General features: G+C 36.4%; 2 protein-coding genes and 1 pseudogene across 2 annotated transcripts; all 3 read right to left on the minus strand.

Annotated features, from left to right (window-relative positions):
* Nucleotides 1-11,739: 11,739 nt before the first annotated feature.
* Nucleotides 11,740-25,385, minus strand: LOC126704555 (trimethyltridecatetraene synthase-like; annotated as a pseudogene).
* Nucleotides 25,386-37,853: 12,468 nt separating this feature from the next.
* On the minus strand, nucleotides 37,854-40,246 carry LOC126704552 (trimethyltridecatetraene synthase-like). Its single transcript, XM_050403527.1, has 2 exons — nucleotides 39,155-40,246; nucleotides 37,854-38,641 (listed from the first exon to the last, which is right to left on the minus strand). The coding sequence occupies exons 1-2, from the start codon at nucleotides 40,127-40,129 to the stop codon at nucleotides 38,012-38,014; spliced, it is 1,605 nt and encodes a 534-aa protein (XP_050259484.1). The 5' UTR covers nucleotides 40,130-40,246; the 3' UTR covers nucleotides 37,854-38,011.
* Nucleotides 40,247-52,450: 12,204 nt separating this feature from the next.
* Nucleotides 52,451-55,424, minus strand: LOC126704554 (trimethyltridecatetraene synthase-like). The gene is made up of 2 exons (XM_050403529.1): nucleotides 54,497-55,424; nucleotides 52,451-53,243 (listed from the first exon to the last, which is right to left on the minus strand). Exons 1-2 carry the CDS (start codon nucleotides 55,403-55,405, stop codon nucleotides 52,620-52,622), a joined length of 1,533 nt encoding a protein of 510 aa, XP_050259486.1. The 5' UTR covers nucleotides 55,406-55,424; the 3' UTR covers nucleotides 52,451-52,619.
* Nucleotides 55,425-72,089: the final 16,665 nt, after the last annotated feature.

Consider the following 72,089-nt stretch of genomic DNA (forward strand, 5'->3'; position numbering starts at 1 on the left):
AGCTCCTCATCAGGACATAGATCATCATAGACCGGTGAATGTCGAAAAATGGGTCTGTTGATGTGAAGAATTTCTGCCAGGTATGTAGGAGAGACAGAAAAGCTCCTTTGCCGAACCCAGCACTAAAGTTCATCGCCTTCCACAATTGTGTTAGCATAAAATTCTTTAACCAACTCTTCATACACGATATCCGGATCAAAGAGAAGGTAATTCCAATCCTTGTGAGCAAACCATTTCGGAATGTCAGTGTTATGAAGTGAGGACAGATCCACAGCTCTTTCTAGTAATGGTGTGGCATGAAGAAAAAAAATTCTCATATGACTGATAGGCTGCATATGATCTGAACTTATTGGGATCGAATCGCTATGATGAAGAGCGAGTCACTTTCGGGAGAGGTGTGTCTTCATCAACATCAATTACGGGTTCCTTCCCTTTGGAAGAACCTCCTTTCACAGCAGCCTTTTTGAATGGAGACATGACCAGTCTGCATTATAAACAAGGGAAATGACAGAACACAATCCAACAAACTAAATTAGCAGTGGGTTAGTGGAATTTTAGGGACAATGAAGAAACCCTAAGAGCTGGATGAGAATGGTCAAAAAATAGCAATGAGGGACACCAAAGGCCCAAATTTGAACAACACAGTATAGGGTGACCAAATACAACCACACAATCAGCTGAAAAAGGACCAAAAACAACAACACATCAACAAGATACCACACAGGATCGTAGTGAAAAATGATATCAACAGCAGATCAGACAAAAATTAGCTAACCCTAGCTAAGCACATGATGAATAACACAGCCACCAACATAAACAAGCTCAAACACAGAAACACAAGCATCCAAGAGAAGCTAGAACACAAAATAATAGTTGAGCTAAAACCCATCACAAAATCACAATCAAATGAGAATGAACCAGAGGGAAAACCATAACAGTAAGTAAAATAAAGTGCAGGACAGAAAACCATACCTGTTAGTCGATGATTTTGAGCTGAAATGAGACAAGTATGGGAGATCGAAAATGGAGGCACGGAGACACAGTAAGAGCAGATGAGAAAGACAATGAAAAGTCACAAAAAGATCGAGGGAAAAATAAAAAGTTTAAAAACTGCCCCTGTTTATCCAAAACACGCGATTTTCGCGACTGGAACGAGTCGCCAAAAAGTCGCCAGATCAAGCCGCCAAAACACTGAAAGACAAAAAGTTGAAAAATTTTTCTAAGTGTTTTTCGCGACTGGAGGGTCTACCCGCGAGTGAGTCGCGAGCTGAGCCGCGAAAATCTCTGAGTGAACCTTGCGACTGGACCTTCCACTCGCGAACAAGTCGCCAAAAATGACCAGCGAAGATGCGACTGAGGCTCGCAACTTGACACACCCGCGACTGAGCCGCCAAAACAGGGCAAAAACTGGATTTTTGAAATTTTTAGATTTTTCAAACAAAATACTTTCCAAAAACACCTAAAACACTCAAAAATCTTTTTGTGCTGGAATTAACAAAGATTGAGCATGTGAAAAACACATTTCATCAAGTACAATCACACAAATGAATTTGACATTTATTGAACATAAACTTGTGTGTAGTGTGTGGATATCAACAATGAGATAGTCCTTCGTCTAATGTGAAGCTTCAATGATCAATTCAACCAAGGCATACACAATTAGCACTAGATCATGTGACCCATCTCAATTATAGAAATATGTATATATGACCTCCCACACAACTTGATAGCATAACTTGGAGCTTATCATTTTACTCCACTTTCAAACATAACATTTGATCTTTTTGCTCTTTTGAGGCAATCATCTCTCATTGAGAGAGGGATATATAACATTTCTCTTTGAAGAACAGGCCTTTGGCCCTTTTTGAATGAACATTCACTTTTAATATAAGGTCGCTTACCCTTTTTCCTAGTCAAATACTAGAATGTGCGACAGGCTTTTGCAGCTCAATATCTCTTTTCATTTGGAGATTTACATTTGGTGAGCTCTTTTTAGCAAAACAAAAATAAAAAGTGGGAAGATATATAGACACAAGTTTATGCATGTCTCAAGATCAACATAACCATTCACTAATCATTCATGACAAGTTTGAAGATCTATTTACAACAATCACATAGATTTCAAGATTTTTCCCACAGTGATATGAGTGCAAGAAAACAAGCAATGCTCGAAAATGCACAAAGCCATTAGCACAAAGGTACAAGGCAAAACAAGTTTTGAGACAAAACTCAACAAAGTCAATCAAGCTTTTTGATTTTCTAATTTTTTTTATGTGATTTTTGGATTTTTGACACAAGAAACAAAAATGATTGAACACACATAAAAAGAAACAGCAGTATTCACAAAAGGACAAACAAACAAGAAACATGTTGCACAAAAAGGCTAAAACAAAAAGGTGTGTGCCCCAACACAGACAGATTTATCATATTATAAAAAATTGAAGCACACAACACACAAGAGAGTCAAGGAATTGTACCAACACCAATGGTCTTACGGAGTGATTCAAACCGTGGACCATCGAGAGGCTTGGTGAAGATATCCGCCTTTTGATTGTCGGTGTGTATGAACTCAAGACACACAACTCTTTCCTCTACCAAATCCCGAATGAAATGGTAACGTATCTCTATGTGTTTGGATTTTGAATGCTGGACAGGATTCTTGGAAAGATTGATGGCACTGGTGTTGTCACAGAAGACACACATCGTTTCTTGAGGAATTCCATAGTCATGAAGTAATTTCTTCATCCAAAGAAGCTGAGTGCAGCAACTTCCAGCAGCGATGTATTCTGCTTCTGCAGTAGATAGAGACACTGAATTCTGCTTCTTGCTCATCCACGAAACAAGATTGTTACCAAGATAAAAACAGCCGCCTGAAGTGCTTTTCTGATCGTCTACACTGCCAGCCCAGTCAGCATCTAAATACCCAGCAAGACAAGCATTTGAGTCTTTTGAATACCACATACCATAGTTTGCAGTACCATTCACATATCGAATGATTCGCTTAGCAGCAGTCAGATGAGATTCCTTCGGATTAGCTTGGTACCTGGCACAAACGCCCACACTGAAAGCAATGTCCGGTCTACTGGCTGTAAGGTAGAGCAAACTTCCTATGATGCTCCTATACAATGTAGGACTTACTTCAACTCCCGACGAATCCACATTCAGATTAGTGGAAGAGCTCATGGGAGTGGAGACATGTTTTTTGGAGTCTAGGCCAAACTTCTTAACAATGTTTCTGGCATACTTCTCTTGAGATACAAATATACCCTCCTTCTGTTGTTTGACTTGAAGACCCAAGAAGAATGTGAGCTCCCCCACCATGCTCATCTCAAACTCCTTCTTCATCTCCTCAGAAAATTCAGTAGCACGACCTTCGATAGTTGCCCCAAACACTATGTCATCAACATAGACTTGTGCCACAAGGAGATAATCTTCATCATTTTTGACAAACAGAGTTCGATCGGCGTACCCTCTCTTGAAATCTCTATCTAGAAGATAATGTGTAAGACGATCGTACCAGGCTCTAGGCGCTTGTTTTAAACCATAAAGTGCTTTCTTCAATCTTAATACATGATCTGGAAAATGAGGATCCTCAAATCCTTTTGGTTGCTCAACAAAAACTTCTTCATTTAGATATCCATTGAGAAAAGCGCACTTAACATCCATTTGATAAAGCTTGAAATTCAAAGTACACGCAATGGACATGAGGATTCGAATGGATTCGAGTCTTGCCACCGGAGCAAATGATTCATCAAAATCCACTCCTTCTACTTATGTGTATCCTTGAGCCACTAACCGAGACTTGTTTCGAATTATCTCTCCATCTTCATCAGTTTTGTTTTTAAAAATCCACTTTGTGCCTATAACATGAACGTTCTCAGGCCGTGGAGCAAGTTCCCACACATCATTCCTCACAAACTGATTCAGCTCTTCATGCATTGACTCAACCCAATTCTCATCTTGAAGAGCCTCTTCAACCCTTTTTGGTTCAAACTGTGCAAGATAACAGTGATATGTTACATGATTGGCTAGCAGAATATTTCCTTTCCTGAGGCGAAGACCGTCATCAAGTGATCCTATGATATTACTTTCCGGATGATTCTTGACAACTCTTGAAGATGGCCTTTTTGAAGTGGAAACTTCATCACTACGAGAGATAGAAGGATGAACTTCTGGAGGAGTAAGAGGACTTGAAGTTCTAGACATCGATCCCGTTTCCATTCTTGGGTTGATGGGAGTCGATTCTACTTCTGGTATAGGTTCTTCACCTTCTATATTCAAAGCTTCTACCTCGACATCAGGCTCTTCGGTGCTCAGCCCTTCTACATCATCAATCATTTCCACCTTAGGTAAGGCATCATCAATCTTGACATTTATGGATTCCATCATAGCCTTTGTTCTCTTGTTAAACACTCTATACGCTCGACTTGTAGTAGAGTAGCCAAGAAAAATACCCTCATCACTTCTTGCATCAAACTTCCCAAGATTTTCTCGATCATTTAAGATATAGCATTTACTTCCAAAAACCCGGAAATACTTCACTTTAGGCTTCTTCCCATTCCATATCTCATATGCAATCTTCTTTGTACCAACTCTAAAGAAAATCCTATTTCCAATGTGACACGAGGTGTTGACAGCTTCTCCCCAAAATTTTTGAGGTATTTGCTTGTTAAGTAACATGACTCTCGCCATCTCCTGAATAACACGATTTTTTCTCTCTACCACTCCATTTTGTTGTGGAGTTTTGGGAGCTGAAAACTCTCTTTTAATTCCATTCTTCTCACAGAAGGACTCGAATCTTGCATTCTCAAATTCCCTTCCATGATCACTTCTAACTTTGGCTATCGGTATCCCCTTTTCGTTTTGTAGTTTCTTGCACAGAATCTCCAACCTCTCACAAGCTTCTGATTTTTCTTTAAGGAATTCAACCCAAGTGTATCTTGAGTAGTCATCCACAATGACCATAATGTATCTCTTCCCCCCTAGGCTTTCAGTTCTGGTGGGCCCCATCAAATCAACATGAAGTAACTCCAAGCACCGAGAGGTGGCTATCACATTTACCTTGAGATGACTTGCCTTAGTTTGCTTCCCCATTTGACATGCACCACAAACGGTCTTCTTCACTCTTCCAAACTTAGGAAGTCCCTCGACTGCTTCAAGTTTGGAGACTTCTGCTACTTGTTTGAAGTTGGCATGCCCAAATCTGTGATGCCACAGCTCCAACATATCCACCCGAGCACTTCTACACGATATTGGTGCCGTGGGAACTATTCCATAACAATTATCTGTAGTCCGATTTCCTTCCAAAACCTGAATTCCCTCTTCATTGATGATCAAACATCCTTTCTTAGAGAATTGTACCAGGAAATCGTCATCACAAATTTGAGTGATGCTCAGCAAATTCGCCTTCAGCCCTTTTATGAACAGCACATCTTTCAACAGAGGCAAACCGGGTATCTCAATGGTTCCTTTGCCTAGGACTTGAGCATGGCTTCCATCCCCAAAGGTCACATAGTCACCAACCTTTTCTTTGAGTGACTTAAACAGTGACTTATCCCCTGTCATATGGCGAGAACACCCACTGTCAAGATACCACAAACATGCATTAAACACCTTTAATGAGGTATGCACAAATAGGTTCACATGTGACAGACATTCTTGACCTTCAAACACTAACTCATCATCAGGTTTCATGCTTCTTTTAGATTGATTTTTCATTTTCAGATTCTCAATCATCTCACACAACATTCTATTCTTTCTTTTATATTTCTTAATCAATGATTTAGATTCAGATATGCTACTGTGTAAGACAAGATTCTGATTTTCAAGATATTCCAGCATGTGAACAAAAACTCTAGCATGTTTCTTAGTTTTTAATAACTCTACAAGATCATCAGTAAGACACCTTTCAGACATATGCATAGAGTCATTTTCACAAACACTTAAGCTACAATTCAGCATGGTATAAACGAAAACAACAACCACAACTCAGGGGTCTAGGATCACAATTAGGTAATAAAACCACAACAAGTGTACCCGCTCTGATACCAAATGAAAGTTCAAAAACGTGTACAAAAACACTTTTGAACGTTTAGACCCCCAAAAATTAACTTAACCAACACAAGCAATATGTTAAACAACAAGTGTGCGGAAACTTAACATATGCTATAATGTGAAATAGATTAAATACTATCTAAGCCATAACATAATAAAATCACAGCAGATAATATAAAGACAAAGATAGAGAGGAAGGAAGATGCAAACACAAAGACAACACGTGATGTGTTATCGAAGAGGAAACCGAAGTCCTCGGCGAAAAACCTCTCCGCCGCCCTCCAAGCGGTAATCAATCCACTAGAAAATACAGTTGGGATACAAGGACAGCAATAGACCCTCCAAGCCTAATCTACCCAGTGCACCTAAGCCCTCCAAGCTTCTTGCTCCAACGAGGTTGCGCCGAACCTTTTTCTTTTCTAGCTTCCCGGATTCCGCTACTAAACCATAGCATCAACCAATGAAGATTGGCTCCTTCCTAACTGCTTCCCAGAACTCCAAACGACTATCTCACAGAGATGATGATGGTGAGAACCAGGTTTGGTATAATGCCTCTCAAGGATTTGACAATGGAGAGGAAGAGAGTAAGGGAATTTGAAGAGACTCTAAGATATAGATTGTGGGTGAAGCAATCTGGTTTTTCTTTAGGGTTTCTCTATCAAAATTCTCTCTGGAAGCTCTCTTTCAATCGTGGGTTAAAGAGGTATTTATACTGGAGTGGGAGAGGAATGTGAAACGTCAGGTTTTGGCAAAACAGGGGTGGCTCGCGGCTTGACCTCGCGGCTTGACTAAGTCGCGAGATCCAGTCGCGAGTTAACCGTATGGCCAGTTGTCCTGTTTTGTCCTGTAGTGCTCCAGCTAGCATGACTGTTCATCTTCCAACATGCTTGGCACGTGTGCAGCTTCTGGCGGCTTGCAGCCGCGAGTCCACCCGCGAGTCCCAGCCGCGACTCTCTGTTTTCTTGCACACTCTTGAGCAATCTTCACTCTATCTCACTTACTACCCTTACAACAAACCCACCTAGATACAGGGTTACTAAATGCTGAATTACAAGCAAATTTGGCACGAAATAAAGCCAATTAGATGGTTGAATAAATTCAACCTTACACACTCTAAACCATAATTAATAACCAACACAACAGTAATTAAAAGGTAAAGAGAAAGGGAAGAAAGATGCAAACACAAAGATAACACGACGATGTGTTATCGAAAAGGAAACTGAAGTACTCGGCGAAAAACCTCTCCGCCGCCTTCCAAGCGATCAATAATCCATTAGAGAATAAAGTTGGGATACATGAATAGCAGAAGACCCTCCAAGCCTAATCTACCCAGTACACTTAAGCCCTCTAAGCTTCTTGCTCCAACAGGGTTACGCCGAACCTTGTCTTCTCTAACTTACCGGATCCCACAATAGCCCATTGCATCAACTAAAATGAATTAGTCCCTTCTGAACTGCTTCCCAAGCACCAAAATACCTCATCACTGATATGGGTATGGTGAGATAAGGATTTGGCTAAATGCACCTCTCAAGGATATGTCAATGAAGTGGGTGAGAGTAGAGGAATTTGGAGAATCAAAAGATGAAGACTGTTGTTTTTCTCTAGGGTTTCTCTCTCAAAATTCTCTCTGGAAGCTCTCTATATTTTGTGGGTATAAGGGTATTTATAGTAGGGTGTATGAGGAATGCGAAAAGTCAGTTTCAACCAAACAGGGCATTCTGGCGACTCTACCTTGCGACTAGAACGAGTCGCGAGCTAACTACCTGGCCAAATTGAAAGTTTTGTCCTGTACTGCTCCAGCTATCGTGACCCTTCAGCTCCCCTGCATGCTTCACACGTGTGCCACCTTTAGTGACTCGCCCATCACGAGATCCAGTCATGAGGCTCTTCTTGAGTGCACACTTCTTGAGCTTTCTTCACACTCTCTCACACACTACCCTTACATAATTCCCACCTAAATACAGGGTATCTAATTGCTAAATTACAAGCAAATCTGGCATGGAATAAAGCCAACACATGATTGAATAAATTCAACCTTACAATAAACAAATCATAGTAATTGACCAACACACAAAAAATTAAGACAAAATCATTTCCTTCTTAAAGAGACATAAAATTGTTTATGGAAAGGGCGGGTTGGATGCAATTTTAGGCTTTAAGGCAATAATGAGATTTATTCAGAGGAGAGAAAGGACTGAGGAGAAAGAAAAATAAATATTTAAATGAAGTAAAAAATAATGTATTGAGTTGGTTGTGTATGTGTAAAAAAACATAGAAAGCTAAAGTATTAAAAATAGAGGTTTTTGGGTTAATTTAGTTAAAAATTTGAGGAGAATGACGTGAATACTCCAATATATATAAAGTGACTTTTTTGGTGATGGGTTCAGAGTTTTTGTAATATGTGTTAAAAAATGGATGGAAAATATGTGATGTTTACTATTTAGACAACCACAAAACTGGTTTATTCCTAATGCAAACCAATTCAATTTAGTATTGTTTTAGTTAAGATTCAATTTTATATGAAGTTTGCCAATGATAAAAAATCAGAGCTAGTTTTAGTTAACATTTCAAATTTTAAATTAGATCTTTATAAGAATATCTATCTGGAATCATAAAGGAATTTTAAAATTTTGATTTTGATGGGAAAGTTTATTTGAAACCTAAAGTTAAAACTAAATTTTTAAGAAAATATATTTGATCCTATTGTGAACCTCTCTTCTTTTTTTTTTTTTTTTTTAATATCATGAAACTAAAACTAAGGATAAAATAGGGTGGGACTAGGTCAAATCAAGGTGCCCTATCACCAATAGGACAGAGCTATATATATATATATATATATATATATATAGAGAGAGAGAGAGAGAGAGAGAGAGAGAGAGAGAGAGAGAGAGAGAGAGTTGCACTTGGTGTAACTTCATAAGAGTTACGTCTTTTTTGGACCATTGATTATTATTAGATCTAAGGGTGAAAAAACACTCATAGTAATGTCATTATTATTCTCTAAAAATTAGGGATTTAGGCCAAAAAAAAAAACACAGCATTAACTCCCACTCTTTTCCACATAATCATCTTCTTCCTCTGATCCTCTCTCACACCTTTTTTTAGTTGCACTATGTACTTTTAGGTCACCACCATCGATTTCTTAACAATATTGTCTTGAGGTACTAGAAAATTTTAAAAATAGTCACAATTTTTTTAGAAAAAAATTGTTGAGGATGAGTATTTCTAAGGATAAAAAGAACTCATGGCCAAAGTCAATTTAAAATTTTGGTGCACTAACAATGTAACACTATCTATTAGCCACATCATCATCTCCCACCGTGGTCCTTGAAAGATCTTTAAAAAGATGGGCTTTCTTATATCAATATATGCAAAGCATCATAGTTTATGGCTAAATGGATTAGTACTTTCGTGGCCTTATTTGTCTTTGTATAACCAACAAACACTCCAAGGACCACCACCTTGGAGTTGAACCTTAATGTCCTCCATGATATGGCCCCACAGTCTGTAGTGCTTGCCATACTCCAAAATAACATCTACAATGAAAGTCACGGCAAACCTAAATAGCTAAATATATGGTCAACGTTTGTCTTGCTTCCTTACAATTTGTTTGCAAGAGAGTTAGAAGATTATGTGGGAGAGGAAAAAGATGATGGTGTGGAGAGTGAGGGTTAACGTTGTTGTTGTTGTTGTTGTTGTTGTTGTTGTTTTTTTTTTTTTTTTTTTTTTTTTTTTTTTTTAAATAAGAAGAGTTAATGCATAAATCACTAATTTCTAGAAAATAATAATGACATTACCATGAGTATGTTTTCACCCTTAGATTTAATAGTAATCAATGGTCCTAAAAAGTGTATCTCTTTTGGAGTTACACCTAGTGTAATTTGAACCCATCTTATATATATATATATATATATATATATTGTAAGGTTGAATTTTATCAATCATCTTGTTGGCTTTATTTCGTGCCAAATTTGCTTGTATTTTAGCAATTAGTAACCATGAATTTAGGTGAGAATCATATAAGGGTAGTGTGTGAAATAGTGTGAAGAAATGCTCAAGATTGTGCAAAGAAGCAAGGACTCGCGACTGGATCTCACTGGTAGCTCGCGGCTTGCAAGTCGCCAGAAGTTGTACACGTGCCAAGCATGCAGAGAAGCTGAACCGTCATGCCAGCTGTAGTACTATAGGACAAAAAGTCCAGTTTGGCCATTCAGTTACCTCATGGCTGGAACTTGCGGCTCAGTCAAGTCGCGAGGCCAAGCCGCCAGCCAACTCTGTTTTGAAAAAAAATTGACTCTTCGCATTCCACTCTTACCCTAGTATATATACCCCTTATACCCACGAAATAAGGAGAGTTTCTAGAGAGAATTTTGAGAGAGAAACCCTAAAGAAAAACAAAATTGACTCATCCACAATCTTCACACAGAGACTCTTCAAATTTCTCTACTCTCTTCCTCTCCATTGTTTCATCCTTAAGAGGTTCTTAGCCAAATCATTTTCTCACCATACCCATATCTATGAGAAGGCTTTTTGGTGCTTTGGGAAGCAGTTAGGAAGGGACCAATTCACATTGGTTGATGCTATGGTTAGTAGCAGAATCCGGTAAGCTAAAGAAGAAATAGGTTCGGCGTAACCTCGTTGGAGTAGGAGCTTGGAGGGCTTAGGTACACTAGGTAGATTAGGCTTGGAAGGTCTTCTGCTGTTCATGTATCCCAACTACATTCTTTAGTGGATTATTTACCACTTGGAGGGCGACGGAGAGGTTTTACGCTGAGAGCTTCTGTTTCCTCTTCGATAACACATCGATGTGTTGTCCTTGTATTTGCATCTCTCTTCCCTTAATCTTTGCCATTTAATTTCTGCTATGGATGTGATTTTATTTGGTCTAGATTTTTTATCAATTTTGTTGTATGCTTATATTCATATTCCACACATCAATTGTTTGATAATAAACTTGAATTGGTAATTTGTTAATTGGGGGTCTTAACGTTCATAGTGTTTTATACACTATTTGAACATTCATATATATATATATATATATACATATATATATATATATATATATATAGAGAGAGAGAGAGAGAGAGAGAGAGAGAGAGAGAGTTACACATGGTGTAACTTTAACCAATATTACACCACTCAATATTTTTTAATTGAATGCGAATTTTGAAAAATCCATCATTAGATTACATTATCTTCGTATATTATTCATACTTGCAAAATTTCAAGGTGATCAAAGATTAATAGTCATTTCATCAATCAATTGTTTAAATTTAGGTTTTTATAGTTTAAAATAATGAATAAAAGATGAGTTTACGGATTAAATAGTAAATAACATCCAATTGACATGAAAAACGGCATAAATGTTAAGAACATATAGAACATGAATTATATAATAAGTTATTGGGTGGTGTAACATTACTTAGAGTTATACCAGATGTACCTTGAACCCAACCATATATATCCATATATATATATATATATATATATATATATATATCGATTTTATGATTGTGGTTTCTAATTCGAGAAAACCAAGTCTCCAAGAAACTGATAAAAGGATAAAATAGAGAAAGAGATATCTATAATAGAGCAAAATCGGGAGAAAGGATCCGAACTTCAATTTTATTGATTACTTTCAATTACAACACCATTCTTTATTTGCCTGTTTAATCCAACAGCAGCTAACTAATAAGATATATATAATTATAGTTTAAATTATATAATATATTATTTAAATTTAATTCCTTTTGCAAGGTTTGAAAAAGGTAATTGTAGGACAACTAATAAAGATGAAGTGAGAGTCTAGGCTCCATCACCACAACAAGTGGGAATTTACGGCATGTTGTGAGTCCATAAACTTCATCCATGCTCAACTCCTCATATTTCATATTGTCTGATAATTTCCAGTTAAACCCATGTAACATATTTGCCAAGATAGAGCTAACGACCTTTAGTCCAAGGCTGTAGCCAGGGCACATTCTCCTCCCAGAACCAAATGGCAATAGTTCAAAGTTTTGTCCCTTCACATCGATATCTTTACCCAAAAACCTCTCTGGTCGAAACTCTTCTGGTGCATCCCATAGAGATGGGTCTCTCCCTATACTCCATGTGCTTATGAAGACTCTAGTTCCTTTTTTGATTTTGTAACCGGCTACATCACAATCTTGAATTGCTAAATGTGGTGCAAGTAATCCGGCTATAGGGTGCTTCCTCATTGTCTCTTTCATAATTGCATCAATATAAGGAAGTTGTGGAATGTCTTTCTCTTCCACCCATCTCTCTCTCCCAATTACTCTATCCAGCTCCTCGGTGGCCTTTTTGATAAGGTGTGGTTGCTTTACTAGCTCAGACATTGCCCATTCCATAACTGTTGCAGAGGTATCCGTTCCTCCAGCTATTAGGTCCTAATTTTGATACACATGACCATAGAAAATTTCAATAAATGATATTGGGCAATCTGAAATGCTAGTAATGGTCAGCAAACAATATGGACAAACTTCGTTTTATTATTGGCCTATGATCAGCCTATTTGTAACTGTTGTGTAAATTGTAACTATTTGCTACAAATTATAGGTAGATTATGAGTAATAGAGGCCATGTTTGGTTTAGTGTGTTTTCAGCACCTATTACTCATTTTTCATAACTCGTTTCTGGCTTTTTGTGGGCCACACCAAATGAAGTTGTTTAATTTAGTTTTCATTCTCGATTTCTATAACTCATAACTCAAAAAACTGAGGTAAGATGACATTTTTGTAAATAACTCTACTCAAGTGGGGCCCAACACCAATGGACATCTGTTTATGACCACAAAAAAGTTATATATCTTCTCTCTCTTCATTATCACAAACTCCCTCCTTTTTTCTTTGCACTTCATAGACGATCATGGACTCTTGTATTGGGGTCCAACACCAAGAGTTTGGATTAATCCAAGCATAAAGTGGAACACACAAAATAACACCTCATGGTATTTCTAACAAATATATTTAAGGGTCAAATTTCCGATTTCCTAACCATTGAATTATATATATATAATGACAGATGCTTTTTATTTTTTATTTTTTTTGATAAGCTTAATTATTAAACCACTCCAATTCTCTAGGATTATAAATTTTTTGTAACTCTTTTTGTGTTTCACTTTATACTCTATTAGTCATAGCTTCCCATGTATTCTATTTTACTTTCTTTATAAAATATCAGAGTTTAAAAAAAAAAAAGAAAAAAAGAAAAAAAAAAGACATGGCATGGCACAGTTGATAGAAGATAAGATGGAACACAAAAGGTGGGACAAATAATTTTTATTTAAATCTCCTTTGTTTATTAAAAAAAAGGTACAATTTACTAGTTAAATCAAATTGGTAAACATCTCCACCCACCAAAAGAAGAAAGTCAAACACGAGGCAAAATAGAAACATTAACAACTCCCTTGGAAATATGTTTTTCACATAACTGGTTTGGAGGAAAATTCATGCAACCCACTACATGAAAATTGAAAAAATCATTCATAAATACTTTGTCACATGATATTTTTAAAACTTTATGTGACTTATTTAAATAATACTGTAAGGTTGAATTTATTCAACCATCTAATTGGCTTTATTCCGTGCCAAATTTGCTTGTAATTCAGCATTTAGTAACCCTGTATTTAGGTGGGTTTGTTGTAAGGGTAGTGAGTGAGATAGAGTGAAGATTGCTCAAGAGTGTGCAAGAAAACAGAGACTCGTGGCTGGGACTCGTGGGTGACTCGCAGCTGCAAGCCGCCAGAAGCAGCACACGTGCCAAGCATGCTGGAAGATGAACAGTCATGCTAGCTGGAGCACTACAGGACAAAACAGGACAACTGGCCATACGGTTAACTCGCGACTGGATCTCGCGACTTAGTCAAGCCGCGAGGTCAAGCCGCGAGCCACCCCTGTTTTGTAAAACCTGACGTTTCACATTCCTCTCCCACTCCAGTATAAATACCCCTTTTACCCACGATTGAAACAGAGCTTCCAGAGAGAATTTTGAGAGAGAAACCCTAAAGAAAAACAAGATTGTTTCACCCACAATCTATACCTTAGAGTCTCTTCAAATTCCTCTACTCTCTTCCTCTCCATTGTCAAATCCTTGAGAGGCATTATACCAAACCTGGTTCTCACCATCATCATCACTGTGAGACAGTTGTTTGGATTTCTGGGAAGCAGTTAGGAAGGAACCAATCTCAATTGGTTGATGCTACGGTCTAGTAGCGGAATCCAGGAAGCTAGAAAAGAAAAAGGTTCGGCGCAACCTCGTTGGAGCAAGAAGCTTGGAGGGCTTAGGTGCACTGGGTAGATTAGGCTTGGAGGGTCTATTGCTGTCCTTGTATCCCAACTGTATTTTCTAGTGGATTGTTTACCACTTGGAGGGTGGCGGAGAGGTTTTTCGCCGAGGACTTCGGTTTCCTCTTCGATAACACATCGCGTGTTGTCTTTGTGTTTGCATCTTCCTTCCTCTCTATCTTTGCCTTTTTATTATCTGCTGTGGTTTTATTTTGTTATGGCTTAGATAGTCTTTCACCAATTTCGTATTATAGCATGTGTTAAGTTTCCGCACACTAGTTGTTTGACATATTGCTTGTATTGGTTAAGTTGTAATTTGGGGGTCTAAACGTTCAAAGGTGTTTTGTACACGTTTTTGAACTTTCAATTGGTATCAGAGCAGGTACACTTGTTGTGGTTTTATTACCTAAGTGTGATCCTAGACTCCTGTGTTGTGGTTGTTGTTTTGGAATATACCATGCTGAATTGTAGCTTAAGTGTTTGTGAAAATGACTCTATGCATATGTCTGAAAGGTGTCTTACTGATGATCTTGTAGAGTTGTTAAAAACTAAGAAACATGCTAGAGTATTTGTTCACATGCTGGAATATCTTGAAAATCAGAATCTTGTCTTACACAGTAGCATATCTGAATCTAAATCATTGATTAAGAAATATAAAAGAAAGAATAGAATGTTGTGTGAGATGATTGAGAATCTGAAAATGAAAAATCAATCTGAAAGAAGCATGAAAACTGATGATGAGTTTGTGTTTGAAGGTCAAGAATGTCTGTCACATGTGAACCTATTTGTGCATACCTCATTGAAGGTGTTTAATGTGTGTTTGTGGTATCTTGACAGTGGGTGTTCTTGCCATATGACAGGGGATAAGTCACTATTTAAGACACTCAAAGAAAAGGTTGGTGACTATGTGACCTTTGGTGATGGAAGTCATGCTCAAGTCCTAGGCAAAGGAACCATTGAGATACCTGGTTTGCCTCTGTTGAAAGATGTGCTGTTCATAAAAGGGCTGAAGGCGAATTTGCTGAGCATCATTCAAATTTGTGATGATGATTTCCTGGTACAATTCTCTAAGAAAGGATGTTTGATCGTCAATGAAGAGGGGATTCAGGTTTTGAAAGGAAATCGGACTACAGATAACTGTTATGGAATAGTTCCCACGGCACCCATATCGTGTAGAAGTGCTCGTGTGGATATGTTGGAGCTGTGGCATAACAGATTTGGGCATGCCAACTTCAAACAAGTAGCAAAAGTCTCCAAACTTGAAGCAGTCGAGGGACTTCCTAAGTTTGGAAAAGTGAAGAAGACTGTTTGTGGTGCATGTCAAATGGGGAAGCAAACTAAGGCAAGTCATCACAAGGTGAATGTGATAGCCACCTCTCGGTGCTTGGAGTTACTTCATGTTGATCTAATGGGGCCTACCAGAACTGAAAGCCTAAGGGGGAAGAGATACATTATGGTCATTGTGGACGACTACTCAAGATACACTTGGATTGAATTCCTTAGAGAAAAATCAGAAGCTTGTGAGAGGTTGGAGATTCTGTGCAAGAAACTACAAAACGAAAAAGGGATTCCGATAGCCAAAGTTAGAAGTGATCATGGGAGGGAATTTGAGAATGCAAGATTCGAGTCCTTCTGTGAGAAGAATGGAATTAAAAGAGAGTTTTCAGCTCCCAAAACTCCACAACAAAATGGAGTGGTAGAGAGAAAAAATCGTGTGATTCAGGAGATGGCAAGAGTCATGTTGCTTAACAAGCAAATACCTCAAAAATTTTGGGGAGAAGCTGTCAACACCTCGTGTCACATTGGTAATAGGATTTTCTTTCAAGTTGGTACAAAGAAGACTGCCTATGAGATATGGAATGGGAAGAAGCCTAAAGTGAAGTATTTCCGGGTGTTTGGAAGTAAATGCTATATCCTAAATGATCGAGAGAATCTTGGGAAGTTTGATGCGAGAAGTGATGAGGGTATTTTTCTTGGCTACTCTACTACAAGTTGAGCGTATAGAGTGTTTCACAAGAGAACAAAAGCTGTGATGGAGTCCATAAATGTCAAGATTGATGATGCCTTACCTAAGGTGGAAATGATTGATGATGTAGAAGGGCCGAGCACCAAAGAGCCCGATGTTGAGGTAGAAGCTTTGGATATAGAAGGTGAAGAACCTATACCAGAAGTAGAATCGACTCCCATCAACCCAAGAATGGAAACGAGATCGATGTCTAGAACTTCAAGTCCTCTTACTCCTCCAGAAGTTCATCCTCCTATCTCTCGTAGTGATGAAGTTTCCACTTCAAAAAGGCCATCTTCAAGAGTTATCAAGAATCATCCGGAAAGTAATATCATAGGATCTCTTGATGACGGTCTTCGCCTCAGGAAAGGAAACATTCTGCTAGCCAATCATGTAACATATCACTGTTATCTTGCACAGTTTGAACCAAAAAGAGTTGAAGAGGCTCTTCAAGATGAGAATTAGGTTGAGTCAATGCATGAAGAGCTGAATCAGTTTGTGAGGAATGATGTGTGGGAACTTGCTCCACGGCCTGAGAACGTTCATGTTATAGGCACAAAGTGGATTTTTAAAAACAAAATTGATGAAGATGGAGAGATAATTCGAAACAAATCTCGGTTAGTAGCTCAAGGATACACTCAAGTAGAAGGAGTGGATTTTGATGAATCATTCGCTCCGGTGGCAAGACTCGAATCCATTCGAATCCTCATGTCCATTGCGTGCACTTTGAATTTCAAACTTTATCAAATGGATGTAAAGTGCGCATTTCTGAATGGATATCTAAATGAAGAAGTATTTGTTGAGCAACCAAAAGGATTTGACGATCCTCATTTTCCAGATCATGTATTAAGATTGAAGAAAGCCCTTTATGGCTTAAAACAAGCGCCTAGAGCCTGGTACGATCATTTTACACATTATCTTCTAGACAGAGGTTTCAAGAGAGGGTATGCCGATCGAACTCTGTTTGTCAAAAATGATGAAGATTATCCCCTTGTGGCACAAGTCTATGTTGATGACATAGTGTTTGGGGCAACCATCGAAGATCGTGCTACTGAATTTTCTGAGGAGATGAAGGAGTTTGAGATGAGTATGGTGGGGGAGCTCACATTTTTTTTGGGTCTTCAAGTCAAACAACAGAAGGAGGGTATATTTGTATCTCAAGAGAAGTATGCCAGAAACATTGTCAAGAAGTTTGGACTAGACTCCAAAAAACATGCCTCCACTCCCATGAGCTCTTCCACTAAACTGAATGTGGATTCGTCGGGAGTTGAAGTAAGTCCTACATTGTATAGGAGTATCATAGGAAGTTTGCTCTACCTTACAGCCAGTAGACCGGACATTGCTTTCAGTGTGGGCGTTTGTGCCAGGTACCAAGCTAATCCGAAGGAATCTCATCTGACTGCTGAATTGGTATCAGAGCTAAGCGAATCATTCGATATGTGAATGGTACTGCAAACTATGGTCTGTGGTATTCAAAAGACTCAAATGCTTGTCTTGCTGGGTATTCAGATGCTGACTGGGCTGGCAGTGTAGACGATCGGAAAAGCACTTCAGGCGGCTATTTTTATCTTGGTAACAATCTTGTCTCGTGGATGAGCAAGAAGCAGAATTCAGTGTCTCTATCTACTGCAGAAGCAGAATACATCGCTGTTGGAAGTTACTGCACTCAGCTTCTTTGGATGAAGAAATTACTTCATGACTATGGAATTCCTCAAGAAACGATGTGTGTCTTCTGTGACAACACCAGTGCCATCAATCTTTCCAAGAATCCTGTCCAGCATTCAAAATCCAAACACATAGAGATACGTTACCATTTCATTCGGGATTTGGTAGAGGAAAGAGTTGTGTGTCTTGAGTTCATACACACCGACAATCAAAAGGCGGATATCTTCACCAAGCCTCTCGATGGTCCACGGTTTGAATCACTCCGTAAGACCATTGGTGTTGGTACAATTCCTTGACTCTCTTGTGTGTTGTGTGCTTCACATATTTATAATATGATAAGTCTGTTTGTGTTGGGGCACACACCTCTTTGATTAGCTCTTTGTGCAACATGTTTATTGTTTGTTTGTCCATTTGTGAATACTGTTGTTTCTTTTTTATGTTTGTTCAATCATTTTCTTCTTTTGTGTCAAAAATCCAAAAATCACATAAAAATTAGAAAATCAGAAAGCTTGATTGACATTGTTGAGTTTTTGTTTCAAAACTTGTTTTGCCTTGTACCTTTGCGCTAATGGCTTTGTGCATTTTCGAGCATTGCTTGTTTCTTTGCACTCATATCTCTGTGGGAGAAATCTTGAAATTTTTGTGATTGTTGTAAATAGATCTTCAAACTTGTCATGAATGATTAGTGAATGGTTTTGTTGATCTTGAGACATGCATAGACTTGTGTCTATATATCTTCCCACTCTTTATTTTTGTTTTGCTATAAAGAGCTCACCAAATGTAAATCTCCAAATGAAAAGAGATATTGAGCTGCAAAAGCCTGTCGCACATTCTAGTATTTGACTAGGAAAAAGGGTAAGCGACCTTTTATTAAAGTGAATGTTTATTCAAAAAGGCCAAAGGCCTGTTCTTTAAAGTGAAATGTCATATATCACTCTCACAATGAGAGATGACTGCCTCAAAGGATCAAAAAGATCAAATGTAATGATTGAAAGTGGAGTCAAATGATAAGCTCCAAGTCATGTTATCAAGTTTTGTGGGAGGTCATATATACATATTTCTATAATTGAGATAGGTCACATGATCAAGTGCTAATTGTGTATGCCTTGGTTGAATCGATCATTGAAGCTTCACATTAGACGAAGGACTATCTCATTGTTGATATCCACACACAACACACAAGTTTATGTTCAATAAATGCCATATTCATTTGTGTGATTGTACTTGATGAAATGTGTTTTCACACGCTCAATTTTTGTTAATTCAAGCACAAAAAGATTTTTGAGTGTTTTAGGTGTTTTTGGAAAGTATTTTGTTTGAAAAATCTGAAAATTTCAAAAATCCTGTTTTGCCCTGTTTTGGCGGCTCAGTCGCGGGTATGTCAAGTCGCGAGCATCAGTCGCATCTTCGCTGGTCATTTTTGGCGACTTGTTCGCGAGTGGAAGGTCCAGTCGCGAGGTTCACTCAGAGATTTTGCGCGGCTCAGCTCGCGACTCACTCGCGGGTAGACCTTCCAGTCGCGAAAAACACTTAGAAAAATTTTCCAATTTTTTGTCCTTGAGTGTTTTGGCGGCTTGAGCTGGCGACTGTGTGGCGACTTAATCAAGTCGCGAAAAACGCGTGTTTGGCAGAAACAGGAGCAGTTTTTAAATCTTTTTCAGTTTTCCCTCGAACTTTTGTGACTATTCATCTTCTCTCCAAACTATCTCCTTTCCAAACACTCCGTGCTCCCATTTCCATTCTCCATTGTTGCATACTTTTTGCTCGAATTCTTCAAGTCTCAGGTATGGGTTTTCAATTTTGAACTCATTTCTACTTGATTTTCTGTTTTTCCCTTAGATCTTTCGCATATGTTCTTGATTTAGAAATGGGTTTGTGTTTTGGCCATTGTTCTTTGTTCATGCTTAGCTTGCGGATGCTGTTGCTAAAGTTTGTGTTGTTGATAGTCGTTTCCTTTTTGGTCTTCATCCTGTGCTTAGCTTAGTGTGTCTTTTATTTTATCTGATCTTGAGCTGTTGTGTTGTTTCAAAATGTTCCGTTGGATATTGTGTGTTTTTACTGTGCTGAATGTGCTTGTTCTATTGTGTTAATCTGTTGGGAGCTTCTGTTAGTCTCAAAATACTGATTGTGTGTCATATCATTTTTTCCATTATATGTCTCAATGACATATATCTGCCTTTAGGATAGTTTCTCCATGTTGTTCATGTGTTTCCTATCTTAGGCTTGGTTTATCCATGTGATTAATCTAAGTAGCTTATTGTTTAAGTGTTCAAAGTTCATTTGTATGGATGATATCTCTTTGTTAATTACATGGTACTGACTGGTTCTGCACATATATTGTTCTATGCTGTTGTGGCCTTTTCTGATTGTTCACAGATGGCTCCCTCACCTCCGAAGAAGAAATCTACTGCAAAGAAGGTTGACAAAAGATTGAAAATGGATTCTAAACTGTTTAGGTCAGTTCATCACTTTGAGAGATACAAGGATAACTTCTTGAATGCAGAAATTATTTAAGAAAGATTTGTAGATTTGGAGGACTTAAGACAAACCTTTATCCCCAGCTGTTTTGAAGGAAGAGGATGGGAAAAGCTTCTGAGTGATTTCCCTGTTGTGTGTGAACCCCTGATTAGGGAATTTTACTCAAATGCTGTGATAAAGGAGAATGAGTTAAGTTGCTGGGTTAGAGGTAAAGAATTCATTTTGGATGCACATGTCATAGATGATGTACTAGGGCTTGAAGGATTAGAAGATGAGGAATTTATCAATTACAAGGATAGGAGTGTTTCTATTGACACTGTTCAACAAAGGATAGGTGGGCAGAGAGAAGGGAAATGTTTGAATACCACTGCCTTTCCAGTGGACATGAGGTGTCTAACAATAATCATGATGTTTAACCCCTATCCCATTAAGAAATTGACTACAATCAATTGTGCTAGAGCAGTTTTTCTGATGGATCTCAAAGAAAAGAATTTCATAGACATAAGTTCCCACATATATGACACCATTGTGGATGAGACAAGAACTACCTCTAGGCCAAAATTGATCTTTCCCAGTTTGCTAATGAGGATTTTTAGAAGGAAGGGTGTTCCAATCCCTCAAGACATCAGTCCCATGTCCACACCCTCTGCAATTAACAAGCTTACCTGTAAAAGGATAAGTGTTAGGCCTCCAGGAGAAGAAGATGAAGGTGATGAAGGAGAGGGTGTCCCAATGGAGACTGAAGCAGAGGCAGCAGGGCATGCATCAACCTCAACACCCAGGAGGAGTGGCAAAAGGTCTAGAGCATCAACTTCTTCAGATACACCTCCAGATGCTTTCCAAATCATTCTGGAACGACTTGATGGGATCAGAGAAGTCCAGACTGAGCACTCTGACAGGATGAGAGCCATGCAGGACCAGATTGATGTATTGTCTGCAAAACTTGACAGCTTCACCACTCAGCATGACCAGTGACCCTTTGGCCATTCCGGTCAAAAAGGGGGAGATGTCATTGATGATGAAAAGCAGAAAAGCAAATCTTAAGGGGGAGTAATGTGTTGAGGGGGAGTTGTCAAAGTTATCAAAATCAGAAACTTTGTTTATATATGCTTATGTTTTGGGTATTTTGTGTTTTTTTTTGAGACACTGTGTTTTTGGTGTATAGTTGTTTCTAACTCTTTACCTATACTCTTGGTTTAAACTTTAATATATTTTGATGATGTTTTTCAGGATGTTTTTGTGTTTGTACCCATGTGCTTTTGTAAGCTTTTAGGGTTAATGTTTTATGCATAGTTTGTAGGCTTTATGGTATGTACCTTGCTTAATGCAGCCTTTATGCTTTGTTGAAATCAGTACTTCAATCTAAATGTTCTACATTTTGGTTTATGTACTGTCACTCTTGTGCCCTTGTAGGATTGTTCCTAGATGCATATACCTTGTGTGTTATGCATTGGTTGAGTGTTGAGCATACAAGTGTCTTGCCTTGTGCTTGTTAACTTGTATGTCCTTGTGTTCATTCCAAGTGTGAATGAGCACTGTGATCACTACCTTGTGGTGTTCACTTGGTTGATCAAACCATGATTTGTTTCTTAACTCCATCTTTGCTTGATCACATATTGCCTGTTTCATATGCATTTATAATTTTCTGCTTACAATGATCATGGTGTATTGTTGTGTTTCAGGAGTATTATGTTCATATGATTCAAGTGCTTCACAGCTTCTAGAGTTAGGTGTGAGTGAGTTTTGTTCAACTGTTCCAAACTCACATGTTAAGTCTAGAGTCTGTTTTAGGGTTTTGTCACGGAATAGCCAAAGGGGGAGATTGTAAGGTTGAATTTATTCAACCATCTAATTGGCTTTATTCCGTGCCAAATTTGCTTGTAATTCAGCATTTAGTAATCCTGTATTTAGGTGGGTTTGTTGTAAGGGTAGTGAGTGAGATAGAGTGAAGATTGCTCAAGAGTGTGTAAGAAAACAGAGACTCGCGGCTGGGACTCGCGGGTGACTCGCGGCTGCAAGCCGCCAGAAGCAACACACGTGCCAAGCATGCTGGAAGATGAACAGTCATGCTAGCTGGAGCACTACAGGACAAAACAGAACAACTGGCCATACGGTTAACTCGCGACTGGATCTCGCGACTTAGTCAAGCCGCGAGGTCAAGCCGCGAGCCACCCCTGTTTTGTAAAACCTGACGTTTCACATTCCTCTCCCACTCCAGTATAAATACCCCTTTTACCCACGATTGAAACAGAGCTTCCAGAGAGAATTTTGAGAGAGAAACCCTAAAGAAAAACAAGATTGTTTCACCCACAATCTATACCTTAGAGTCTCTTCAAATTCCTCTACTCTCTTCCTCTCCATTGTCAAATCCTTGAGAGGCATTATACCAAACCTGGTTCTCACCATCATCATCACTGTAAGACAGTTGTTTGGATTTCTGGGAAGCAGTTAGGAAGGAACCAATCTTCATTGGTTGATGCTACGGTCTAATAGCGGAATCCGGGAAGTTAGAAAAGAAAAAGGTTCGGCGCAACCTCGTTGGAGCAAGAAGCTTGGAGGGCTTAGGTGCACTGGGTAGATTAGGCTTGGAGGGTCTATTGCTGTCCTTGTATCCCAACTGTATTTTCTAGTGGATTGTTTACCGCTTGGAGGGCGGCGGAGAGGTTTTTCGCCGAGGACTTCGGTTTCCTCTTCGATAACACATCGCGTGTTGTCTTTGTGTTTGTATCTTCCTTCCTCTCTATCTTTGCCTTTTTATTATCTGCTGTGGTTTTATTTTGTTATGGCTTAGATAGTCTTTAACCAATTTCGTATTATAGCATGTGTTAAGTTTCCGCACACTAGTTGTTTGACATATTGCTTGTATTGGTTAAGTTGTAATTTGGGGGTCTAAACGTTCAAAGGTTTTTTGTACACGTTTTTGAACTTTCAAATACATATAGGGATGATAGGCCCAATAGTATATATTGGACCGGGGGCCTGGTCTGAGGACACCTAGTAGTCCAAGGACGGGTAAATGTGTTATAAAGGTCGGCACTAATAAATAAAGGAAGGGATCTAGGCATGATGGTTCAGGAAGGTGGTCTGAGGAGGGATGCTTCCTCGGATAGGCAAGGCAAAGGTCAGAAGGTGTGGCCCGTCATCCAGAGCAACATTCTAGGAGTTTCTATTGACAAGGATGCACGTCATGGGGGAATGGGAGCTATGAAATATCTAAGAGAAAACTGCTACTACCACATTGAATGCTCTGTAGCTAACTCTCTAGCTGCATTAATGAGAAAGTGATACCTGAACAGTAACTTTCAACCTTGCAGCTACTCTCCTAAGACTTCAAAAAGGTGCTGATGTGACAAAGATCAATATCAGCAATCTAATCTACACGTAAAGGGTAGAGATGAAAGAGGAGGATAGTATAAAATAGAAAGAAGACCATAAGGGAAGGGGATCGGAGAATTGAGAGAGAAATACTATAACAATAAGAATTGTACTTGTAATCAACTTCAAGCATTATATACATGAACTAATCTACTCAGACTGTGTCGAGGACGATTTTTTTTTAGATAAGACCAATCTATTTTTATTTTATTGTCATTTGGATTCACTATAATCGTTACCCAACTCATTAGAGCCTAATTTTTCAACCCATTCTCTATAAATTCATTATATTGGACTCTTTGGAGCTATATCCTTTTAACTGTTGGGTTTAGGACTCAAATTGTGTCCTTATAATACACATTGATGATCTTATGAATTACTATGTAGGGTTTGAGGGAGATTCTCTAACTTACTACTAACATTGTTTTGTTTTGTTTTGTTTTTTTTTTTTGTTTTTTGTTTTTGTTTTTGTTTTTCATTTGCTATTAACAATTTGCCGTCTAAACTTTGTTATGAAATTACTAAAAAAAAAAAACCTTTTGCAAGTAGTTTTATTTAAATTAGAAAGGTAATGATATTACCTGAGTGAGTGCCTTGATACAATCATAGGTGAGTTTAACATCAATATTAGGATCATCAGCCAGCTGCAATATAAATCCACCGTATCCTTTGGCATAAAATCATTCCCTCCTTCCTTCTTTGCCTTGTGTTCATCAAGTACATGGTCAAGGAATCGATCAAATTTTTTACTTAAACCCTTCATTCGCTTCACGTACCCTTGCAAGTCCAAGAAATCGAGCCATGGTATCTAGTCTCCTATATTAAACACCGCATTTAGCAAGAACAACTCATCTAACATTTCTTGAAATTCTTTTGGTCTCACTATCATGGTCTTGTATTTGGACTCATCACTAACATACTTCTTACCCAATGCAATTCTGCTTATAATGCTTAGAGTAAGATGGAAGAGATGGTCTTTTAGCATAACTGGCTTCCCTGACAAGATGCAAAGGCGTGACAAAAAAGCACGCATTTCTTCAACACGAATGTATCGATAAGACTTGAGTTGTTTTGAGCTAAAAAGTTCAGAGAGGAAAATCTTACGGCCTTGTCGCCAATATGGACCATAGGGTGACCATGTGATGCTGTGATAGTTATAAGTTGTGTACTTGCCAGCGGCAGTTTTTGGTGTAAAGGCAAAGACATGGTCATGTGTTTTTAGGAATTCCTTTGCCATTTCGGCAGATGAGGCAACCACAACAGGGAAAGATCCAAACTTTAGTTGCATAATTGGTCCATATTTTTGGGCTAATTTGTGAAGGGATTGGGGGGGATGGGAACCAATAAGATTTAGATTGCCTATGATTGGCCAAGGTTTGGGACCTAGTGGAAATTTTAGCTGGTGGGATTTGAATGTTAATAATTTTGAGAGAAAGGCTAAGGCTGCTAGTGATGCCATTACTATAAGAGCCCAAGAAGATGACTCCATTTGACCTTGGTGGGAATTATGGAGGATATGGTTGTGCGAGTTTAAGGCATGGTGTACGGGGTTTATATACTTGGGAAAAAGTGGTTTTTTAAATCTTGCGTTTTATAGAATTATCTATATATATATATATATATATATATAACCGAAGCCATTGAAGCTTCCACAATTTTCCACGTCACCACTATTTTAATTTTCTTTTTATTTTAGGTTTTATATCTTATATATTTATTATTTTTTTTAACAAAACTACTCTATATAAAACCCTACTACAAGACCATACGCAGTAAAACCTGTCTACAAGACCATACGCAAAAAACCTAAAAACAAAGCTCTCTCCATCAAATTCAACGAGAAAGATCTCAGGTAACTATATAAAGTTACACACTCTCTCTCTCTCTCTCTCTCTCTCTCTCTCTCTCAGTAATAATCCGTGGAACCAAACCCTAAAATTATTATGATTAAATTGTTATTTTGTTTTGGTATGAGAAAGGGACTACATGACTGGATTTCACAAGAGGAAGAAGAAAAGGAGAAAGGAAGCTAATAAGCAGCAAGAGGAGGCTCAAAGGCGAAAGCGTATTGAGCTGTGCAAAAAGGTTTTTCTCATTTAGTATTTTTTTTCTCTCTACTTAGTTAGATACTTATCATGTATTTTTGGAAGTGAGATATGTATGAATATTTAAGAATTTGCACAATGAGCCATGTGTTTGTGTGGGTATGTGAATGAAAGTTTGGGATGTTTAGAAGCAAAGTATATTCATAAAATGTGGAAATTCGATGAAAAGAAGAGGAAGAGTTGCTTGAGATGGTTTGTGCATGTTTAGAGGAGAGTGATTAATGCATTGGTGTGAAAGATTGAGTTAATTCAATTAAGGGAAGGATAAAAGGTAGAGGAAGACGAAAAATAATATTAATAGAAGTAGTAAAGAAGAACATGTCAGTTAAGGAAGTGACATAGGTTATGACTTTGGATATAATAGAATGACGAAAAAGGATATATGTGGCTGGCCATGACTATCTTTACACTTTGCTTCTATAGTCAGTAACATCTGGGACTTGGATTTAAGTTGCAAATGGTTTGTGTTCGCGTCTAAATTGTGGTTTGTTAAGGCTTGAGTTTAACTTGATCTAATATGTCTTTCATCTTTGAAATTTCAGAATATATCAAAAAATCCAGAAGGGAATCTGACCAGAGTGGGAATTATCTTAGAAAGCCACGTAAGGAAGAGGAAGTCAGCGAGAAGAAAAGGTAAGGCATGGGGCTTCTTTGGGAAGTTTGTTTACTCACAGCCTCCTTTTATTCGACTTATAAGTTATAATCCTACGTTTAGAAAGAGAAAAACAAAACTCTAAACTGGAAAAGCTAAAAAAAATTTCAACAATTTAATTTGAGATTTTTTGATTTGTAGGTGGTTGCAAACCATTATGGAGTGAGCCAAGCTTCTACCTTACTGCAAGACTGAAGGTGATAAATTTTTTTGACCCTTTTGTTTTTTTTAATACTTTATTTAATCGGTTTTCCCTACTCTCTTGCATTTTGGGGTTTATTGCATTGATTAGCAATGTTGATGATTTTTTTGAAGGGAATGCGTCAATGAAGATATATAGAGAGAGAGATTAAAGATTGGGGAGCTGTAGTTTTATTTTTCCCTTCACCACTAATTTGAAAAGGAAATAAAATCTTTTGAATATTTTTTTGGTTAGTTTATTTGTTTTTCATGATTTCAAATCCTGATGAGAATCACTTTTGCTATGGAATACTAGACATATTTCACCATTAATCTGTTACGAATATATTTGCATTTTAGCGTTCATATACAATGATGCTAGGTGTAATCAAGAAACAACAATAATTTATAATAAAAAAACTAACACATAAAACAATTGTAAACTTTGATTTATAACTTTGTTTTATTTTTTTTTTATTGTTGGTATGTAAAGAAAAGGTCGGCTAGAGTCATGAAATACATCTTTATAGATTTAAATTTGAATTTAAATTATGAAATATGTTATTAGTAGCTCATTTTCAGCTTGAATTTAATGTCTCACCCTTTTTTTTTTTCATATATATGATCAATTTATATTTTTACTCAATTAATGCTCTTTTTTTGCCATTCAATTGGTACCTTTTCTTCTTTTCTACATTCATATATTTCAACATCTATTCTTTCCAAATTTGTGTGATGAGGGTTTGTTTTGTTTATTGGCTTACAAGTGTCCAAAGCAATTTTTTTAAAAATAGTTCTACTATTTAAGCCAGATGACTAAAGCAATCTTTACTCAAAATTTGGTACATTTATTTGTCCTTGCTTCCTAACAATGTCATTTCATTCATCTGAAGGTTGAGACTATACAACATTATTGGTGTTAGAGTTTCACTTTTGGTCTTAGTATTTTATTTTTCCTCTTAAGTTGTAACTTTTATAAGTGAAAAGTTACAATTTTTGTTCGACTCTTCCGTGCAATTTATTTAAGCAATTGTGTAAATTGGCATTATGTTTCATTTTCAATCCCATTGAGGTCTAGCATCTTTGTTTACTGACAATGTTAGAATTTAGATACATCTTGAATATCAAGAATGATTAATGTAACTTATGAAAGATATTTGATTGAATGAGTATGAAATTAACTATATTTGTGTAATTAATTGTATTGGAGTGTACTTATATTAGTTATATATTTTCTAAATATTATCTCAAGCTCTTGATTATCACGATATCTCATTGTATGTGATAGATTTTATTACTTTGTAAGTGATATATTTTATTGGTTTGGTATATAATTTATACCATGATCTTGATTTTTTTTTTTTTTTTTCATATTGAGAAAGTTATCAATAACTTTTCCGTACATCGCACAGATTAGTGACTAGTATGTTTATATCCGTATCCGTTGTTGATGTAAAGTGTACACAATTGTACATATTTGTTTTGTCGGGAAAGTAAAAAAACAAAAACATAATTTTCCTTATATTTATCGTTTATGGCAGCTATGCGCACAATGCACGTGTGTGTTTTGGACGTAGTAGTTAGAGTAAGACAGACGTACGGGCCCGCGATATATGTTTTTGCTCGTACAATTATTATGTTTAGAATCTAAACTTTAGATTCTATAATTATTGCAGCAGGGTGAGCCTTACTGGGACCGCTACTTTCTCGACATTGGCCATGTTCTTTCTGGGACCGTCCAATCTTTCGGTCACCACGCCACCACGTCGGTAGACTGGGGTCCAAGCCTTCACAGTCACACACCAATACTGTGGTGGTTTACGGTGCACCTCTAATTTTGATATCCTTATAATTACATCTGTCCTGTGGTGCTTGAAAATTTGTTGGACTAGGCCCAGTTATATTTTTCTTGAAAGTTAAGGGTGCTTCAATCATGTCAGTGGCCATAATTGGCAATTTTTATCTTTGTTTCTCAAGTTCCGACCATATATTTTTCTTGAAAGTTAGGGTGCTTTCATCATGTCGGTGGCCATGCATTATTTGTATTCCCTTGCTCTCCCTAAGATTTTTGTTTTTTTGAGAAAGGCTCTCCCTAAGCTTGGTTTATAGTATTGTTAGTTTAAGATGCCATGCTTGTAAGTTAGTTTTTTATTTTTTAGCTTTTAAGTACAATTTTTTAAAACCTCACTTTATTTATTTACTAATTTTTTTTCACTTTTTTAAAGTACAAATCTATATAATAATTAATAGTCGAAATATTTGACTTTTATTGACCACTCCTCGTTATGTTATGTGATTACATAAATTACTGCCATGTAATTATTTAAAAACACTGAAGCATTGTGTTGTTTGATTATGAGACCTTTTCACTATTTAACAAAAAAAAAAAAAAAAACCGACTAAAAAAAAAAACTACCCAAACTAAACAGATGAATGAAATGTAAAACAAGGAGCGGAAAGAAAACAAACCCACCGAGAAAACAAGGACACGCACTCCACTGACCCATATTAGGAAAGTAAAAGAAAATTTATCGTTGGCTTCAACTATGGAACAAAGAAAAATGTTAAAGTGGCGGACAAAAGTGGAGTGACAATAAAAAAGTTAGAACTAAAAAAATATTTTGAAAAAAGAGAAAGAAAGAAAAGGGAGTCCACTCAGCAATAGAATTTTGACCAGTTAAAGCATCATTTCATTTTGCGGGATGATCATTGAAGAGTCTTGAGCAACATCAATGTTACGACAAGATGGTTTCAACAATTTTCTCCATATACTCTGACTCCGGATTGCAATTACAAGGGTACCCACAATTTTTTTTTTTTTTTTTTTTTTTTTCAAAATTGAAGTTATTGATCGACTGATCATACAATTAAGAGGAAACGAGTTATGAAAAATTGAATGAAATGCCAAAAATCTAATTGGATAGCTAATTTCTATGGAAATGAATGAACTACTTCAAAGTAATAGCCACATATACAATCAAGTTTATTGGGTTCTATAAATAGCAATTTTGAAAAAGATCTACAGGTTTTTTGTATTTTAAGAAAGATGAAAGAGAAAAAATTGGGAAGAAGTTACCAAATGAATATGAACCACTATTTATAGCCAAAGGTTTATGACCCTTCAATAGGTACATTTTCATTAAATATGCACTTTTTTGGTTAGTAGATACATTTTCATTCAAGAGACACATTTTCGATCAATAGGCACCTTTTGATTCAATAGACATTTTATTCAATAGGCACATTTTCCGTCAATCGACATATTTTCGTACAATAGGCACCTTTCATATATATCCAATATGAAAGGTTATGACCTTTCAATAGACACATTTTGGTATATCCAATATGAAGGGTTATGACATTTCAATAGACACTTTTTGGTATATCTAATTTGAAAGGTTACGACTTTTCAATAGGCACCTATTGCTATATATACTACAACTTACCTTGTATATATCTATATATTCAACACAAACTAAACTAGAGACAAAAGATTCTATCTCTTATTCCTTCTCACAAAAAACTAATAAATAAAACAACATTGTTTTCTTCTGCCTAACTAATAAAACTATGTGCTATTTCTTTCAATATCATTTTTAATGCATTTTTGCTTACTACTCCAATTCAAAAATAATGGTTTTGTTTTTTTTTTTTCCTAAAGCTCATCCAGTAGCTACTCTCGTGCATCGCATAGGTTAGTGACTAGTATATATTAATAAGTAAAACTGAGAGAAAATCCAATTAGGTTTTAAATTGAATTCCAATTTTTGTCTAATTTTACGCCACGTATCCAATTTAAGTTTTTTTTTTAATTTTTGTTCTAGATGAGTTAATGAGGTGCAAAAGACGAAAAATCTAATATAAATAAATCATCAATGTGGGTGAGTTGGGCCTGGGCAACCATGTTGGCCCACTTGATCAAAACCCAATATGAAGCCTAAGACCCATCGAACGAATTAGACTTGTTGCGCGGAGAGATAGTTAGCCTTGGGCCTCATCATAATGGGCCCAGTCCCGAGTTCGAAACCATGGCCGAGGGGACGAAACTTGAGGGCTTCCTGAGTGGTTGGTTAAGCACTGACTGATAACGAAGGTAGTAGGGGTAAAACACAAATCAAGCAAGATAGGTAGTCAAGGACTAATAGTGCAAAAAGGGAACCACCCTTGAGCACAATTCGGCATTTGGAATAAGTTCCAAGGGAATCCTCTAAAGTCATGAGGATCCCTAAGGATTCTGAGGGACATAGAAATACGTGTGTGAAGTGGAGAGATAATGATGAAAACCCCACTAAGGAGAGGTTATAAGAGAGGGAAGAAGGTGGAGGCTTAGGGGTTGGAAAAGCTAGGGAGTGAAAGAGCAATAGAGAGAAAAACACAGGGAAACACTAGGAATTTGGGAGGGGCCAAAGGAAGTTTGAGGTCTTATTTGTAGGATTGAGCCTTGACCCACACATAAATAAATTGTGATCCAAATACTATTGCTAAAATCAGTATTCAATGACCACAATCAAAAACTCAATAAACAAAAAAAGAAAAAGAAAAAGTAATTCGACATTTACTACTAAGATTCTCAAATTATCCACATGGAAACACTTTTAATTCGACATATACTACTGAGATTCTCAAATTTTATTCTCATCATTATTTGATAATGTCCGAAGGTGCAATTCAAACTCGACGTCTACAATATAATGATGGAGAAATCCACTCCTTTGAGAAGCATAAAAAAGGGAAGTGAGGTCTTCAAGAAAAGCAATTTTTGTGAATTATTTTGTGTTTATTTGAGAACTCCTATGTGTTGCAGTGGCAAAGCCACATTGGGATCGAAGGGGCCCTGGCCCCCCAAAATATTTGAAAAAAAATTAGTAGATATATATATATATATATATATTAGAGTTGTTAGGACATATGTGATTTACTTGTTAGGACATATGTGATTTACTTGTTAGAAACATATGTCACTATTTTATGTAATTGGCTAATCTTTTGACAAAACGCACTTTACTTGTATTTGGGTAGATCTATGATGTGTTTAATACTTCAAGAAACTGTATTTCAAGATCAAGTGTTGAAGTCATGCAAGTTTGTCCAAGATTCAAGCTGAAAAGTGCAAGTTCATTAAAGCTCGATAACTAGTATCTATCGAGCTTGAAGAGTTGTTCCAACCTCGTGGCTCGACAGCTGCTCGACAAACAGGCATCTGTCGAGGTTTATGAAAAACAGAATTTCAGTTCTATTTTGACTCTAATCCATGATTATGTGTTTGGACTTTCTTTTCTCAAAACCCTAGACATATAAAAGGATTATTTTAAGGGCCGTCAAAGGTGACACAAGTTGCATAAGTGTTGAGCAAAGTTTGTTCAAGCAAATTGTGACCGGAGATAGAATTTGCCCTAGTTCATCATTCTTGTGAAGAAGTTGTTGTGTTTGTACACCGTAGGGTTTTGTGACCAAGCATCTTCTTGATATTTATCGTGGATAAATTGAAGAATTTTGCAGCCAACAACCTTCTCTAGTTGGTGATTGAAGTTGCGTACTAGGATCCGCGCAATTGGTTAGTCACGTATTCGGAGCCGTGCATTAAAAGAAGAAATTGTCACTACAAAACAAGTCTGATTGAGTATTGGGGTAAGGGTTCAATTATAGGTTGGTATAAGGTACTATGATTCCTTTACATGTAACCGCTTGTTGTGATAATAGTGGAATTTCGGGAGTGATGACCTTAAAATCACATAGTGGGGTTTTTGCCGTGTTAGTTTTCCCTATTCGTAAACAAATCACCTTGTCAATTTAATTTCCACTGCACTTAGTTTAATTGGCGATTTGTTTGTGCTACCACGCGTTTACATGTTAATTTGATTAATTAATAAACTTGGCTAATTAATCAATTAATTCATCACAAGGGGTCAATACGTTTTTGGCCTATCAAGTAGTATCAGAGCAGACACACTCTGATTAGGTTTAATCTTTGCTGTAAGATCCATTGACCCCTATTTTTCATGGATAGAGGACAGTCTCTCATTATACCTCCTTTATTTGATGGTACTAACTATGCTTTCTTGCACTCTCTAGATGAGAAGGTGTGGCAAGCTGTTGAGATAGGCTGGACCAATCCAAAGGAAGTGCTGACCGATTGGGATGAAGCCAAGATCAAGACAGTAAACTTCAACAGCAGGGCATTGAATGCTTTGTTTAGTGCAGTCACTAATGAGGAATTCAAGAAGATATTCTCCACTGAAACTGCAAAGGAAGCATGGACCATCCTCCAAACAACCTATGAAGGAACTAAAGCTGTCAAGGATTCGAAGTTTCAGAGGCTCACTACAAGCTTCAAAGAGATTAAGATGGAGGAGGATGAGTCGTTCGATGAGTTCTATGCCAAGCTCAAGGACATAGTGAACTTAGCTTTCAATCTTGGGGAAACCATTTCTGAACCCAGGATCGTGAGAAAGGTGCTCAGATCTCTACCTGAGAGATTCCATGCCAAGATTACAGCGATCAAGGAATCAAAGGACATTGACAAGATTCCTTTGACAGAGCTGATTGGTAATCTGCAGACTTACGAGATATGGTTAACAAGGATTGGTAAGTCAGGCAAAAGTAAGAGCATGGCCTTGAAGGCCAAGAGCTGTATCACGAATGAGTCTTCAGATGATGAAGATTCTAAGATGAAGTCCTACGTCACCAGGCAATTCAAGAAGTTCATAAAGAATGTCAATGGGAAGGGCTTCGACAAGGACCATAGGCAATCTAGTTCTTCTCAGTTCAAGAGTCAAGACAAAGGGAAGAAGGATGCTAGGGTTGGCGGTCAGTATAATGTTCCCGCAGGACCTAAGTGCTATGGGTGTCAAGGCTTCAGTCACATGAAACAGGAGTGTCTTACATATCTCAAGAGCATTGGGAAGAGCAAGGCACTTGCTGCTACTTTGGGCGACACCAAGCCTGAGGATGATTCCGACAATGAGGATGACGGAATCCTGAATGCCTTCACTGCCACTGTCAATCCTACTGAGGGGATTGTTGAAGATGTGGATGAAGAAGAGGAATTGGTGGAATCCAAGTTTGAGAAGATGGATGATCAAGATGATATCCATACAACCTATGAGAAACTATACAAGCTTTCTGAGAAACATGAGAAACTTTATAGGGTGGCCACCAAAAAGCTCAGTGATGTGGAACTTGATCATGAAGAGCTTTCCACAAAGTTTGATGAACCTAATCAGACTATTGGAGCATTGAGGTTTGAAAGTAATTTCTTGGCTGAGAAGACCAAGAAGCTTAGAGCGGAACTGTTTCAAGTCAGAGCTCAATTGGAGAGGACTTCAAGTGCAAAGCTTGATGAGATGCTCAGTCTTCAAAAATCTGCTTCTGATCGAATAGACTTAGGGTATGGTTTCTCTTCTTCTAATATTACTTCTCCTAGTACTACTGTTTTTGTTCCTTCTAGTAATAATGTTGAAATTGAGAATAATGATGTTAAAACTGATTTAGCTAGTAAGAACATAGACAAAAGTAAATCTATCTTAGGAGCACCCCCTAAGTAAGATAAGAAGGAAGCTAAAAACCCTAGGGTTAAGAAGGCTAACTCTAAAAAGCCTAAACAAAAGAAGCAACATCTCTGTCATCACTGTGAAGTTGCTGGTCATACTTGGTCAAATTACTATAAGTGGTTAGCCACTCAACAGAGCAACGGCATGATAGCATCTGGAAGTCAGAATCAGCTTCAATCCTCTCTTGTTCCCCTTGGAGATCTTCTCAAAACCCTCATGTTTCTTTCAAACTTGAACAGTTTCAATTCTTCCCCTTCACCGCCAATTCAAGGGTTTAATCAAAGGAAAGGTTCTTCCAAGGTGTGAAAGGAAAAAGGGTTCCAAGTGATTTTATCACTTTCTTCTCTCTCTTTGTGTTTTTGTTTTTGCATAACTTGTGTGTTTTACTTTTATTTTGAGTCAGTCTAGTTTTTATACTTTGTTTTATTTAATATGTTTTTGTTTGTTTTTAGTTTTGTTTATTTTGTTTTAGATATAAAAATAAAAAAAAATAAATAAAAATTAAAAAATCAGAAAAATACAAAAACAGTGTGTTTTGTGTACATTGGTACTTGTGTACTTTGGATGCCATTGAAATAAAGTTTTCTAAACTTTGTATCTCTTGTAGCTTAGATGAGCATCTCTATGCACAACTAAGCAAGTGAGTTTTATGGCTCGTGTTTGTGATGAGTAAGGTTAAGTGATCTCTTGTACTTAACACTTGTATCACTCTTTTTGACGGGAAGGACTAGAAAATTCTAAGAGAAATACATAAATAACCATCTCACCATTATTGCCCACCAATCATGAAATGACATCTGTATGCTTCAGTATAGCAAAAGTGCAATATCAATGACATTTGTGTGTTTCGGCATAGCAAAATTGGAATGTCAAATGCTTAACATAATTGGGTATTTCTTTTCTATTTATTATATGCCCATGCATGATTTACTTCAAAAAGGGAAAAAAAATATGCAAAGAAAAATAAAAAGCAAAAAGATCAAAATGTTTTAAATATGATTGCAGAGTGTATTCTAGGAGATGTGAGAGTTATAGAATGTACCTCGAAAATGATAGTCCCCATCAAACAGTTATGATTGTGTGTGAGTTAAAGTGATTTTCTCATATCTCAAATCGTCATAACAAATATACACTTATGCAATCTTGCGATGTTTTTCACACACAACACGCAATATTCTTTACTACTCTTGATACATGTGCAGGTACAATGTAATTTGGCCATCACAAGGTTTACATGTGTTAATGTATGCTCACAAAACTGTCTTAACTTGTTTTTGAAATATAAAATTGGTTAAACTTTTTTTGTGTGTGTATGTGTGTTTTTGGGATCTACGTGCTTAAAAAAGAAGCCAAAACGACGTCATTTTGGCTCAATTAATGACAGCCCCTAATTGAGTTTTAAAGGAGTCCTGCATTGACAAAAATTAAAAGTTAGGAGGACTGAAATGACAAAACTGAAAATTAGAAGACCGAAAGTTAGAGGGTCAGTTTTGCATTTTTTTTTTTTTTTTTTTTTTTTTTTTTTTTTTTTGCGACCATTAGTTCTTCTTAGACGAGGAAAAACTAAGTACTATATCGTACAAAAATCAAAGCACCAGGATATTTACGAATACACCACACCATTCTTTTTCTTTTCTCCTCTTTTCATAAGCATATGAATCTATGTTAGACCTCAAAGCATGCCTAGACTACTAGGCTTCTGTATATCATCAAGTCTAGTACTTAGGTCACTATTCTTTAAAAAAAAATTGTGCAGAAACTTCACACCTATCAGAACAAATCTTAACACAACATAAAAATCTGCAGTTTCTATCGTAGTTAACACAATAAAAGTCTTAGAAAAGGTCAGATTTTCAAGATAGGAACAACTACTTAGCGTCCAAAATAGCAAAGATATAAATCTAAATCTTTCTTCTTTGTTTACAGCATAAAACTCACTGGATATTTTGATAGTTTTAATACTGGCCAAAAATAGCCACATAAAAGATATTATAATTTCATATAAAATATAGATTTGACAATATATGAGACCTCAAGTGTGTCATCAATCTTTCTCTACTTGAACAAACTTAGAAGTCCTTAAAAAATATCTATCGTTATACTCTAACTTAATTAGAGTATATATAGCTAGAGTTTCAACTTAGTTTTCTAAAATCTCCCTCGGTAATATTAATTATAAAATTGATCCCACAATATATTTACTTAAATACCCTTCCTTTTAATATATATATATATATATATTGGGGGTATTATAGGGTGGGTTGTAGCCGTGTCCTGTGCTACTGTGTAGCATTCCCATCATCCCACTTTCCAAGCTACTTTTCCTTTCATCTTTTTATAATTTGCCTTTTCTTTAACATATATTTAATTGTTATTAAAATAATCCATATATCATATATCATTATATGTACCTTTTAAAATATACTACTATTTATCATTTATAATTAAATTACATGTACGTTACTGTTCTAGATTTTATATGTAGCATGGATGTAATTAATTTGACAATTCCTAATGTTTCCATTTGTTTCTTGATTGTATCTTGTAGTTCTTATTTAGTTGAATGAACTCAGTTTACCATTAAAAAAATGTAATAATATATACACAGAAATTTTTTTTCCTAATTTTATGTATCGCCCCCAAAGATAAATTCCAGGCTCCGCCACTACCTACGTATACTTTGTTTAAATGTTATGAAATTTATAACAAAGTATTTGATAAAATACTTTCTTCTTGAGTGTTAAATTAAGTTTATTATTTTGAAAAAAAATCACTACCTCGAGATGTCTCAACAATTGGTTTGATCTCGAGAGAATCTAATCAAAGGAGAAGATTGTCAGTAACTTGTATTTCACATTCATAAGGAAGCTCAGTAATTCCAACTACGAATTGTCGAGGTCATGCTTGGAGTCGTACCTGATAGGGAATGATTTGTGGGAAGTTAATTAGAGAGAAGGCACAGACCACCAATCTATCACAGAGAAATTAAGAACGAAGTCGAACACCAAGGCTGCCGAAAGAAGAGCACACACTGGCTTCGACTTCTAAAAATAGAGATCAGACGCATGGAGCAAGGAAAACTTGCTACTGCATAATATTTCCTTAAGATGAATACATCATGCCAATAGCTATATAACTATTAGATCATCCACATAACAAGATATCAGAATCCAAGCTATAGAGGCTCCTCATCAATGGCATACGACCTGAGTATATATGCAACTTATTGCCTGTTGGACTATGGTGGATGAGTTAGAAAATTTATTAACTAACCACAAGTTGGTGCAGGCCAAAAGTGGTAACATGAAGGTCGAAGAAAAGGATGAGCCATTAATTACTTTCAAATTATTTCAAGGGAAAGCACAAAGTAAAATTTAACTTGATATGAGGAGTGACAGTGTTGGATTTGGAAATGGAGATAATAACGGTAATGAGACTCTTTAAGAGCTTCTGACCCAAGGTCACTACTATTTAAAAATAATGTAGTTGAGTCAGCAAAAGTTTTATTTTATTAATACTACACATTTTACCTATCTCGTTCACCATATCGCAAAATAAAGCCCATAACTAACATCATTTCCAAGATTTTATTTACTATTAAGCAAAGCCTTGGTCCATGACAACAACACAATTATATATCAAATTCACATTTGATAAAGATGAAGAGGGAGTCGAGGTTCCATCACTGCAACAAGTGGGAATTTGCGAGATGTTGCAAATCCATAAACTTCATCCATGCTTAAATCTTCATTTTTCGTATTTCCCGGTAGTTTCCAATTAAATCCTTGTAACATATTAGCCAAAGTAGAGCTAATCACCTTCAGCCCAAAGCTGTAGCCAGGGCACATTCTCCTCCCTGAACCAAATGGCAAAAGCTCAAAATTTTGACCCTTCACATCAATATCCTTACCTAAAAACCTCTCTGGGCGAAACTCTTCCGGTGCATCCCATACTGATGAGTCTCTCCCTATACTCCATGTGTTTACGAAGACTCTAGTTCCTTTTTGGATTTTGTAACCAGCTACATCACAATCTTCAAGAGCCAAATGTGGTGCAAGTAATCCAGCCACAGGGTGTTTCCTCATTGTCTCTTTGACAATTGCTTCAATATAAGGCAGTTGTGGAATGTCAATCTCTTCCACCCATCTCTCTCTTCCAATTATCTTATCGAGCTCTTCAGTGGCCTTTTTTATAAGATGTGGTTGCTTTAAGAGTTCAGACATTGCCCATTCCATAGTTGTTCCCGAAGTGTCTGTGCCTCCAGCTAGTAGGTCCTAATTAATATTGATTAACAAGAGCAAGATTAATAATGTCAATGTCAAGGGGGCAAGCTAAAATTCGAAACTTTAACAATGGTTGTTATATAATAGTAGAATTAATTACAACCTTTCAGTTAATTGTAACTATCGATGCTAGATTATAGGGATTTCATACAATACTATATTTATATTGCAACATATAGCAAAATCTAGTTCCCAAAAAACAAGAGGAATAAATTTTAAATAAATAAATTTAAATATAGAAAGTGAAATAAGTATTACTTAATCGATTTTTTTTACAATTATTAAGTAAAAAAAAAAAATTGAAAAACACTTCCGAAATCTTAGTAAATACTCTACGTATCTACGTAATTCACTAGTGGGATAACAATTTTGTTCAAATAACTTACCACCCCCCCCCCCCCCCCCAAAAAAAAAAAAGTAAAACAAGATGAAAATATAAACACTAGAATTAAAAAAGATCTTCTCCCAAAAAATAAAGAAGAAATAAAAAGGTAATGGTATTACCTGAATGAATGCCTTGATATTGTCATGGGCGAGCTTAATATCAACATTAGGATCATCAGCGAGTTGCAATAATACATTCACTATGTCCTTTGGCACAAAATCTTTCACTCCTTCCTTCTTTGCCTTCTGTTCATCAAATACATGATCAAGGAATTGATCAAATTTTTTAATTAAAGCCTTCATTCGCTTCACATACCCCTGCAAGTCTAAGAAATCAAGCCACGGTAGCCAGTCCCCTATATTTAACACCCCATTTAGAAAGAACAACTCGTCTAACATTTCTTGAAACTCTTTTACTGTGATTATTGGGGTCTCATATTTGGGCTCGCTAGCATACTTTTTACCAAATACAATTCTGCTTATAATGTTTAGAGAAAGATGAAAAAGATGGCCTTTTAGCATAATTGGCTTTCCTGACAAGGTGCAAAGGCGTGACAAAAAAGCACGCATTTCTTCAACACGAATGTATTGATAGGAGTCGAGTTGTTTTGAGTTAAACAACTCAGAGGCATAAATCTTACGGCCTTGGCGCCAATATGGTCCATAAGGTGCCCATGTAATATTGCGATGGTTATATGATAAATACTTGCCAGCAGCAGATTTGGGTCTAGAGGCAAAGACATGATCATGTGTTTTTAGGAATTCCTTTGCCATTTCGGCAGATGAGGCAACAACAACAGGGAAGGAACCAAGCTTGAGCAGCATAATTGGTCCATATTTTTGGGCCAATTTATGAAGCGATTTGGGAGGATGAGAGCCCACAAGATTCAGATTGCCTATGATTGGCCAAGGTTTGGGACCTGGTGGAAATTTTAGCTGGTGGGATTTGAAGGGTAATAATTTTGAGAGAAAGGCTAAGGCTGCTAGTGATGCCATTACTATAAGAGCCCAAGAAGAAAAAGACTCCATTTCTTGGTAGGAATTGGAGGACATTGCAGTGAGAGTTTGAGGCGGATTATGGGGTTTATATCGCATTAAATATATATACAGAATTTATGCACACGATGTACCTGTGTTTTTTGTAAAACAGAGAAAAAACTTAAGTACTTTAGGAGCAATGCTCCCTCCTCTCACATGAGGGATGGCCCCATGGTGAGACCAGACCCACCCCTCACATGAGGAGGAAGCATTGTTTCCTAGCATGTAAAAATTATCTAACAAACATGCCTAACTTTTAATTACGTACGTATTGCACTTGCCCAAGTATTGCACTTTCCCAATATATCACTTGCTTTGGTGAAGCTACAGCTGTCCGGTCCACATTGAAGCTAGCCTCAGCCACATTGTTCACGTTTCACCATAATTTTGTGTCCAACTTTTGAATTGAGATTAAGTTGCAATAGCTTTCAATCCCAACTATTTAAATAAATAAAAAAAGTGAGAAAAAGTTAGAAATGAAAATTAATAAATGAGAGAAATTAAAACTTTTTGTGAGAGAAGAATGAAATAAATGCACCCGGTGTTGGGTATTGCACTGGATCCTAATCCCCAAATCAGAACTTTTGCACTATTTGGTCAATTTATATGGAAGGAGAGTTCTAGACTAGTAGAGTACTTGACACTTTGTATAACTAGTAGTTAGCAAAATGGCAATACCATTTATTTTCAAAATTTTCAGCAAAATAACATTATTTTGAAACTATTTGGTAAAATATCACTTTTTTGAAACTTGATATTATAAAAATTGAGTTCTGTGTAGAACTAGATATTACTAATATTGAATTTCATGCTTGTTTTGCCATAGTGGCAGTCGCTAATGTAGCTTTTCTAAATAAAAAATGCCATGTGAAACTTGATATTAGAATAATCCAGTTTTGTATAATTTTTTTTTAAGTGAAACTCGCTATTACTAGTATCGAGTTCTTTGCAAATTAAAAAATAAAAATAATGTGGAACTTGACTTGTGCTAGTTTTTTTTTTTTTTTTAAATCTTTTATATATATATATATATATATTTAATATTAAAGTGTTGATGTTTGATTCAAATCGGTTGCTATTTTATTTGATATTTTCTATCTTTTAATCAGTGTGATTGCTTTTCTTTAGCAAAAAAAAAAAGTGATTTCTTTTTTTATGTCTTTTTATCTTTAAAGCTAAGATATTAATTTGACTTAAATTTAAGACTAATTGCCTTTAATATTGAAAAAGAAAAAGGAAAAAAAAAAGACGTGAACATCGCCATAACCATTCAATTAAATTTTGCAATTACCGTCCTAGAAGAACATCCGAGTGATAGGGGGCTAAAATTAATAAATTTATTTTGGATAAATTATAAAAATTTCCTTTAAAAATTGAGAAAATGACACTTTTGCTCAAAATTGAGAGGAAACTGATGCACTCTCTTTTTAGGCTTAAAGATTAGTATTTTATTAATGGAATAATTTTGAGAGAAAGGCTAAAGCTGCTAGCAATACAATTACTAAAAAAGCCCTAGAAGAAAGAAGAAGAAGACTCCATTTGGTAGGAAATATTATGTGGTTTGTATATACACCATTCATGCACACGATGCCCTTGTGTTTTTTGGGGCGTAGTAAGACACAGAGAGACAGATGGAGCCAATGTTATTGTAGGCATACGGCCAGTGTCAGTAAGAATCCAAAACAGTTGGTTACATTTCTTATCAATACACATTTATTTGGTTTTTCGATTAGGTTCACTATAGCTCACGGATTTGATACAGCCTTGCCTTGGCTATTTGCAGCAGAGTCACCCTCCACAGTACTACTTTCCCAACATATCTCTTACTTTGTTGAAGCTAAATGCTGTCGGACATTGCAGCTTCACGTTTCACTATGATCTGGGTCCAAACCTTTTTACACCACGTCCATTATATTATCCCAGAGGACCCAGAAAACAACTAAACTTTATCCTGGTTTGGAGTTTGGTGCATGATTTTTAATTTCAACTAGTTGCTAATCTGTTATATGCACGAAAAAACTACTTTAAATGAGATCTAAGTGAGACTCTTTTAATATAAAATGATATATTTCTTCTTCCACCCTTTATCCTTTTTTTACATTTTATTATAAAACAAAAGGAACCAATGTGCAATGCAAATTAAATCAGGTAAAACTTTAGGTGTTGCTGAATAAGACAAACCAAACGGTGTCGTTAAACTAAAACACAAAGCAAAACATAAAGCTAAAGAGGATTGACGCAAATATCTGTTACCATTATGGGGTTTGTACACGCATATCCTTGAGGTAATGATTAATAATTTTTTTTTTAATTATGAGAAAAAAATTAATATTTTAAAATTTTTTTTATTTTTAATAAAGATAATATCAAAACTTTCTTAAAATAAATTATTAATTATTATCCTAAAAACATTCATTAACAAGATTCTTAACTATACGCACACAACCTATGCACATGATATCCTCGTGTTTTTTGGGCGCAGTAAAACAGACAGGCCCAACTTTTAATTATGTAGTGCACATGTATGGCAAGTGTTTTGGAAGATTCCTAAACAGCAAAACAATGTGCAAGAATATCTGATTCGCAGCAAAAGAAAAATACTGTTTCTCAACAAAAGAAGAGTGCTTGCTTTGTTGAAGCTACAGCTGTCCGGTCCACATTGTTCACGTTTCACCATAATTTTGGGTCCAACTTCTGGATTGAGATAAAGTGCACTGCATTTTCATAAAATTTATATATAAAAAAAAAAAAAAAAAAATGCAACTACTGCACTTGAAGCAATAGCTTTCAATTTCAACCATTTAAATAAAAAGAATATAAAAAAATGGTAAAAATACAATTTTGATCCTTATATTTTTGGCCAATTCTTGTCTAGTCTCTACTTTTTAGTGCATCTATTTTAGTTTTTGAAAACAAAAATCATTTCCATTTTGGTTTTTGTCTTTAACCCACTAATAGAAAATTCATACGTGGCAAACAAAGTGCTTACGTGTCAAGCCTATCCATTTAAATATGAAAAATAATATGTCTACAACATTTTCACAACATTTTTACAACAAATTCTAAATGAAAGGTTGTTACTGGTTGTTATTGTTGGGATAAAAAAGTAATCTTAGTGTTAGGTTCAAATTTGAACCAATAACAACTAATCACCTGTGATTTTTTTGTGAAAATATTGTAAAAATGTTGTGGACGTATCATCTATCTTTAAATATTAATTAACTAATCCTACGTGTACTAGATGAATATCACATGACCCTCCACATCAGCTTCCCACCACAAAGAGCTCCACGTGATCACCACGTGCTCCACTCATCAACTACCCACCTAAACTCCCTACCTAAACACACAAAGAACCCTAAAACACTAAAAGAGCTGCCTCTACCTTACCCAATTGAAGTTTGCCTCTCTAAATTGTTCATCATATCTGCTGCAAATCATGATCAAAAGAGGGAGAGTGGATGAAATCAAGCTCGGCATCATTCGAGGTAAGCTTGAGGAGGAGGGCACTACATATGTGCTACTGCCCCTACCTTGCTAAATTGGTTCTAGTGGTGTCTTGGATGGAAGACAATCCTGGTGGAAGGTTCTATAGGTGTCTCAACTACTCGGTATTGTTTGATTTCAAACCAAGTTTTGGGTGGTTTTTTTTTTTTTTTTTTTTTCAATTTAAAATTGGGGTTTTTTTCTAGTGGGTTGAATATTAAACAATTTTGGAAATAATTTTGGGTATTTTGCAGTTAGTCATCCCCTTAAAATTTTGGGTTGTCATTTGTAGTTATGTTTTTGTGGTTTTTGTGTGTTGATTTGGTTTGTATTTGGGTTCCATTTCAGGTTGGTAGGAAGTGCAAATTTTTTCTAATGGTTTTTGATAGATTGATTCCCATATAGCACCAGTATCCATTTCAGATTGTCCCAATTGTGTTGTTGGATAATGTTTTGTATATGTTGCTTGGTTTGACATGGTTTGGATTGGAGCCCTTGCAAGTGATTTCAATTCAATCCAAGGTGATAACGGGAAGTATTCAATCAGGGCCGGCTCAACGAATTTGGGGGCCCTAGGCGAAAGCTTTAAACGGGGCATTTTATTATATTTAATTATAAATTCATATATTTTTTTCAATTAAAATTTATTTTTCTTGCTTTTTTAGAGGCAAAATTATTAATTAAATTTTTGTATTCAAGTTCCGCTAACATTTCTTTTTCAATTGATAATATGGCTAATTCACTTAATCTTTCTTATGACATAGTTGAGGATTTTATTAATTTTAATTTTGAAAAACTTCTTTCTGCGGAAGCAACTATAGCAGGTATAGTTAGAAATATTCTGAAAGCATTACATGCATTTGGAAAAGATTCCAGCCTCTTTATATAATTTAGTACATTAATTGGAAAGTTTTCATTTATTTGCAAAACTTATTTTAAAACTTTTAGTTCTAAAAATAAATCTAAGCCATTAATATTGGAATAAGTTTCATGTGTGAGAAAACATTCAAGATTAAGACAATTTTTTTTCAAACTATCATCATCTAGTGATTTTATTTATCAAAATTAAATAAAAAAAACCAAAATATTTTCATATATTTGAAATTGTTCAAACCTGCAAAAATAAATTAAAATTAATATTAATACAAAGTAAATTATTCTAAATTTATAATTTTGTTATCAATACTCCTTTTTTTTGTGAAGGATTGTCGCAGTAAACCTTTCTTTTTGAAGAAACTGTGTAGGACTAAATTTGATTGGATCCACTACGACCAATGGGGGTTCACTGACTTCTAAAAAAAAAAAATTATATTTTTTAATTTTTTTTTTAGTTAATACATTAATTTTTTCTTAAAAATATTTTTGCACACCCTGACTTAAATCTTATGCACACTTATTTATAAGTATTTCTGACTCTAAAGTAAGAGTAAGTATTTGTAAATTGTAAGTGTCACTCTTTATTATAAAATTTTTATTATGTGTATGAATGTGTCTAATATTGATTGTGTGCATTACTTTTTTTTTATATAATGTCATTTGTGTGAATAATGACTCGTACATGGATATTTGTGTGTAAAATATAAATATAATATAACTTTATATAATTTAATAATTAGGAAATAAAGATGATTTGTTACATGAATGTGTATAGTTATTATGTTATAATAATTTTTTTGTAATAAAGTTAGAAAAATTCAAGAAAAAAATTACAAAGTTAGCGATTATTCAAGTATTTAATTGGTTAAGTAAACATGTAGTGAATTATTTTATATATGAATGAGTGTGGTTGTGTGCGTCAATAATTAATGTAGAGCCAATGAGTTGAGTTTAGTTATTTAATTTAAACATTTTTATAAAAACAATGACAAATATATAATATTAACTACAAAAAAAATAAAAATTTAGACAAACTTAACAAAATAAAATGGTCATAACTACCCATATTGACAATAAATACTCATAATAAACTATCGTGTAACAATTCAAAATTTGAAAACTTGTAGAAGGAAATTGTAAAAATTCATATATATATATATATATATATATTTGTCTATAATTTGATATATTCAAGTTCTTTTTTATTAATTTTTTAATTTAAATTTCTTAATGACCCCCCCTAAAAAAAATTTTCTAGAGCCGCCAATGAGTGGGTTCCATTCCATAGTCTTCTAGAAGATACTAAACTTGATCCACTAAGACTAAGACTAGCCCACTATCCCTCCATACCACTAAATCTGATTTCTTTTATTAAAAAAAACAAAAACAAAACAAAACAAAACGTGTAGGACTAGGATCAATACTTTAACTTCCATATCACTAAGGGTGTGTTTGGATACCGCTTATTTGCTGAAAATTGAAAACACTGTAACAAAAAAATTTTTAAATATGTGAATAATACTGTGAGACCCAAATTTATATTGAAATTTGTGTTTAGATGACTTTTGTAGGTTCGTGAACAGTGTCGTGGGACCCATATTTTTTTAGCAAAACGCACAAATGCCAGCCATAAACGCTATCCAAACGTGCACTAAATCTGATTTCTTAATAAAAATAAATAAATAAAAACATGTAGGACTAGGATGGATCAATACTTTAAGTGGGTCCATTCCATAGCCTTCTAGAGAATACTAAAGAAATCAAGATTTAAGAGTACAAACAAAAGAGACTAAAGAGTACAACTAAACTAAAGTTAAGCCAAAAAGGAGAAAAAAACCCAGCAGCAAACCCTGAAAAATACGAAAGAGGCAAAGGAAGAGAAAACAAAAAACGAACCTGAAATGAAGATCTGTGAACACACCAAGTCTATTGCCAACACCAATTGATGAGTAAGAGTTTTAAAAAAAAAATCAAGATAGAGAGAGTGAGTGTTTTCTTTCTTCTTTCTTTTTTCTGCCTTTTCTTACTTGTCTATTCTTTCTTTTTTTGCCTTTTGTTATCTTTTCTTCTGCATTTTGTTACTTGTATATTGAGAAAATCAGTGTCTCTCTTTCTCTCCCTCTCTACATTTCAAGTAATAAACATGGGTTTTCTTAATGAAATGTGGCATAAAGGTTTGATCCAGAGAATACTTGGATGTGATTTTTTTTTTTTTTTTTTTTTTTTGAAAAAGCTAAAGATTTGGTGATGTGATTGGACTTCATGTCATTTCAACCTTTTTGCTTTGTGAGAAACAGTTAGAAATAATTTGTTGTTCTCAATTTTCAATTAAGGTCTTAAATAATTTGGGTGGGGTCTTACATCTTTTGGGCAGGCCTTACTACCCTTTTTTTTTTCCAGATGAGAAAGCAACATTATATAATATATTATTGCTATTGGGAGCCCTCTTACAAGTCGGGGCCTTAGGCAGTGGCCTAAATGACCTATAGGTTTAGTCAGCATTGTATTCAATGTAATAGTATACAAGGTGATTTCAGGGCCAAAATGGCCCATTAGCATTAATTTTTGAAATATTTAGCAACAGAGCACTGTTTCGGAAATAATTAGGAAAATACCACTTTTTCTGGTACTCGAGCTTGGTGAGCTCGAGTACCATGTTTTTTTAATCCACCGTCGCCCCATATTCAAGGAGCCCTATAGTGGCGTTTTTAAGCCCTATAGTGACGTTTTCGGGCCCTATAGCGGCGTTTTTAAGCCCCCTACTAGGTTAAGGGGCCCTATAGTGACGTTTTCGGGCCCTATAGCGGCGTTTTCCTGCAAATTTTTTTTTATAAGTCCCCATAACAGGTTCAAGGGGCCCTATAGTGGCGTTTTTAAGCCCTATAGTGACGTTTTTGGGCCCTATAGCGGCGTTTTCCTGCAAAATTTTTTTACAAGTCCCCATAACAGGTTCAAGGGGCCCTATAGTGGCGTTTTTAAGCCCTATAGTGACGTTTTCGGGCCCTATAGCGGCATTTTTTTTTTTGAGAAGATGTTTGACCAATGAAAAGATGGTACTCGAGCTCACCATGCTCGAGTACCAGAAAAAGTGGTATTTCCCTAATTATTTCTGAAACAGTGCTCTGTTGCTAAATATTTCAAAAATTAATGCTAATAGGCCATTTTGGCCTGATTTTAGTTCAATCCATTATACACCAATTTACCAATGATGATTTCATTTCATTCAAATTGAAATGACAAAGTAATTTGGATACATAGCCGAACAAAGTGTTCCATATTGCTAACTGGAAGCACATTGGCAAAAAGCATGTCAAAACTACATACAAGGCATGTTATCCTACTTCTTTTCTCTACCTTAAACCTGCCAAAAGCCATATTGACAAAAAAAAAAAAAAAAAAAAAAAAAAAAAAAAAAAGCATTAAACAAATATAACATAACCCCACCCATCTAACCCACTAATGCTAAAATTACATAAAGGCAAATCCCACACAGCACCAGTATCAATCAAGGTTTTGAAACCTGAACCAGATTGTACAATCCGACCCAGAAAACCTCGAACCGCTCATTTTTACGGTTCTTTTAGTCTTAAGAACCGCTTTATGGGAAAAAAGCAGGGACCTGTGCAAACCATGGTCAGACATCACGGTTCTTGCAGTTCCTTTTTTTTAGCAAATATCGGTTGAAATTAAAGATTTGGCTGACATGCACTTCGGACTTTTTTCAGATCTGGAACCAAAAGATTTGTAAGAGAAAAAGAAAACAAACTGAGAAGAAGAAGATGACAAAGTAGGGGCTGTGCGAAGTTGAAGCAGCAAGCTAGCAACCTAGCACAAATCGCCAATCACGACCTTCATCTTCATCTTCATCTTCGTCTTCTGCTTCTATTTCTTCTTCTTACTTCTTTTTCTCCTTCTTCTCTTTCTTCTTTTCGTCTCCACTACTATGGTTTCCGTTTCTCACCTTCTCTCTGTTTGTGTTTGTGTTGATTCTTTTGAATTCTTTTTTATGTTTCCAAGGCCCTTTCACGTGACTTACATTGGGTAAGAAGAAAACTTTTAATTTTTTGAATTAAAGATGGCAAAATGTTTCAGCCATTAGATTTTTGCAACTGAGCCCGTGATGTGACTATTGATAGATTGATATGTGACAAGCATTTGATGACTGTCAACCCAGCCCACCGGTGATTACAAAAGAAAAATCAAATTGAGTAAAACAAAAAAAATAAATAAAAACGTATAAGGCCTCCACTAGTTATTGAGGACTTGGCACACTCAGATGCACTCATTATTATATACAATTAAGTATATAATAATTATTATATAATTATTTTAATTTAAAATTATGAAGTGTCCTTCTAATTACTATATTATTACAATATTACTACCACCAATTTAACTAATCAACCTATAAATAAATAAAGAAATATTATATCTATGAATGCTTAGGATATGATATTTCTTATTTTGTCCCGGAAAGTTATGAGATATGAAAAAATAGATTTGAAAGATAGATTTTTATATTTAATTGGGTCATTTAATTTAATTTTTCTATTTATACTAATTTAATATATTTATTTATATTTAAATAATTATTAAATTAATTATGATGTCATCACAGTTCGACCCCGTTTCAACCTCGGTTCGACCTTAAAAACATTAAACCTCTCAATTTTACGGTTCAATGAACGGTTCGGGTTTAAAAACCTTGGTATCAATACCAAACACAATACTATCAAAAATTTCTTCCTCTTCTTGCATATTGATTTTCCTTAATTCTCTTTTGTTGTTCCCACGTAGCACCAATATCCATTTTGGGTTTTCAAATTGATTGATTTTCCTTATTTCCCACACAACACCAATATCCATTTCAAATTGATTTTCCTTAATTCTCTTTTGTTGTTCAAACTTAAAACGCACTTCTATAGTATACTAGAATTTGTGTATATTTCAAATGGCTATTTTGTATATAAACATACAAAGAATGAACAACCAATACAGTACTGAAGCATAATTTTTTTTTTTTAATTTAAAAAGAAAAAGCCTCTGAACATGCATGCAGATATAATTTATTTGAAAAGTTGCTTGTAACAAAGTGTTTGTATTTGAATTATAAGTATTTATCAATGTAGATATTAGTTTCAGTAATAATAACAACGTGATTAACTCTACAGAGGTTTTTGATGGTTCCTTCAGTGATAGGTTTAAATTAGAACTGGTAGTAACTAAACACCTAGAATTTGTTATGAAAGTATTGTGAATGTAGCACTTCTCAAAAAAAAAAAAAAAAAACAATACAAAAAATTTCACAACTTTTTTCAAAACAATTGAGTTGGAAAACTTTTATTAGTTCTCATTTATGTCCACCATTAATATCACATTTTTACCTACACTATCATTCTGCCACATCAACAGGTGTGAAAAGTTTTGTCAATTTTTTTGTGAAAAAATTACGTGGTTAATTAGTAATTTTGTATCTAAAACAAAAGAATAGAGTTTAAGTAATATTTAAATTTATTTTAAAAAGTCACATTTAAATATATAAAAAGCCTCAATTTAGTTTTCACCCATGGCCCCAAATGCTTCAAGCCTCCCCTGCCACAATGAAAGGAAAATGAACTATGCCCAGTGGCGGCTCCATGAACTTTTTTTCAGAGTGGTCATTATGAAACTTAAATTATACAAAATCTAATAAAAAGAAAACCTCATATATTGTCAACAAAACACACACACACACACACACAAATACATAAAGTCTTACAATTATTTTCTACAAGTTTTCTTATATTGAAATCGTTGCCTAATAGTCTTATTATCAATGTTGCAAGCTACATCTCTTTCTAAATCTTAGTTGATAAATTTTTTTCTTGAGCTTTTCCTTTTTGTTTGTAAGGGTCTAATCTATATATTGTTAAGGGGACCAAATTTTAAATATGAATTTTGGCTAAAAACTTAGTTATAGCCTAATGCTACAACTCTCCCTAAACAAATTAACACGGCTACATATTTTTGGAAAATCTAACCATTGAATTGCAGTTTCTTTATATTTTTAAAACCCATATTATTTACTATTCGATCTATACACTTATTTTTTTTATGTATAATTTTAGCCTACAAAAAACAATTTTAGGGTGATCAAAAATATTTTCTAAAGGTAAAAAAATTATATAACTTTTAAAATTTATATTTAATTATTCAAGCCAGGGTGGTCTTGTGATCCTACCCTGACTTCAATGTAGAGCCACCCTTGAGGCTGATGTTTCTTTTTTTCTAAAGTACCCTTCGTTTCACCACCTTTTTTTTTTTCCCGCTTTCGAAAGAAATATTAGATCCAAGAAGTGCAGCTAAAATGGAGCCTAACTTGATATGATAGAAAATAGGATTTTCAAACCTTAAAGTGATGGATTTAGCCTAAACAACAATTAAGGCTTTGTAATTATGTATATATCCAAAAAAAAAAAAAAAAAAAAAATCTTGAGTTGTTATTGCTGTTTTTATTATAGCTAGAGATATGTAAAGAGATGAAAAAAAAAAAAAAAAAGTTGATAATAACAATTAAGATTTTACGTTTATTTAAAATTATTGATAAAGCAATAGATGAGAAGTACGTTGATAAGAACAAATAAACACACCAATGTTACGAGCTTGAGGAAATTTTCAGACCCTAGTCAACTCAATTATCCATCATTCTCCATGGTATTTGGAAACATGAGGGTTGTTCAATACACCTGCGTGTTGACCAATGTTGTGGCTGCTGGGTTTGTTTATGAAGTGACCATCAATGTGCCAATGATGGTGGTCCTAAAATAAAGCCTACAAAGCTTGTTTTTAAATATGTTGGGAGAGAAACGAAGGTACACTGTTACCTTTGTGACTAAGAGAGATACGCCCAAGGCAGCCAAGTCTTAATTTGGGATAATTGTGTAGAGCAACGCCAAACACCATGTTAAGAGCCCAATTGTTTTTTCATGGACACAATGGTGAGATTAGAGTCTATGCCATGTCGTTTTTGGGTTAAGTTTATGATCCAAGGGGCTAGTAGAGGGACACGTGTGGATCAAGTTATGAGTTGCCTGAAGTTTGGGGTTGCTAGTTGGTTGGTTTAGGAATGTCTAGTGATAGAATGTTTTCCAATGAGACTTCCTAGTGTTAATGAAGATGATGAGTGACATAATAAATAAATAAATAAATAATAACAAGACAACTACAAAATATTTACAAATTAATGCGACAATTAGTATGATTTGTGCCACATCAATAAAATAGAAAATAAATTTCTTAATTTTTTTTTTATGTTTAAAAATTGATACATCAGTTTGTAAATCCTATGTGATAAAACTTATAATAGTTGTAGTACACAAAACATCTTTTTGAAGTATTTGCAATTTTTTTTTTTTTTTGGAAAGAACCAAATGTAGCTAGGTTTTCCATAATTTACCAATCTAATAAAAGTCATTTCTCTCAAAAATAAAAATCTAATAAAAGTCATATATATCATCTAATTATATTTCATATATATTTTAACCTAAAAGCTAATTAATTTTACCAAGAAAGGTTGCAAATAGAGAATAACAAAAGTCAAACAAGGTGTTGATTCCTATGTCTTATCCCATTGTTTTGTTCTTATTTTTTTCCTCAAATAAAAACTCTGTCCTTATCTATCTATCTTGCATTAGTATCTACTTATTTTGCAATTGGATGCCAAAGAAAGTGAATACCTTTAATCTCTACTCCCTTATCGAATGGGAGGTTTGGGGTAGATAGCTAGCAAAGCAAAGTTTGGCTACAACACTTGTTGGGGTAATTTGGTTTTAGTAAGCAGGGTTTTTAATCATATAACTACTTTTTAAAAAAAAATTTCTTTTGATTCAAATCGTTGAAAAGTTTCAATGAAGTATTTTTGAACTGAAGAGTTTGTCAACTAATTTTTATCAAATGTATTTCAATAGAAATTCGTATTTGTAAACTACCATGAACTATCAAGTGCGTCTGAAATCGCACAAAACAAAAAAGCATCAGTAGAAATCATTTAAACAACCAAGTTGCAATTTTATTTTCAATTAAGGCAGAGTCATGGCACATGATTATTGGTTACAACACAACCAAGTACGGCAATAAGGATACACATAATAGGAAACTGGTACAAAATATAAGAAAATACAACATACGAGATCGATTATTGTCATAACTAATAAAGATGAAGCGGGAGTCGTGGCTTCATGACTGCAACAAGTGGAAACTTTCTAGGCGTAGCCAAGCCATAAATTTCCTCCATGTTCAAATCTTCTGGCTTCATATTGTCTGGCAATTTCCACTCAAATCCATGCAACATATTAGCCAAGCTGGAGCTAATCATCTTTAGTCCAAGGCTATAGCCAGGGCACATCCTCCTCCCTGAACCAAACGGCAATAGCTCAAAATTTTGTCCCTTCACATCAATAGCCTTACCCAAAAATCTCTCTGGGCGGAACTCTTCTGGTGCATCCCATATTGATGGATCCCTTCCTATACTCCAAGTGTTTATGAATATTGTTGTTCCTTTGCGAATGTCGTAACCAGCTACATTGCAGTCTTGAAGAGCCAAATGTGGTGCAAGCAATACGGCAACAGGGTGTTTTCTCATTGTTTCTTTCATAATTGCATCAATATAAGGAAGCTGTGGGATGTCTTTCTCTTCTACCCATCTGTCTCTTCCAATAATCCTATCCAGTTCTTCCGTTGCCTTTTTGATGAGATGTGGTTGCTTCATGAGTTCAGACATAGCCCATTCCACAGTAGTTGCAGAGGTATCTGTACCTCCAGCTACAAGATCCTGACATTAATGAACAAAAACAAAAATTGTCATTCACTATATATTTATCATTTAGGGGAATAAGGGCAGGCCTTCTTTTTTTTTTTTTTTTTTTTGAAACCTATAACTCCAACCATTTATAATTAAGGTTGATATCTTTTAGCCTATCCTACAAATTTTAGAACATGTCTTATTAAATTGATGAGTCAATTTTTAAATACAATACAAAAAAATATTTTTATTATTTTGTTAATGTGGCACCAATCAAATTCATCAGTGCATCTATTTATAAGTTTTTTTTTTTTTTTTTTTTTTTTTTTTTTTTTGGGAAAAATGTTGTTAACTGTAACAACATTTTCCTATTTTGTTGTCATGTTCAGGTTAGGTTGATTAGCGATAAACACACCTAATATGTATGCCTGGAAAAATTAGACTCGAGCTCATTGACACACTCGATTCCGAAAGAAAAAAATGGGTATAAATAATTAAACTTGTGAGAAAAAAAATTATAAAAATAAAGAAAATATAAGAAAAAGAATAGTTAACTTGAAACTGACCTACTAAAATGACAGGATGGGTCAGGATAGACCCGTTTTTAGGGGATGATTTTATTTCTAATCTAGTTTTCATTCTCAAATATTTCTCTATCTAATTCTCACTTTCTCAGTTTCTTCTCTAAATTTTTCTTAGACTCTCTATCTCTTAGTGTGAGTGTGAACCATGATAATATTCAAACAAATGTCATAAACCTGAAATTTTTGCTTTGAGGCCAACTTTTAATACCAGTATAATATATAGGCAGATAGATGTATGCTTACGTGTTAACTTATGTGTAAGTGAAAACTATATATATGAGTAAATTAATACTGTACGAAGATTATTGATTCAATTTTTTTTCTGAACTTTTTAATTTTATATCTTTATATATATATATATATATATATAAATAACTTATTATATAGATAGATGTATGCGTACGTGTTAACTTGAGTGTAAGTGAAATCTATACATATAGAAATGAGTAAATTAATATTTTAGGAAGATTATTGATTCAATTTTCCTTTTAACTTCTTTATTTTATATTATATTATATTATATTTTATATATATATATATATATATAAATAATTTATTAAAATTATTACTTTTACTTTTACATTATTCCCTCTGCATGCATTCACGGTTAGAAAAATAGAAGGCACCAAAAATACAATTATTCTCCGTCTGCTAATTACAAGAAAAAAAAAATTAATTAGAAAGGTTAATAAGGCATACCTGAGTGAGCGCTTTGATATTGTCATAAGTGAGCTTAACATCAATATTAGGATCATCGGCGAGCTTTAATAATAAATCCACCATATCCTTTGGCACAAAATCTTTCACGCTTTCTCTCTTTGCCTTATGTTCACCAATAACATGGTCGTGGAATCGATCAAATTTTTTTGTGATAGCCTTCATTCGCTTCACGTATCCCTGCAAGTCTAAGAAATCGAGCCATGGTATCCAGTCCCCAATGTTCAACACCCCATTTAGCAAGAACAGTTCGTCTAACATATCTTGAAATTCTTTGAGTGTCACTATTGAAGACTCGTATTCAGACTCACTGAAATACTTCTTGCCCAATACAATTCTGCTTATGACGCTTAATGTAAGGTGCGAAAGATGCTCTTTCAGCCTAATCGGCTTCCCAGACAAGGCACATAAGCGTGAGAGAAGAGCACGCCTTTCTTCGACACGAATATACTCAAAGGACTCTAGTTGTTTCGAGCTAAATAGCTCAGAGAGATATATCTTACGCCCTTGGCGCAAATATGGTCCATAAGGTGCCCATGAGATATTGGTGAAGTTATAAGTGGTGTATTTCCCAGCAGCAGTTTGGGGTCTACATGCAAAGATGTGATCATGTGTTTTTAGGAATTGCTTTGCCATTTCGGCAGATGAGGCAACCACTACTGGGACAGACCCGAACTTAAGTTGCATAAGTGGTCCGTATTTTTGAGACAATTTATGAAAGGATTGGTGAGGGAGAGGACCAATAGCGTTTAGATTGCCTATGATAGGCCAAGGTTTGGGTCCTGGTGGAAGTATTAGCTTGTGGAATCGAAGGGGGTTATTTTTGAAGAAAAAGAGCAAAGCAGCTAGCCATGCCATGGCTAAAACAGCAGCCCAAGAAGTGAGCTCCATTGCTGAGGATTTTGTTGGTTGCAGTGGTGAGAGAGTTCGGGTTGGTTTGGGGGGGTTTATATAGGTTTAAATCTAAGGGTAGTCATGAAGAGTTTCATTTTCATAGCTGTACTGTATCTTAAACACGAGCTGCACATGGAGTTGTGAGATAGTCAGATAGAGAATATTACGCACCAATCACATATAATTAAAATGAACACGTTAGAAAAATGTGAAGAAGTTAAAATAATTATAAAATAAAAGAAGAAAAAGCTACAGCTTAAAGTTAAAGGTTGAACTATTGTTATTTTCTTAAGATGATATTAGAATACAATATGCACGTATGGCTAATAATGATCCCTTTAGTACCTAATTAGTACACGTAATCATATTTCCATTGAGTAGAGAGAGGAAAATAGTAAAGGTTTCACGATGCACAAGGGGGAGGTAATTAAAACACGCCTGTAATTAGAAAAATAAAAAATAAAAAATAAAAAAAAGGGGTGAAACAAGTTTGTCTCATGATTTAATAATCCACCGCTGTAAGCCAATAACTTTTCTATCAAATGTGACCCCTCCTAGTTTCCTACCTTCACGGCTTCACTGCCTTGTGCTCAATCAAATTCACTTGCTCCCCTCTTGGGGTCCATTTGGAAGGAGAGGTAAAAAACAGTGAGAGGGTTGAAAATAAGAAAGACATAGAAAAGTTAGAGGATACAAGAAATTTTAGTTTTTTTTATTTGTGTTTGATTGGAAGTGAAAAAATGGAGGAATGAAAAAAATAAATTTGAATAAATTTACTTATATGTCTTGGTTAAAAAAATGATGCACAATTAAAACAAAAAAAAAAAAAAAAAATTAAAACAACCAAACAAAAAAAAAAAAAAAAAGGCAATCACCCAAATTTATTAAAAACTAAAAATCATGCCCAAAAAAAAAAATCACGTCTAGTTAGACCCAAAAAAAAAAAAAATTTGTGTGTGTGTGTGTGTTCCACCCACAACTTAAGCCTAGAAAAGGGAGAAAAAAACAAAAAGCAACCAAAAAAAAAAGCACTACAACTCACACCTAAGAATAAAAAATTTAAAAGAGAGAGAGAGAGAGAGAGAGAGAGAGAGAGAGAGAGAGAGAGAGAGAGAGAGAGAGAATCAACCAGCAAGCACGTAAAAGGAGGAGGGCTAGTTCAATCATTAACTGAAACTATTCATTCACATGTTCCTAGCAATTTTCCATCCTCTCATTCTCTCCAACAAAACACACATAAAATTAGTTTTCTCTTTCCTATTTTCTATCCTCCTTGTTTCACCCCCCAACTAAACAAATCCTTACTCTCACAATTTCAATCTCTTATTCCAATTTCTACATAGAAACCGACTTATTAGTAGGTTTGGTTGGAATTATGGAAAAGTGAGGATGAAAAATGCAGGTGTGGGGATCGGCCCAAAATCACAGTCTGGCTGGGCCCTAGGCCTGTTCGAGAAGTCAGTATGACCCAAACAATCCTTATTTAAGCCCACGGGGGTAAAGAGAACATGTCCAATGAGTAATTTCTCCTTGGATACTGCAAAATCCGGAGCAAAGGTACATCCAAGCCATTATAGTCCATCCTTCCAATGCGTAAAGAAGAAGGAAACCCGAAATATCTCAGCAAAAGCTGCTACCACCACATTAAATGCAGTACAACTACTCTCCTGACTGCATTAATGAAGAGAAGACCCCTGAACAGTGCTACCTTGGCTACCGCAACTCACAAAAAATTGATAGGGGTGTTTGATGGGACAGGTGCTCAAGTGAGGGTTTGGATGATCAACAAGTGTAAAGCCCAGATGATTGGAAATGGCCTATATAATATGTAAAAGTCCCCCAAGAGAGGGGACGGAGAAAAGAAAGAGAGAATACTGTAAAGAAGTCTTACTGCATTGATCTGTGTCCATTAATCAAGTTTTTAGCCTTCTCATTTGTGAGGGACCTCTTCACGGTGGCATTTTTGTTCTTGTTTCTGTATTCCCTTAACCCATGCAACAAACCATTTAAACTAACTGAAACCAAGTTCTTCAGCCCATACTCTATAAAAAATTCATTGTGTGAGACTTTTTGGGTCAAGACTTGACCGACAAGTATTGGGCCACTAAAATTGTGCCCCTACAATTGGTGCCGTCTGTGGGAAGAACCTAAGTGTCAACAAGCATAACAGTTAAGCATGGCAGGACTAGGTCCATACTAGGAGAATCCCCACCAAACTAACTCTCAACAGACAGAACCTATTGAGTCTCAACGGTAAAATAATCCTTCTAACCCAGGCAACAGAAGGAATCATGAGGGAAGCGTACATACTACCCAGACGAGCCAAAGTCATACCCAAATAGGCAGTCACGTATCTCAAAGGCGAAACAACCATCAGGCTATACAGTGAGAGATAGATGACCTGAAAAGAAAGTTTCGACATGCACAGCGAAAGCGATCTCCCTCCAGCTTAGATGCATCCTCTGACGAGGAAGACGTGAGTTATCAACGGAGGTCGAGAACATCCCCAAGTGAAACCTTTTCTTATGAAAAGAAATCGCACCTAGTGCGAAAGTATGAGAGCCCATCTAGCAAGGGTTTGGGAAATGACGCTATGAACAGGGCATTAGACCAGATCTCTAGATTACCCTTCGTGCACAGGATAGAAGGGGCTAAATTACCTCAACGTTTCAATCAACCTACGTTTACCATCTACAACGGCCGAGCAGACCCAGTGGAGTACGTGGGCCAGTTTAACCAAAGAATGGCCATCTACTCCTAAAATGAAGCCCTAATGTGCAAAGTCTTCCTGTCCAGCTTGGGGCCAATGGCAATAAGATGGTTCAACAGCCTGAAAAAAAATTCCATAGGCTCTTATAAGCAGCTCACTCAGGCTTTTTGTTCTCACTTTATTACAAATAGCAGAGCCCCTAAACCCCTAAGTTCGTTGTTGTCCCTGTGCATGCGCGAGGGGGAGACCCTAAAGGCGTATTCGGATAGATATTGGGAGATGTATAACGAGTTGAATGAGAACCACGATAATGTCGCTATCAGCACATTCAAAAGCGGCCTCCCCACCGAGCACGGCTTAAGGAAATCTTTAACTGGTAAACCCGTTGCCAATGTTCATCAGTTGATGGATAGGATTGATAAGTACAAAAGGGTGGAGGAAGATCAGCTACAAGGAAAAGGAAAGGAGAAGATCATTCCCTCCAAAGGGAATGATTACAGGTCGGAACGATATATCCATAACCAGCCGAGGAGAGATTTTCCGAGATAGGCTGGACAAAACAGCATGCAAACGGTTAATGCCGTGTTCAGAGAGCCAGTCCAAAAAGTTCTGGAGAAAATCAAGAACGAACCTTTCTGGCTGGGGACCCTTCGAGGCGCAACCAGAATTTGTATTGTCACTATCATCAGGACCATGGGCATACCACTGAGGATTACCGGAATTTATGGAATCACCTAGATCAACTGGTCCGAGAGGGAAATTATGTCACCTTTTACACCCCTCAAGCGGTCATCTGGGCCAGGCATTGCAAGAGCCTCGAAAAGATGTATCATTAAGACCTCCCACGGGAACGATACACGTCATCCTCGCTGCTCTAGGAAGAGCCGGCTCATTTCCTTCCAGGGTGCTGTCCGTGGCTCAGCTCTCCGCCGAGAACAAGGTAAGAGAATTTAAAAGGTCTAAAAAGGAAAGTGCTCTGATATTAGGATTCTCGGACGAAGATAAGAGGGGAACTATCCAACCTCGCGACGATGCCTTAATGGTTACGTTGAGAATCGGAGGCTTCGTTGTAAGGAGGGTACTGGTAGACCCGGGCAGTGCAGTAGAGGTAATATACCCTGATCTATACAAGGGGCTGAACTTAAGGCCGGAGGATTTGACGGCTTATGACTCCCCCTTTATCAGCTTTGAAGGGAAAACTGTGGTACCAAAAGGGCAGATTAGATTACCCATACAAATCAGTTCAGAGGTAGTGGAGGTAGACTTTATCGTGGTCGATGCTTACTCGCCTTACACAGCGATAGTAGCCAGGCCATAGATCCATGCCCTGGATGCCGTATCTTCTACACTTCATCAAAAGGTAAAATACCCATCCGGAGGCCGAGTGGAAGAGATCCATTGAGATCAGACCATGGCTAGGCAATGTATGGTGGCCACCATCTCACGTCAGTCCCATGCCGAGTCCTCGGCTTCTGAAAACTTATAGCAATCAACCACCTCGGCAGGGCAAAATAGTGGGCTAGCCGAGGAGATAAGGTGTGAAAGTTTGGAAAAGTTTACCTTTAAAAACGATCCCGAGAGATTTTTCCAGGTCGGCTCAGAGTTACCTCCTCAAGAAAAGGAGGAACTGGTCGGATTTCTGAGGAAAAATGTTGACATATTTGCATGGGATGCTGACGATGCCCCAAGGGTTGACCCTAGTCTCATTTGTCACTACTTGAATGTTAATCCATCTTCTATTCCAAAGAAGCAACCATCCTGACGCCCTTCGAAGGAACATGCCAGTGCCGTTAGAGACGAAGTGACGAAGCTGAAAAAGGCAGGAGCTATCAAAGAAGTTTTTTACCCTGAATGGCTGGCAAATATGATGGTGGTAAGAAAGAAAACGAGGAAGTAGTGAGTCTGCGTGGACTTCACAGACTTGAATAAGGCATGCCCGAAAAACCCATTCCCCTTACCTCGAATTGACCAATTGGTGGATGCGACTGTAGGCCACCCTTGAATGAGCTTCCTGGACACCCTTCCAGGGCTATCATCAGATACCACTGGCACTAGAGGATCAGGAGAAAACGACGTTCATGACACCCATCGGAAACTATCACTATAAGGTAATGTCTTTCGGACTAAAGAACGCAAGGTCAACTTACCAAAGGATGATGACCAGAATGTTCGAACCATAGCTAGGCAAAGTTATTGAAGTCTACATAGACGATATGGTTGTAAAAAGCAAAATGGTGTCCGAGCACATGAAAGACCTGGAGATCATCTTTGGCATCTTAAGGGAGCACAAATTGCGGCTCAATGCTTCCAAGTCTTCATTTGGGGTCGGATTTGGGAAATTCCTAGGCTATATGGTAACCCACGCGAAAACATTGAAGCGATTAATAGCCTACAGGCTTCTCGGAATCCAAAAGAAGTGCAGAAGCTCACTGGCATGATCGCAACATTGAACCGGTTCATATCACGATCTGCAGACCAATGTCGACCTTTCTACCTCTTGATAAATAAGTGGAAAGGGTTGAGTGGTCGGAGGATTGTGTCCTGGCTTTCCAGCAACTCAAAGAATACTTGTCGCGATCGCCTATCATGTCTAGCCCTGAGGCGGACGAGGTACTGTTCGCATACATAGCAGTAGCCCCTCATGCTGTAAGCTTGGTACTGATACGGGATGATAATGGAATACATTGACCGGTGTATTACGTAAGTAAATCATTACATGAGGCTGAAGTGCGCTACTTACCATTAGAGAAAGCAATTCTGGCAGTAGTACATGCCACGCGAAAACTCCCCCATTATTTTTAGGCACACACGATCATTGTTCTAACCCAACTTCCCCTTCAATTGGTGCTTCGAAACGTCGATTACACAGGAATGATCGCCATGTGGAGTGCACTTTTGGGGGTCTTCGGCATTAAATACATGCCTAGGTCCTCTGTCAAGGATCAAGTCCTCGCGATCCTAGTTGCAGAATTCATTGAACCCTCTGTAGAAACAATAACAAAGAAGGAAGACATGGATGGAAAATCGGTTGGCACAATCTCAGCATGGGAAATCTCACGTTGGAAAGTCTACGTGGATGGTGCGGCCAACCAAAAAGGATCTGGAATTGGGCTAGTTTTAATATCGCCCGAAGGTATTGCCATTGAAAAATTGCTAAGACTCGGGTTCTCGGCTACAAACAGCGAGGCTGAATACGAGGCTTTACTTCAAGGAATGATGATGGTTCAAAAATTGGGTGGAAAGGCAACGGAAACGTTCTCAGACTCCAAATTAGTCGTTGGCCAAGTAATGGATGAGTTAGAAGCTAGAGATGCTAGAATGCAAGAGTATCTCAGTCGAGTCAAACGCCTGCAGTTAGACTTTGAATCCTTCAATCTGACACATGTTTCCAGAAGTGGGAACACACATGCAGATTCGTTGGCCACTCTTGCCACGTCCTCTGCGCATGATCTGCCGCGAATAATCCTTGTTGAGGATCTATGCCAGACAAGTTCAATTAGAAGAGACACAGCTCAGGTCCATCAGGTTAGAAAGAGTCCCAGCTGGATGGACCCTATAGTGAACTTCCTCAAAGACGATACATTACCAAAAGGAAAACTGGAGGCCGAGAAGATACAGAGGAATGCTCCTCGGTTTTGGTTATCAGAAGACCACAAGTTATACCGACGCTCCTATTCTGGGCCGTACCTATTATGTATACACCCAGAGGAATCCAAGTCCTTGCTTGAAGAGCTACATGAGGGGATTTGTGGAAGTCACACAGGAGGGAGATCGTTGGCACACAGGGCACTCACCGAAGGATATTGGTGGCCGAACATGCAAAGAGAGGCCTAAGAATATGCAAAGAAGTGTAATCAGTGCCAGAGATTCGCCCCAAATATCCACTAACTAGGAGGAGTCCTTAACCCCCTCTCTAGCCTTTGGCCGTTTGCTCAGTGGGATCTTGATATTGTCGGTCCTTTCCCTAAGGCAGCAGGGAATAAACAATACATAATAGTTGGCACCGATTATTTCACCAAATGGGTAGAGGCTGAACCTTTGGCCAACATCAGGGACGTGGATGCTAAGAAGTTCATTTGGAAAAACATTATTACGCGCTTCGGAACTCCTCACACCCTCATCTCGGACAACGGTCTCCAATTTGATAGTAAGAACTTCAGGGAATACTGCTACAAGTTTGGAATCACAAACCGATATTCCACTCCTACCTACCCCTAAGGAAATGGGCAAGCCGAGGCCGTGAACAAAGTCATAGTAAGCGGACTAAAAAAAAGGTTGGATGATGCGAAGGGGAGATGGGTGGAAGAGCTCCCACATGTTTTATGGACCTATCAAACGACGCCACGGCGGTCAATGGGCAAAATTCCCTTTTCAATGACTTATGGGGCCGAAGCCGTACTCCCAATTGAGAATAGCTTCCCCACATTGAAGTCTAACACTTTTACCCCAAATAATAATGACAAGTTATTGGGGAGAAGTCTAGACTTAGCCGAGGAAAAAAGGGAAAAAGCAATGATCCATATGGCCTGTTATCACCAGAAGCTAAAGCAGAGGTATGACGTTAATGTAAAGCTGCGACCTTTGAGTCCAGCCGACCTTGTGATGAGAAAGATTCTCGGCAGCGCTAAGAACCCTTCTTGGGGCAAGCTGGGACCAGCCTGAGAAAGACCGTATTGCATCACATTTGTGGCTGGAATAGGTGCTTATTACCTAGAAGACTTAGATGATAAAACTGTACCTCGCCTATGGAATGTAAATAATCTAAGAAGATATTATTATTAATGAAAACAGCTCTGCCTATGTTTTGTTCCATGATCATCGCATACCCATTGGTCCATTTCCATCTATCCAAGTTTTAAACACAACCTAAGTTATGCATGGCTTCTCGGACCACAAACTTAGAGGAAATTAATAACTTGAGGCATCTATCCAAGTTTTAAATAAAACCTAAGTCCTGCATGGCTCCTCGGACCACAGACTTGGGGAAAATTAATAACTTGAGGCATCTATCCAAGTTTTAAACAGAACCTAAGTCCTGCATGGCTCCTCGGACCACAGACTTGGGGAAAATTAATAACTTGAGGTATCTATCCAAGTTTTAAACACAAGCTAAGTCCTGCATGGCTCCTCGAACCACGGACTTGGGGGAAATTAATAACTTGAGGCATCTATCCAAGTTTTAAACACAAGCTAAGTCCTGCATGGCTCCTCGGACCACAGACTTGGGGGAAATTAATAACTTATGACATCTATCCAAGTTTTAAACAGAACCTAAGTCCTGCATGGCTCCTCGAACCACAAACTTGGGGGAAATTGATAACTTATGGCATTTATCCAAGTTTTAAATAGAATCTAAGTCCTACATGACTCCTCGGACCACAAACTTAGGGGAAATTAATAACTTATCTCATCTATTCAGGTTTTAAACAGAACCTAAGTCCTGCATGACTCCTTGGACCACAGACTTAGGGGAAATTAACAACCCAAAACTCCTGTGCAATTTTTAAGGTACGTTCGTAGTTGCATGTAATAGCCTCTATTGTTCTAAGTTCACCGCACAGCACTGCTCTATTTCATTTGTTTATATTAGTAGAATCTTAAGGATTGTTGCAAACATCAACATCAGTTATAAATACAAAAAGTGAAATGAGAAGAAGAACATTCTATATTAATAAACTGAGAATAATACAAAGGGAAGTCTTTACAAAAGGGCAAAAGATAAGACAACTCCCGTTTTAAAGAAAATACAATATAAAAAAATAAAAAATAAAAAAACCCTAGAAGCTAAGCCTCAGCAGGAGGATTCTCTTTCTGCTCTGGCTAAGGAGGAGGAACCTCGGAGACAGACTGCTTGGCAGAATCCTTGGCCTTATCAAGCAATGGGATGGCATCAGGAATAGCCATGGCCTGCTCAGAAGCTTCAGGAGCGCCGTCAGGAATCTCACGGATCTCAGGCGAGAAGAAAACCTTCTTGGGCAAACTTAAGGCCGAGTCTGCAAGAAGCCCTGCAGCATCAAGGGCATGAGCCCATGAGATGCTGCAATAATCCCTGCATACCTCTGGAAGCTCCTCAGAGAGCTTAGCTTCAGTCCCCACTGCCCCAAGCTGATAAAAAGCCTTCTTTTCAGCCTCGGCTGCCTCCCAAACTAGCTGAGCCTTTTCTTTAGCCAACCGAACCTTCTCATCGGCTGAGCCACGTAAACGTTCCGGCCTTGAACTATCTCTTGAGGTTAGAAATCTACGTGAACGAGGATGTGCAACTACGCGCGGCTCATCTGGTTCTGGGCTATCACCCCTGTCACGCGCCTTCCAAGATATTGGCCAAGCCATAAGAGCCGGTAGTCCAAGGTTGGCTAGGATTGACGTGTCCAAACCCAAGTTTTTGGCCCGATGAGATCTAAAACTAGTCGTGTTATCTGGCATTCAGAATCCTCCACCAGTTGCGCAATTACCTCCACCAGACAACGTTGAAGTTGCTGCGCAAACTGAAGGAGAGACAGAATCATCTCGTCTTTCTCTTGAGGAGGAGATAGACAGGTTTTATTTTGAAAAGGAGACTCCTAAAACTCCTTTGATTGAGCTTTCAGACCCTAAGGGAGAGCACGATCGAAATTCTGTGGTCAGCGCCCCCATTATTATAGCCTGCTCGGAAGACTCCTCAGATGACGAGATAGACAGTATGGCTTCCAATAAAGGAAAAAGCTTTAGAGAGTTGATGGCCTCCCGAGGCAAGGGCCAATCATCAAAGGCGCCTGCTTAGTCGCAAACCCAGGTTCTTCCTCCAGTTGCTCCTCAGCTCCCTTCTGACCTCGGCCTAAAGGTTAACCTGTACCTAAAGAAGAAAAGGCCGGTGGAGACCCCTGAGGAAGGCAAGGTGGTCCCCCGCCCGGGCAAGCAGCAAAAAACCATCTAGGAGCTGAAGAATAAAAGGGCTCCCTCTGTAGAAAGCCAGGATGAAGAGAACTGGGCCGAAGTGTGTGTTAATCCGTGCGCTTGGAGCCCGAAGCTGGAGGTAGACGGGGTCACTATTCCCTATACTGTCTCGGTTCGAGAATACAACAGAGGCCGAGCAGGATATATAGCTGAGGCCCTAGAGCAGCCAGTGCTCCTTTCTCAGGACATGGAGGCCTACGGGCGATTCTCTCAGCCTGAGCTCTTTGGAGCGCACTGATGCGGTGTTAACCTATGGTTGAACAAGTAGTCCCAGGTAATCCTACGCATGGGGAGTGTCATTCCTCCTTCTATAAAAGCAATCATGGGAATGACGACTTCATCCACGTTTCTATCTATTAATACGCCTTCTGGGGGGCAGTACTGTAGAACCACCCCCTGTAGGATGTGATATTTCGCCCTAAAGGCCTCCATGGCAGCCGGAGTGTCTACTAGATCTTTGAATCTACCCATCTAAGTTGAACTAGAGGGATGGGAAGGAAAATCGAAGTGAAAATTGAAATCCAAGGAGAAATTTGAAGCAACGAAGCGAGTAGAACTTACGAGTGTCTTCACAAACAATCACCCAGACGTTTGGAAATCTTTTCAAGGAAGGACGCTTTGCAGAAATGGCTACAAAAATTTGAAGGTCAGAAATGTTCATAAATCTCTGGGTGCTAGAGTTCTCTGGAGTTCTCTAGACTTCTGATATGCAGATAAAAAAGAAAAACGAGCTTCTCTAGGGCTTTATATAGCTAGGGGGAAAAAGGAAATCACTCCCGCTCAAGAATTCAGGGAAGAATGTCAGCCGTTAGATCTACGCCTCGCCGTTGGATAAGGGAGACATAAAGCCACCTGGAGTAAATAAATGCACCTCGTAAATTGTAGCGCGTCAAAAGTAACTGCCCCCACACGCGTGAACCAGGAACTAATTCCATCCTTTGTAATGTCAAAACCCCATTTTTCTCCTCGAAAAGAGATCGAAAACTAGAGTTTTGAGGGGCTATTGTGGGGACTGGCCCAAAATCACAGTCTCGTTGGGCCCTAGGCCCGTCCGAGGACGCGGCCCGTCCGAGGAGTCAGTATGACCCAAGCAATCCTTATTTAGGCCCACGGGGGTAAAGAGAACATGTCCGAGGAGTAATTTCTCCTTGGATACTGCAAAATCCGGAGCAAAGGTACATCCAAGCCATTATAGTCCATCTTCCCAATGTGTAAAGAAGAAGGAAACCCAAAATATCTCAGCAAAGACTGCTACCACCACATTAAATGCAGTACAACTACTCTCCTAGCCGCATTAATGAGAAGAAGACCCCTGGACAGTGCTACCTTGGTTACCGCAACTCACAAAAAATTGATAGGGGTGTCTGATGGGACAGGTACTCAAGTAAGGATTTGGATGATCAACAAGTGTAAAGCCCAGATGATTGGAAAGGGCCTATATAATATGTAAAAGTCCCCCAAGAGAGGGGACGGAGAAAAGGAAGAGAGAATACTGTAGAGAAGTCTTACTGCATTGATCTGTGTCCATTAATCAAGTTTTTAGCCTTCTCATTTATGAGGGACCTCTTCACGGTGGCATTTTTGTTCTTGTTTCTATATTCCCTTAACCCATGCAACAAATCATTTAAACTAATTGAAACCAAGTTCTTCAGCCCATACTCTACAAAAAATTCATTGTGTGGGACTTTTTGCGCCAAGACTTAACGGACAAGGATTGGGCCACTAAAATTGTGCCCCTACAGCAGGCATTCTCATAGGATTGGGGGATGGAAAAATAAAATGATAAAAAAAATTTCATTTGATTGAGAAGAAATATAAGATAGACAATATAGTTTGTATAAATTTACTATCATATCCCTATTAAATAAAAATAAATAAATAAATAAATAAATGAAATTATGTATGAATGGTTCTTCATATATATATTTTTTTTTTAAATTTAAGAAAGGACAAGTTCAAGACCGAAAACTTTTGTAACAAAAAAAATAAAGCCTAAATTGTTGAGAAAAGAAAGGATAAGCACAAAAGAAAAGAAAAGAAAAGAAGAACCGAGGAGAAGATAAGCACAAAAGAAAAGGTAATTAAAAAAAAAATGAAAGAAAGGATAAGCACAGGAAAAAAAAAAAAAAAAAAACAAAAACAAAACAAAACAAAGATTGGTTTGATAACATAGAAAAAGACCAAAAAATAAATAAAGAAGCAAAGAAGAAAAATACAAAAATGCTTTAAAAAATATAAGCTTTAGGTTAGGCAATTTTGTCCAAAACATAGCTCTCATTTTCACTTGAGTTTTCTCCCCCATTTGGAAATATTGAGTTTTGGTGGGCCCGGGGATAAAACTGCTGAGTCTCACCATTTTCTTCCCTCCTTTCCACTTCTAACCAAACACACATTCTCCCAATTTTCTCTCCTCATTTTCTATTCCTCCAGTTTTCACCCCAACCAAACGAATCCTAAGTGTGTGTTTGAGAAATGATTATAAAATAGTCTTTTACTTAATTTATGTACTTTTTGTGAGTCTCAAACTACTTTTTGTCTTAACTTTATTTCGAATACTTTAACTTTCAATTTTTTGAAAATAAGTTAAGTTTTAGCTTTTGTGTGCATTTGGAGAATGATTATAAGCTAGATTTTTGCTTATTTTATAGATTGTTTGCATGCCTCAACTTTTAATTTTTTTTTTTAAATATGCTAACTTTTAGCCTTTTCTTTCACATTATGCAAATAAGCTATAATAATAATAATAAAAAAAATAAAAAAAATAAAAAAAAAAAAGCAATTCTCAAACAGATACCCTACCAGCCTCTTTCTTTCTCTACCTATCCATAGCATACCTAGCTATTTCAAAGCTTCTACACTATGCTTTCAACTTGTTTTCCTTAACGTGGGTTTGTATGTCAGTTCTCAGCTTGAAGAGACAAGTTTGAATCTGATGAGTGAAGCTACACACACACACACACACACACACACACACACTCTCTCTCTCTCTCTCTCTCTCTCTCTCTCTCTCTCTCTCTCTCTCTCTCTCTCTCTCTCTCTCTCTCTCTCTCTCTCCTATTATAGGGATGGGATTGTATTTTGAAATTAATTGAACATGAAACTTTGATTAAAAGGGTTTTTTTTTCCCTATTCATATTTTGTGTTCAAAAGGCTAAAATATGAGTTTCTTGTTAAGTGTTTTGGTGTTTTCTAAGTAATCTTGTTGATGTTTTGGACTATTGTTTATTGTTATTTGGCCTATTTATTTTGGTTTAAGAGACCAAAGAATTTTTTTGAGGGGTCAAATTTAATTTTCTTAGGCTCAAATTCTAGATGAAAATGGCCGGATCTAGCTTAGATCTTGCCAAAAATGTTTGAGATGGTGAGATCTCACCGGATTTTGGCCGTTTTTCATCGTTTTCATGTCAGATTCTCATCATTTTCCAGATCTTTGACCCTGACCGACCCGCCTAATTTGATCATCCTCTCAATTGGTAGTGGGTTGAGGGTTTCTCCACCTGATTAGGTCGGATCGAATACAAGTTAAGTCTAAACCCAATCCAACCCGATCTGTGGACAGCCCTACATAAATGTAAGACCCACATATTATAAATTGAGAAGTTCGATATATCAATATACCATATATGTATGTTGTAGGAAATTTGTTTTGTACCAAGAGGAGATTTCGTGAATGATGAAGTCATCTCCTTCTAGCTACCACATCTATATAATAATATAATAATATAAAAGCACGACGTGTAACTTTTTGTTGACCATTCTTTATTGTGCCACATGACTATATAAATTTATACCATATATACATTTAAAAACACCAAACAGCTGTGCCTTTTTATTTTGCCTGTTAAATTTTAGTATCTACTCACCATTTCACATAAAATGTATATATTAAAAAAAAAATTGTCATTAAGAAGAAAGCATCAATAAGGCATAGGGAAGAGAATAAGAAATCTTAGAAGGATAGCTTTCATAAGGCATGTAAAGAAATCATTCATTATTATTGTTGCTACTGTTGGTGTGACTTGATTCCTAGACCATTTTCACTATTTAAGGGGGGGAGGGGGGGAGCAGACTTACAAATAACAATTTTAGAGAAGACCCACAAGTTTCTTGTATTTCTAAGAAAGATGAAAAAGAAGAAGTTGAGAAAAAGTTAACAAATGAATATGAACCACTATTTATACCTAAAGGATTATGACCCTTCAACAGACACATTTTCATTCAATATGCATCTTTTCAGTCAATATGCACATTTTTATTCAATAGACACATTTTCTGTCAATAGACACATTTTCATTCAATAGACACATTTTCTGTCAATAAACACATTTTCATTCAATATGCACATTTTCAGTCAATAAGCACCTTTAATATATATCCAATATGAAGGGTTATGACATTTCGATAGGCACATTTTGGTATATTTAATTTAAAGGGTTATGACTTTTCAATAGGCGGCTTTGGTATATATATTACAACATATCTTATATATACCTATATATACAACACAAACTAAACTAGAGACATGACATTATGTTTCTTATTCCTTTCCATAAACAATCAATAAATAAAACAACATTGTTTTTTTTTCCCCCCTGAAACTCATCCAGTACCTATTCCTGTGCATCATACGAGTTAGTGATTAGTTATAAATAAAAGAGTGCACTGGTGATGTCTATCTTATGGACATAGGATAAACTAACTAATGATTATAAAATGTTTAGATAAACTAAAAATGGTTTGTTAAGATGGGATGCTTTAGAGTAATGCTGTTTTCAATAACTTAGAACATTGTACAATGGAGTTACCTGATATTACACCTTGTTCTTGGTGTGTCAACCAGAGATGTATATCTGAAAGTAAATTTACTTGAGAAGATGCAATTAATCTACACTATAGAGATATTAAAATATACAAATTTGCTCGGGAAGATGCAATTAATCTACACTATAGAAATATTAAAATATAACGTTAAACCGGGCCGACCACTAGGGCCTGTTTCCTTTGCGGCACACAAATAAATGCCTTAATTTAAGAAAGCTAAGGAAAAATTATATCTTTTATCCAACATTTATGTTGCGTCTCTCACACATAAGTGGGTTCCACACTTACACAGTATACTACCTTTTATGTAAGAGAATTCACTTTTTAATTACTAATTACTTGAATAAATAAATAAATAATAAGTAAGAGCATGCACAATAGCCTTATATATATATATATATATATATATAAATATATTTGAACTACTTTTAGCACTTGGCAATTCTACTATGAGTGCTCTAACTTTTAAGTCTCTTGGTGATATATGAGGATCAAGTTAACAGTCTCAATAACAAGGTTGTAAACAAACTGAGCTTTATTCAAGTATTGAGTTTTTCAGTTTGGATCAATACCCAATAACAAAAATAAAATGTTCAAACTCGAATTGAATTCAAACCAAGCTTCCAAACAATATTCAAATTCAAACTCATCCAAAAGTTTGAACTCGGTTTGACTCGATTTAATTCATTAGTTAAGTCGAGCTTAAACTCAATATCAAACTATTATCCAAGTCCAACACAAGTATATTATCAAGTCTATATTAAGTATATTATCAAGCTCATTTAGGCTGAGTTTGGCATTGGCTTAGAAAGCCAGCTTTTTTTATTATAGAAAATGCTAACGGATACCCTTAAAGTAATAGTTAATAATCTATTTAAAGAAAATTTTTATGAGAAAAAAATTAATATTTTGACAACTTTTTGCATTTCTCATAAAAGTAGAGTCAAAACTTTCCTAAAATAGATTATTAACCATTATCTTAAAGGCACCCGTTAGCATGACCATTTTACTATTTAGCTTATTTTTCCTACTATTCACGAGTCTCATTACACTTTTTGGTACTATTCATGAGTCCTACTATACTATTTCAGCTATATTTTAGCTTTATCTATAGTATTTTCAGCAAAAAAGTTTTCAATTTCAGCTAAATAAGTTATTTTCAAACAGACTCTTAGTTTGGACAAGTGAACCCAACTACCAATTAATTAAGGCTTACTAAGATATTTGTTTATTTTTTAAGTTTTATCAATCTTTTTACCAACCCTTAAATGAGCCTAAGCTCGGTCAATTTATTTTTTATTGAACCCTATTGTTTACAAGCTTGTTAATGAACAAATATATATATATATATATATATATATATATATATTACTTGGCTTGTTTATTAAACAAGTCCAAAACTAATACTCAAACTTGACTTGTTTGTAAATAAACAAACTAATATGAACAAATTGTTTTTTGAGCCAAACCCAAGCTATTTATGATTCATTATCAACCTTACACATGCAATAAATATCTAAATAGAGGCAATAGTGTGCGTAGAAGTGAAACAGTTACTCTCATGATTCTGGCCATATTCCCGTGATTGAGAGTGCATGTATTTCTCATTGTTGCACTGCACTTAACCACTTCATAATCCTCCCTGTTGAAAAAGTATACCACGTATACTTTCTCCCGTTGAAACATGGTATATTTTCTCCTCTCTATTGCACTATAAACATTTCAGTCATTAAATGTGTTCACAATTTTTTTTTTTATTGGAATATGTTCACAAATTGAACTTGGCTACTTGCGACAAATAATTTCATCAATTCACTTGGTCAATTTCTAGCTTCTGGGCCATTTGATTAGTTCATTAATTAAATTAAAGGACGTGTGACACGAAAGTTGTGTACTAATTTTCTTCTCAATATAATCCATAATTTGGGCTTACGAATGCTAATAGTTAGCAAGTAGTTGTGAATTAATCTTACAAGAATATGCAAATCTTCATTTGTCATCGTTGCACTTGAACATGTACGTATACCATGTCATGTCGGTCGTTACGTGATGACCACGTATCTCAAAGCATATGCATATCTATGCATGCATGTTTAGTTGGAATTATACACAACTTCAATGGTAAGTTTGGTAGGAAAATTGTTGAGAGAGAGAGAGAGAACGTATAAGTGTGTGTTTGGCTTCAAATTAAAAAGTAACTTATTTTACTATTCAGCT

This window comes from Quercus robur, chromosome 11, assembly GCF_932294415.1.
Source record: "Quercus robur chromosome 11, dhQueRobu3.1, whole genome shotgun sequence".
NCBI classification, from domain to species: Eukaryota; Viridiplantae; Streptophyta; class Magnoliopsida; order Fagales; family Fagaceae; genus Quercus; species Quercus robur.

Bases quoted from the DNA above. Each gene is read 5' to 3' on its own strand.
- LOC126704552 (XM_050403527.1), bottom strand. From the start codon at position 40,129: ATGCGATATAAACCCCATAATCCGCCTCAAACTCTCACTGCAATGTCC. The intron at 38,642-39,154 runs GTAATACCATTA...AATATTAATTAG, and splicing joins ATATCAAGGCATTCATTCAG to GACCTACTAGCTGGAGGCAC.
- LOC126704554 (XM_050403529.1), bottom strand. From the start codon at position 55,405: ATGGAGCTCACTTCTTGGGCTGCTGTTTTAGCCATGGCATGGCTAGCT. The intron at 53,244-54,496 runs GTATGCCTTATT...CATTAATGTCAG, and splicing joins ATATCAAAGCGCTCACTCAG to GATCTTGTAGCTGGAGGTAC.